Source organism: Rhinichthys klamathensis, unplaced genomic scaffold (assembly GCF_029890125.1).
Source record: "Rhinichthys klamathensis goyatoka isolate OS25496 unplaced genomic scaffold, OSU_Roscu_1.1 h1tg000709l_1, whole genome shotgun sequence".
Classification (NCBI taxonomy): Eukaryota; Metazoa; Chordata; class Actinopteri; order Cypriniformes; family Leuciscidae; genus Rhinichthys; species Rhinichthys klamathensis.
The window spans coordinates 196,286-268,374 of NW_026607128.1; the positions used below are offsets into that span (position 1 = coordinate 196,286).

At 38.4% G+C, this 72,089-nt stretch overlaps 3 protein-coding genes and 1 non-coding gene across 6 annotated transcripts; 1 reads left to right on the forward strand and 3 right to left on the reverse strand.

Annotated features, from left to right (window-relative positions):
• Positions 1-16,329: 16,329 nt before the first annotated feature.
• mzt2b (mitotic spindle organizing protein 2B) lies at positions 16,330-23,368 on the reverse strand. 2 transcript variants are annotated; one of them, XM_056242217.1, is made up of 4 exons: positions 23,168-23,368; positions 18,257-18,408; positions 17,921-18,055; positions 16,330-16,517 (listed from the first exon to the last, which is right to left on the reverse strand). In XM_056242217.1, exons 1-4 carry the CDS (start codon positions 23,350-23,352, stop codon positions 16,366-16,368), a joined length of 624 nt encoding a protein of 207 aa, XP_056098192.1. In that variant the 5' UTR covers positions 23,353-23,368; the 3' UTR covers positions 16,330-16,365. The 2 variants fall into 2 exon arrangements, with proteins under 2 accessions (XP_056098192.1, XP_056098193.1); XM_056242218.1 differs by lacking the exon at positions 17,921-18,055.
• A 5,820-nt stretch (positions 23,369-29,188) lies between these two features.
• Positions 29,189-34,756, reverse strand: zgc:193801 (uncharacterized protein LOC564476 homolog). Of its 2 annotated transcripts, none has more exons than XM_056242215.1 (8): positions 34,577-34,756; positions 33,179-33,377; positions 32,893-33,083; positions 32,311-32,459; positions 31,597-31,756; positions 31,240-31,374; positions 29,831-29,923; positions 29,189-29,747 (listed from the first exon to the last, which is right to left on the reverse strand). In XM_056242215.1, exons 1-8 carry the CDS (start codon positions 34,589-34,591, stop codon positions 29,313-29,315), a joined length of 1,377 nt encoding a protein of 458 aa, XP_056098190.1. In that variant the 5' UTR covers positions 34,592-34,756; the 3' UTR covers positions 29,189-29,312. The 2 variants fall into 2 exon arrangements, with proteins under 2 accessions (XP_056098190.1, XP_056098189.1); XM_056242214.1 differs by having other exon boundaries at positions 31,597-31,755; positions 32,289-32,459.
• A 440-nt stretch (positions 34,757-35,196) lies between these two features.
• Positions 35,197-35,268, forward strand: trnaa-ugc (transfer RNA alanine (anticodon UGC)). The gene has a single exon. It is a non-coding gene; the product is annotated as a tRNA-Ala (tRNA).
• Positions 35,269-35,408: 140 nt separating this feature from the next.
• On the reverse strand, positions 35,409-45,490 carry LOC130076920 (lysosomal membrane ascorbate-dependent ferrireductase CYB561A3). The gene is made up of 6 exons (XM_056242222.1): positions 45,359-45,490; positions 44,707-44,884; positions 36,907-37,109; positions 36,604-36,758; positions 36,218-36,383; positions 35,409-35,623 (listed from the first exon to the last, which is right to left on the reverse strand). Exons 1-6 carry the CDS (start codon positions 45,389-45,391, stop codon positions 35,600-35,602), a joined length of 759 nt encoding a protein of 252 aa, XP_056098197.1. The 5' UTR covers positions 45,392-45,490; the 3' UTR covers positions 35,409-35,599.
• Between the last annotated feature and the right edge of the window lie 26,599 nt (positions 45,491-72,089).

Sequence of the window (72,089 nt, forward strand, 5' to 3'; positions counted from 1 at the left end):
TATGTAGTAGGCCTATACGTTCAGATTCCATTCATACTACACACAGCCACTGCTAAAATTAACCTGTTATTATTGTTTCCAATTTTGAAAATGTGCTTAATGCATTTTTATGTATATTCTGTTGTGTTTAAGAGGACAGTGTATCTCTGATGTTCACCTCAGTTACAGTACCATGGTACTATGAATATGCATCACAATTTTGTTTCCTGCCTTTTTTCCCCCTTTCCCTTTTGCTAACCCTTCCCCTTTTACTCCCTTCCAACCTCCACTCATTAATCTTTCTTTCTGTACAGTCTCTCGATCACTTTTCATCTCCCTTCCCTCCTGTTCCTTCCCCCATCGTCTCTTTCTCTCTTGTGCGTTCTCTCTAGTATGAAGCCGATAAGGTCTGATGATTTCTAGCTACTCTAGTGCCAGCGACAGGGGACTTCCTGCCGGCTACAGCCCAGGCGCCCAGTGACACACTGCTAGGGATTGTGGGAGCTCTGATTTTTCCTTGATTTTTTTCGCCTTCCTGCTGGCTTCTCACACAGGGTCCTGGTTTCTGTGCTGTATGCTGAGTGTGGGTGTCTCTAGGGTGAAAAAAAAGGGATCTCGGGAAGTCCTGGGCCGAATCAGAGCACCATGCTTCATCTTCTTGATCTCACATCTCTGCCACAGAGCTACAGCCACACTGGGGCTGTAGATCACAGAAGAGCTGTATGCTGCTCCAGTAAGATACAGCATACTGTTGCAGATTGTGTTTATTAGGCCTATCTGATACTGTAGCCTGTCTGATGTGATGCAATAGTATGCTTTTTGTGAGAGGACAAACTGTGGGATGGATGCATGGATGGATGGATGGAAGGATGAATGGATGAATGGATGAATGGATGGATGGTTAGAGTCCAATTTGGATGGATGGATTAGATAGATAGATAGATAGATAGATAGATAGATAGATAGATAGATAGATAGATAGATAGATAGATAGATAGATAGATAGATAGATAGATAGATAGATAGATAGATAGATAGATAGATAGATAGATGGTTAGAGTCCAATTTGGATGGATGGGTGGATGGATGGATGGATTAGATAGATTGATCAATAGATGGTTAAATGGAAATAGTTAGATGGATGTATGGATGGATTAGATAGATGGATAGATAGATAGATAGATAGATAGATAGATAGATAGATAGATAGATAGATAGATAGATAGATAGATAGATAGATGGTTAAATGGAAATAGTTAGATGGTTAGAGTCCAATTTGGATGGGTGGATTGATGGATGGATGAAACCAGTCAGCACAACTGAAAAGAAAGAGAGGAAACAGGAAGTTGGCAGATTTGTCAAGTGGACGGCTCAGTCAGCGCTGAGAGGTTGACCAGGGCTGAGAGGACACACCTTGATAACATGGAGACAGACTGATAGAGGAGACTGAATGAGGACACACACAAGTTAAGAGACAGAGAGAGAGAGAGGAGCACCAGGCTGTCAGGTGAGGAGAGAGAAGGATGAAGAGGGAGAAGAGGAGGGGGGTTAGGGGTGTTTGAGTTTGGGGAGTGGACAACCCGGCTGGCAGGCAGGCAGGCCCATTAAAAATTCAGCAGCAGGGAACAGGCCGGGGATTCACAGTAATTAGATGACAAAACGGCAGGCTCGCTGGAGATGAGAGAGAGAAGGGTCACACACAATGCCTCCACCGCGGGGTAATTTGTAAGTGTCAATCACTACCAAGCCATGAAACGAGAGAAAAAGGGAGGGAGGGAGGGAAGACAAGGGAGGGGAAAAGATGCAGTGGAGGGAAAAGGGTGAGAGGAGAGACGAATACAGAGTGCAGGAGAAAAACAGGAAGCGGAAGTGAAAAATGGCAATAGATACAGACAGAACAGGAAGTTCACTCAAAAATGAAAATGGAGGAATTTTTAATTCATATTCTGGTTGCGCTTTCCATTGTAATTAAAATGAATGGTGACTAGAGCTTTCAAGCTCAAACTGAATGCAAAGGCACCATATGAGCAGTGTTGGGGATTGGGGAAAGTTACATTTAAAAGTAATCTATTACAATATTGCATTACTCCCTAAAAAATACGCATTACATTACTTTTGATGTATTTTTTTCTCATTTAGGCTGGGCTTTCTTTTTTGTAAAATCAGGAAATGCAAATTCACATCTGAAGAGGGCGCAGCTCAAACGAAGCTTTCAGCTGTGCTGCCATTCTGGATTGAACAAGTTCAACACTCTTACTTCAGCAATAAAAAAAAGAAAGAAACACAAATGTGATGTTTATCTAAGGCCGTTTTTGCTTAGTATGATTGAATTGGTTCGTCGAGGTCAGCAGCAAGACATTGGTTAATAAAGCAAAATGGCATCATGACTTTGCGTAAACATACACGCCACTTTCAAGTCAAGTGGCGTGTTATCTATACGCATTTTGAGCTATCCGCGTGTATGTCCACGCCGAAACGAACCGTCATCTTTTGCGTGTATGTCTACGCCGTTAAATGTCCGAGTGATTCCGCGTGTATGTAGGCCTACACGCCGTTAAATGTCCGAGCGAAACGAAGCAAAATGTAGATCTACATCTGGGGAGCGATATTTTTTTTCCTAGTATGGTAGGGGAAGACTCATAAATGGTATTAACCCCAGTGACGGGTAGGTTTAGGGACGGGGTTGGGGTAGGTCATTTATTTATATATACAGCAATGTAACGTTAAGTCAACGGCTGAAAAGCGATTATGCGTGTTGATAGCACGCCAAAAATGGAAATACGAATTGGCGTGTCATACATACGCCATTTATAAAGTGAGATTAAAGATATTTTACTGTGAGATAATTTGTTGTAAATTCAAAAGTAATACGTTACTTGAAAAAAGTAATCTGATTACATTGTTACTTTACTTGTAATGCGTTACCCCCAGCACTGCAACTGAGTTTGATAAAAGTCCATACAATTTGTGAACAAATCATTTAGTGAAATCATCCGATTCATTGAAAAGATGAGGACGAATAAATGATGACAGAATATTGTTTATTGTAAACTATTCGTTTCAAATAAATATATAAGAGTTATAAACTATATAATTTATATATAAATAAATATAAAATTGTTGCATTGAAAAGAAAAAACAAAAGCAAGAGCAGGGTAAATGTAAAGAGTGAGAGAGAAACTTTGATGTACAGAGCCTTCTGTAAGCTATAAGCCAACTAGAAAACATGTCCTCTACGGTTTATGAAAAGAAGTGGCCAGAGTCACCGATACAATAAACTTGGGGTGACTGTAATGAGGGCACCTTTAGAAATGCATTCACAAACCGCCAAGAGGAAGCCACTGCCCTGTGATCTACAGGAGTCTCAAGGCCACCACAAGTGCACGCTGTGATTCAGGAGTGGCCTTCAAAATGTAGTTTATGTGTTGATCTTAGGTCAGTACAGGGTCACGGATGGAGGCACCTCAAGCAAAACATTGCATGGTAAACCAACACTTTTATCTCTGGTAGAGCCTGTGCTTTGCTGAGGTGGTTAATATCAGACTGGAAAATAGTCTGAGTCCATTGCATATCCAGTTCGGAAGAAAGATATGAGGAAAACGTGGCGACTTGTTAGAAGGAGGGGTCACAGGATCAGTGCTTCCTTATTATTTGCTGGTTTTGTGTGCGAGAATGCGGAGAAGTGCGAGAGGTTTAGTGAGGGATGGTATAGGTCAGGGAGACAGGGCTGACTGACATGTTTCTCGCTGCAAAGACACGAGCTCTATTCATTCAGACTCAAAGAACAGCATCACCAGCACAATGAAGCAGGCATGTTAGCATATCTCTACCGACACAGTGCCTCACACTATCACACTTACACACACATTCTCAAACCTACACTGACTGTGGGGTTCTCTATTTCTGATTACACAAACATACATACAGAACACACAAAAACAATAAGGAGTATGATATGATGTGATAGGCTATGGGTTATTCTGTGACAGTTGTGTTCCCACAACTAAAATTGATTAAATACTAATTTCTATACTAATTAAATTAATGAAATGCAACATCAATTTTAAAAATAAACCATAATTGTAATGTTTGTTCTTTCATCAGAATATCAGCTAATTTGCATGTACCAATTCATCATCATGGCATTTTAATGGGTTATAGCTTATAGAATATATATCAAATCGAATTATTTTGATTTAAAACGTTTTCACTAAGTAGTTTTTTTTCTGATAAAATGCAGTTTGGTTTTGGTCATGAACTTTCTTTGTTCAACTTCATTATGCTGTGATATAATGGGTTGATTTTTCTGACATGTTTTTTTACAGGAGTGACATAATAATCTAAACACAACATGGTTCAAGTGCTTATTTCAATTTGTTTACATTTAACAGCCTCGTTGAGCTCTGTATTACATATATGTTATGAGGAAAAATACCATCTTGGCATAAAGAACAAAAATATTATAGAGATGACATCTGCTAGTTTTTTGTGTGTGTTATTTTTGCATTGACCTTCAATCTCCATTAATACCCCTAAAAAAGCATCTAAACATTTGTTTTTAAAATAATGCAATGGGTCAACCAATGACACGTCTTTTTCCATTTTAATGTGTAATTTAATAAGGAACGTCAAAACTGGAACAGACAAAATTTACAAAAAAAAATGTTTTATTATATGCGTTCCAAATCTGATAGGTTGAAATGTAGCACTTTAGGTTTAGTAGCAATGAACTATTGGTTCCTAAAGCTGAAACCACATATTTGGGATTGTGGCTAATTTAAGGATCGGATATGTGTTGACCACTAATCTGAAACTGAATGTACTTTGGAATTAAGGTGCAAAAGTATTACTTTCAAATAAAATGTTGAAACAAAATCCTGAATTCTTCAGGCACAAATGCAATAGCATGGCAGTCTGTTTTGATTTCTGGTCTTGTCGGTGTCTGGTTATCTATTTATTAGTTCAGTTTAGTCTTCCTCCGCCCCTGCCTGTTTGTTTCTATGGTTACATATTGATTAGTTAGTTCTGGTCAGGTGTGTCTCGTCTTATCTTGTTAGCTCTCCGGTTTGTTTGTGTATTTAAGCCCTAGCGTCTAGTTCAGTCTTTGTCAGTTCTTAACGTTGTACTATGTTGGTTGTGCCGTTCCCGAGTCTTGTTCGTGAGTCTAAATTTGTGAAGTTTTGAGTTTATGTAATAAAAGATTGCTGCACATGGATCCTGCTTCCTCCTCTGCTTCAACCAACGTGACAATAATATCTCAAAAGATATTTTTCAAATATCTCTATTTCCCTATTCATGTATCCCACGTGATGTTTTAGATTTACACCCCTAGTTTGCATAGACCGCACTACATGCATCATCACTGTTCAATAAGCTCAGAGGTAATAAGTACACATTGGATAAAGATTTAAAATCAGAAACATGCCCTAAAAATATGAAAATATAATTAGGACAAAGATAGACTTAGACTCTCACCTGGTTAATGAATTAAAGTCTTTTATTGCAATAGCAGTCTCCAAACACCTTTTAATATTTTTTTTAATTACAGAGTGATTAAATTCCTACTTTTCCACCTTGTTTATAAGCTCCTTATAATTAGCAGCTCGTGAACCCTCACATTGTTCTATTTATTTTATTCTGTTACGTTCTTTTAATTGTATATTGAATAAGGAGTTACAGAATGAGTTCATTTGAAAGATAAAACCGACAGACAGCTCTAGAAATGCCAAGGTCACAGGTTTGATTCCTAAATCCTCATACACATTTTATAAAATATAAGAAATGTGAGCATAGATTGTGAGATGAATAAAGACAATGAAATCTCTGCTACCTCAAACAAATTCATGCATTTTTTTTTAAAGGAAAATCTTTTCAATATGGATAATCGCTGAGAATCGTAACACAAAGTTGCTTAGTCTTTTATGTCCTTGACGTATGGTATTTGAAAGAATTTGAATGCAACAAACTGGACTTGAATACAGACCATCAGTTCTCTTTGTTCTGATTTAGCTGAGAAACACAGGTCAAACCAAACCACCGCTTTCACAGGAGAAGCACTGATCGACATTAAGGGCTGCAGAGAACAAAATAAGAATGTCAGAAGAGTTGTTTCATTGCTGTTCATTTATACGTAAGAACCTTGACAGGGTGATCAGGACCTCGGCACGAAATAAAGGGGTCTTTTATTACCTTGAAGGGGTTATTTGCAATAATGTCCAGCTGAATGCTCATTATCCCACTTATTGAACTGCTATTTGCCAAACAAAGAAAGAAATGGACATGAATGGACATATTATTTCGTCATAAAGAAAATAAAAAGAGACCTGCAACTAGCACAAAAATCAGTTCCCTGGGCCGAGTTGCAATGACAGTTGCTGCTATTGACTATTGATCAGAATCCTGTATTCCAGAGAAGCTGCATAGTAAACATTCTATTAAAATTTATAAAATGATACTCTGAAAGCAGATGCAACAAGTGAACAAACATAAGCACATTTAGACTGTGAGCATTATATTAGACAATTGTCAATTAAGAAGTCTTTAAGAAGGTGTGTGAGTATGAATAAATTAAATCTTTAAATCGCTGTTTATTTAAAACAGTGTAAATGCATTTTACTCAATCACAGCTTTGTGGTCTTAGTGAAACTGCTGTGTTTGAAGACACACTTGTCTAAAGGATGTTTCTCAAAAGTATTAAGATATCCCTTTATGTTGATTGTCATTCTGAACAGTTCTACCCGAAACACTCGGGAGATAAAATGATGTAACAAAAGCATATATTTATTAACAGCCCAGCAAGGAAATATTTATAAAGTTCTTTGGCGTAGGCCCCGTCCGTAGCGCGCAATCCACCAAGTCTGCCTGAAGACGAACTAAGGCAGGGGCGCAGCTGACCCCCCGGGAGGTATGGGAAGGAACCATCCTGGTGGTGGTGAGGAGGATGGAGGTGAATGAAAGCGTCAGCATCTCCGAACTCAGACAAGACTAAGTACCGATCTTTTATACTGCAAGTATTAGAACATGATTGGTTAGATGTGAAGGTAATGAGTGACGTAACGATTGAGTCCTCCTGGCAGAAGTTACGCTAAAGCTTTCATTTCTTGAAAGGAACAACTATTATGCATGCAGCTAATGAACGTTTATTAAGAGAGACTATTGAGAGACTACATATTCATACAGTAAAAATAAATTTGTCACTTAGACTTCAGGACAAACTTGTAATTAAAAATTATGAAAACCCCCAAAATGGCATGACGGGCACAGCTTTTTTTCCCCCCGTGTTAGCGTAGCCTATATTGTAAAACAAGAATTTTGGACAGGGCACATTTAGATTGTTATTTCATGTTTTTATTTACATTGTAAAAAAAATCTGTTTAAATAAATTCTGTTCTTTTGAACTTGAAATGTCACAGTTTCTACAAAAAGCAGTATTTAAAGGAGTAGTTCACTTTAAAATGAAAATTATCCCATGATTTACTCACCCTCAAGCCATCCTAGGTGTATATGACATTCTTCTTTCAGACGAATACAATCAGAGTTGTATATAGATTGCAACCAACAGATTGAAGCTCAAAAAAGTGCATCCATCCATCATAGACGAACTCCAAGTGGCTCCGGTGAGTTAATAAAGTCCTTCTGAAGTAAAGCGATGAGTTTGTGTAAGAAAAATATTCATATTTAACACGTTACAAAGTAAAATTCTAGCTTCCGGCTAAACGGCCACACGCAACACATAATGCGCAACTTAAGATGTCGGAAGTAGCGTATAGTGCGTCATGGCGTACCGTAAATATCAGCAGTACGTCACATTACTTGCATAAGTTGCGCTTTACACTTAAGTTAGATCCGTATGTTTGTTTGGCCGGAAGCTAGTTATTTTACTATATAAAGTTTTAAATATGAATATTCTTCTTACACAAACTTATCGTTTTGCTTCAGAAGGCCTTTATTAACCCCCCAGAGCCGTTTGGAGTTCATTTATGATGGATGGATGCACTTTTTTAGCTTCAATCTGTTGGTTGCAATCCACTGACTGCCATTATAAAGCTTGGAAAAGCCAGGACATTTATTAATATAACTCCGATTGTATTCGTCTGAAAGAAGAAAGTCATATACTCCAATGATGGCTTGAGGGTGAGTAAATCATGGGGTAATTTTTATTTTAAAGTGAACTACTCCTTTAATAGTAATATTATACTGTTTAAAGTGGACATTTTGTTAATAATCAGAAATGTTACTTGAGGACCAAATCAGCATATTAGAATGATTTCTGGAGGATCATGTGACACTGAAGACCGGAGTAATGATGCTGAATGTTAGAATAAATAAGCTAAAAAAGGAATAATATACCATTTTAAATGGAAAACAGCTATTTTAAATGGCAATATTATACAATATTACTTTTTTTTACTGTATTTTTGAGAAACAATTACCAGTTACAGAGCCTAAGATATACATTTTCTCTTATATACATTGTTACCTAAACTCCTGAAAATATATATCAACTGGTGAAAAGTGATTTCACCAAGTATGTCTGGATCAACATCTTTGTTGGTCCTGAAAACAACATTCCAATCAACCAATCAGATTTGAGGGACAAGTTTACAGTTTATGTCTAGATTAGGCTTACAACAAGGGTTAGGTGCTTCTACATCAGTGTTATTCATCTATCATTTCTCTGATTTTAGGGATAAATTATGGGTAGGGTTAGGTTTAGGGGTAGGGATAGGAATGTTGTCTTACTTGGCAAAATCACGGTGACCTGCATGAACTACCCACATAAATATGCGAGCGTGTAAAAGAGAGAAAGAGAGTGTTAATTGAATGTAATTGTTTAATCTCAACGACTGTAAGATTGTGTCTGTCCACTCATTGACTCTGACATGCACTAACACTAGAATTGGAAGCATATTGGATTTCACTAAGTGTGAAGTGATCTGCTAACCTCTGGATCTCCTTTACAAGAAGACAATGGAAATGCTTCTCATTTACCCACTTCTCACCTGCTCTTCATCGTAACGTCTTAAAAATGAGACTGGACCATGATATCCATGATATTAAACATAAGCAATGGGACTGGAGTCTTTTAAATAAAAAACTGCTGACAGTGTCAAGCTACAAAAAAAAAGGAAGAAGGGAGGACGTTGATGGAGAAAGGAGGAAAAGGGAGGACCAAATGAGAAGAGGGAAAGCTAGATGGAGGGAGACCGGCTACACTAACTGTCGAGGCAGTTAATATAAGGTTTTGGAGATAAGGCCTCGCAGACAAACATTGACAAAATCAGGCGTTTCGCTGCAAAGCCGGAGCTGTCAGTCAAACTGAGAGACAGGCCAACAATCAGCACTCGCATTCCGATAAGCACGGCAGAGAGCGTGTGCAGAAACTGCATCTACAGGCGCACAGTAATGGAGAGGGGGAGTGGAAGGAGAGGAGAAACAGGACGAGAGAAAGAGCTAGTATGCTCAGGGTAGTACAACCATGATTAAATTAAAGGAAATCGTGTGTCATACTGAAAAAAGTGAACAGTTTATGACATGTTTCTCGCAGTAGCTCCGAGACACCTGAATACCTTCATAGGTTTGAATCAAAAGCTGACGGAAGGTTGAAAGCATGAGCGTGTGTGTGTGTGTGTATTAAATTCAGGCCTCTCGTCAGACCCATCCGTGCCTCCACACACCGAGGGGGAGGGTGAAGGAAGGGAGCGAGAGAAAGGTGTGAGATCAGACTAGTAAAAATAGCACTTCCTCTCTCGGCCTCAACACCTGGGGAAATGCCAGAAGGTGGATGTGGGTGATACGGAAGGAGCGGGAAAACACATTGAGAGACAAAACAGAGCAGCATTAAGATTTCAAGAGGCTGGTTTCTAATTGTTTGCACTCAACGTTTGATTACGACTAGAAAAAAGTGTCAGCATGGGGATTTGTCAGTGCAGGACTTTTTTCTGCAGGTTACATCAATAGGTGTTAAGCCATTTGAATCATTCACTGAAACGATTTGTTCAAAAACACTGATTCATTCAGGAATTAGAATTATGACTAGAATCTAAACTGAATCATTCACTCAATCGAATCGAATGGTTAAAAAAACATGAACTAAAAAACATGATTCATTCAATTCATTCAGAATTCAAAATAGAATACTAGCATTCTACTCTTACTATTTTTGCCATGTGTTTATATGGTGAAAATAGTAACTGTTGAATGCTAGTATGCTATTCAGAAACAAAATGCTCTTTCCAAAATCGCGTACTCTCTGATTATGTACTTCTGAATAATTCATTTGCGACCAAAAAATATGTTGAATATGTGTAATATGAGCGTAAATCGAACGTACTGCATTTGTCATGTGACCTGCCAGCATCAGTCGCTTCACTAGCATTCACAAATCCTCTCCAGTGGCCTCATGGGATAGTAAAGTGTCCACTGGATATGCACTTCAGAATCCCACTGGAAGTAGTATGACAGATAAGCTACTTTTTGCCTACTGTTTTATGAATAGCCTTCTATAAATTATGACATACTACTCTTTTCACATAGCATACTGTTTTTCTTCTATAGTGAAGTAGGCATATTTGGATGCAGCCACACTATCATTGAATCATTCACTTGACCGAATTGATTTGCTACAAAGAAAACACTACTTAAAACAGGCAACAAAACTATTAATATTGGTTTTAAAATAAAAAAGCTAGTCTATTAACTTCTTGATTATTCAATTGTTGTAAAAAAAAAAAAAAAACTTCTTGCACACAATCTGCTGTTGCCAGGAATATTAAATATAATCTAATTATATGCAATGTTGAATGAACCGCACAATAAAGTGATTTCGTCAATGAACGCATTAATGGGTTCAAGTCTATCATTTTTTGCACAGTTCTGATTTGTTAAAATGTCAAATCATTATCCAACACAACTATGATGTGTTACAAATAGAGCTGTAAAGAGCATGTTAGGGTACTGTGTAAATAACACACTGCGTTAGATGAGCAGATCTATTCACCAGAGTCATTTCTGGAGAACACATGGAGTATTTTTGATTAGTTTGTGTGCTCTGGGATACAGCGAGCACAATATCGTTTTGTAGTATTCCGACTGCGGAAATGGAGTCTTGTACATAAATATGTTTGTTCGATGAGGATGTCAGCTGGATATTGAAATGGACGGCTAGTTTCATTTTCCTTATCCTGTGTGTGGCTACAGACATGCGTTTCATTGTTGCTGGTTCACACCTGGATATTGTCAAGTGTCGTGATTATTTTCCTCTCTTGCTAATTTTAAGAGGTTGAAGAAAGCACTATTGTTTTCCAGACATAATATTTTATGTGCACAGTTATGTGACAGGAAACTAATGAATATATTCAAAGGATATTTGTTTTATAATTAGCTGCACTGTTTGACGTTGGAGTTCAAGTATTATCAATGTTAAGTTTTAAGGATGTAAAAGCAATGATATAATATGATATGATACATTTTAAGTGATATCGGCTCTCAGAATATAAAGCGTCTCTGAATAAATTATCACCATCACCACTATGGAAGCATACAGTGCCATGAATAAAAATGCAAATAAATGAATGAAAATTATCATAAATCTGCCCTGCTAATGACTAAGGTTAAGCCAAATTCTCAGAAATAGAAACAAACAGTCACGCAAACAAATATGTTCACAGCAGTGGGAGCGTGCTGGCTTACAAGCCCTTCCCGCTCCACGCTGCCAAAGATGTTCGCACATAGAAGCATGATGCCACAGGCAGGGCATATGTGGAGGGGGGAAATGAGGTACCAACAATCTCAGCATCGGAAGCACTGCAGTGGCAGTAGAGACACACTGCCCCCTATTGGCGATTTGGAAATGCAGGTAACCACCCAAACAAGACACAGTTTGAGTTGACCTCCTTTAGGCAGTTTTCTTTTGGGAGACTTTATTTGTCGTGGAGTTTGATCTTTAAAACTTTGCAGACCTTTTACATTCACAATAAGCTATAGGCCTACACGGCATGAAAGGTAATATCTGAAAAAGCATAATAGCGGCCTTTTAATATGTGTTTTGTTTTTCTCTTCAAGAAAATGTCCTTATGTGTGCAAGCATATTTGGCAATAAATCTCATTCTGGGTTAAATATGGTATACATTTATTTACCCCAAACACGTCCACTGTTACAAACTGAGGTAAATTATTTTCTACTTTCTTTTTAGCAGATATCACAGTTCATGTTTAACCCAGAATATGTCTTTAGGTGCACTAAGTCATTCTTTCCGCTCTGAAAAAAGTTTTACCCCTCAAAATCTATGCTCAAAATGATACTTCAAATGAACAATTCTGTCATATCAGTAGCCTAATAAAAGTTGGTTGCCTCTTCATGCCGCCATGTTACGATCACATGACCAACTGTTTCCTGCTGCTTGACCAAGTTAGGTTTGATTTAAATAGCGTTCTGGTACTCAGAGCACTTAAAAAGTACATCTAAACAAAACAGACAAGCAAACTAAACAATATAACAACTAACACAATACTTGTCGTCCTACATTTTGTTTTCAGGAATGGACGCGGAACTCTACGGAAAAGAAGAACTGCACTCTTCAAAATAAAGGTTCATTTTAGCATTTAACCTTTTCCATCAATGGAATCTTTCCATCACACAAAATGTTCTTTATAGTGGAAAAAATGTTTTCTTTACACTACACTCTACAAAATAAAGGTCCCAAACAGGGGTTTTCTCAGCAATGACATAGAATAACATTTTTTGGTTTGCCAAAGAACCTTTAAGTGAACAGTTCTTAAAAAAAAAAAAGTGTAAATTTTTACACTATGAAAATAAAAGGTTCTTTATTGGCATCTATGGTCAATGAAGAACCTTTAACATCCAACCTTTCCATTCCACAAAAGGTTCTTTATAGTGGAAAAAGGTTCTTCAGATTAATGTTCTATATATTAAGAATAAAAATGGTTCTTTTAAGAAATGCTTACTGAAAGGTTCTTTGGGGAAGCAAAAATAGTGGTTCTACGGCATCACTGCAAAAACCCACTTTTAGAACCTTTATTTTCTATAAATGTGCATCTTTTGTGTGTAACTTGAAAACTTGCACAATGTGGGGTTAGAAAATAAGAAGACAAGTTAATCTACCTGTAGTAGAAATGTGGCACACGTCTCCTTCCATACAGAGACACAAACACACACACATATTTGGGGAGTGTGAGTGTGTGTGAGCACGTAAAGGGTTAAAGAGGGCTCCTGCTGTGCTCTCTGCTTCTGTGTCTCGGCCCATTACACTTGCCGGAGTACAGCAATATGCCGCCATCAATTACAGCCTGGCTGCACTGCCATCAATACAGAGAGCAGGAGAGCAGCGGCACAGCCACATAAACACGACAAACGGCCACATTAAAACCTCTAGCTCACCTCTTTCACTCTCTCTCTCTTCCTCCCCAGCTCACACACACACCTATTTTCTTTAGCTCAAGCCCCTCAAGCGCTTTCCTTTTTTTGTTTTCTCCACAAGTGTATGTCTTTGTCCTCATCCCTCTCAGTCTGGCAAACAAAAGCTTTTCTTTTCTATTCCCCTCGTGAGCAGTGTTCTCTTTTTTACTTATGGCCCATACCCTTCAAAAGTCCAGCGATGCCATCATTGGATTGGCGTACCATAAAACCCTCTTGTCTGGCTATAACATCCGCTCCAACCAACCCGTCACGGTCTGCTCACTGCATACACATACACACAGAGATCAATACATACTCAGATCAATACACAACAACATTTGACCGACCAGTGGAAGACTGGTGTTTAAGAAGATATTATCAAATATTATCAATAGCACAAAAATTACAAAAATGAGTCAACGAACCCAACTTTCTTTCATTAAAATGACAAGTGAAAACCCAACTAATATTTTGGATACAGAAACTTTCACAAGTGACAAATAAAGAATAAGAAAACTGTTGAAAGAGTACACATCCTTGTGCAATGAGATGTGTCCTTATGACCATTATTCGTGCCATCTAAAGGAATTCACTTTCATACACTGACCTTGAAAGAGAAAAGACTGTCTGTCTGGCATTTATAAATGAAAAGTAGTGCATATGCAAGTGACTGTGTTCATATGTCAGAGCTTAGTTGGGTCATATATGCGCATGTATAGATATCTAGATGTATAGATACAGATCTGTATTGTCTCTCCAATGGAAACGTCTGGAAAAGGTTTGTTACTTCGAACTGTTAAATTGCTTTGCGTTGAGGTCGGGTCAAACTGGTTCGAAAATATTTTAATTTACTTTTATATTTAAAACCCTTAAACAGTGCTATTGTAATTTTATCACAAGAATTGCACTGGATGCACTGAAATTCCTGTTTTTTGTTGTTTCCCCCCCCCCACTATCCTTTAAAGGTTTGGGGTTTAAGATTTTTTTAAATGTTTTTTTTTGTTTTGGGGGGGGGGGGGGGTGGTGTAATCACATTTTCCCAGGCTGAATTTATTTGAAGAAAAATACAGAAAAAACCCCAGTAATATTCTGAAATTAAAACTGAATTTTCACCATTATCACTCCAGTCTTCAGTGTCACGACACTTCAGAAATCATTCTAATATGCTAATACTCAAGAAACATTTCTTATTATTATCAATGTTGAAAACAGATGTGCTGCTTAATCTTTTTGTGGAAACCATGATGATTGTATCCGTATTCTTTGATGAATAAAAAGTTCAAAAGCACAGCATTTATTTTAAATATATTTGTTTTTTAAATAGAAGTCCATTTTAAGTTCTTAAATCGGACCCAAAAACTTTTTAATGATAGTTGTATGTAACGTGTTTTTGCCAGTTAAAAATGTCTGTAGGACTGATTTCAAATTACTGCAAATATACTAGAGAGAGAGAGAGAGAGAGATAGAGAGAGAGAGATTAACTGTGTGTGAATTACCTGAGTCTCTGCATATCTCAAAAGTGTTAATTCGGTAGCAGCGTTTCTGCTAAAAGCAGAACTACGTTTATCTGCTTCAATGACAGCACCGTTGTTACCTCGCTAGTGAGAAATGTCATGTAGCTTTTAAGCAGCTAAATTATTTTACAGATTAAATCGTCAGAGTAGCGCTGACAACAGTGTGTGTCCATACTGTATGTGTGCGCGCGTTTGAGTGGGAGAGAGCGCGGGAGAAAGAGAGTATGCTTTCCGCACATAATACAATGTCATTTTGTGGCAAAAAACATGGAAATATTTTGTTTTTATCTTATTGTTTACTGTATTTATTTGCTCGATCAGTGTCGTTATGGTTTTTGTTTTGTTTTTTTGCTGTTGTAGGCTGTACGGACCTTTGAAGTTGACTGAAATCATTTGGCGAAGTGATATGGACATGCAATGCGGTCAAGACCTGCCTGGGCTGGAACTACTTGTTCACTTAGAAACTAAACATTTTCATATGCCTGCAGCTCATTACTGAAGAGACGTTTAACCATTGTGCATGTCTCAAAGGGTCTTTCCTTGGCTTACACATGCCACCAAGTGTGATCACACTTTAAGAAAGTTCAGTGTACAAACACACAAGTGCTTGCATTTACCCTGGCCCTTTCCAGGTTTTATAGAGAAAGGCATTGCATCAAATAAACTCATTCAACATGGAATATGAAGTTCACGTCAGAATGAATGAAGACAGCAGTCATAGTTCCTACAGTCAAAGTAACTGCATAATTAAGTGCTTATGTGTCATTTATCAACAAGAAATTAAAACGTGAGTGAGTCTTTCTCAAAATTGATCAGACTATTATTTAGCTTTATAATAGATTGATGCATAGTATTAATGTATAGTATACTAACAGTGCTACATCACAAAGAATTAAAGTGTAAAATACAATAATTGTTTTATATTTTTACTCAAAAACGCAGAGATGTACTTGGAAAATATTGGATAAAAGAAAAATAAATAATGTAAAAAAACAGCACATTTCACCAATGAAAATAATAGAAAATAATGACTAACTTCCATTTCATCACAGTCTATCAAGACATTTAAAGTGTCTTACACAAGAACAACTTAAAACAGATCTGGTTCACAGCGGCCTCAAAGCTATACTGAACTTCAGAAGAGGAAGGTTTAAAGATGGAAAAAGATTTTCTTTTGTTTTTCTCAAATTGTCTTGGTGTGAAAGTGTAAACTAAACTGGCATACAAAATTCCATACAAGTGCTTCAGCTACAGTCTCCCTGGGCGAGATGCAAATTTGATGCAAAGCAAGTGTTTTTCAGACAACACAAAAGACAACCCCAAGGAGATCCCTAAAATGACGCACCTTGTTTACAGTGAAAAAGTTTCTGCCAATCCTACAGGAACCTTCTTCAACAGAACATAGGAGTGTAATTCAAGCAAGTTTAGTATGTGTTGTTTAATTGGTGAAGAACTTCAGTTGGAGGTGAGCTGAGAAGACGAGCTGCTGCTGCCAGAGCTCTTGGCGCTCTTCTGCCCCCTGGTGGCACTGACCTGCCGTGGCACTCGCTGGCTAGAACCGTCTCTCGCTGATTTCTCCCCTTGCCCTGAACTTGTTTTACTGCGCACTGCACAAATACATACAGAAGAAACCCATGTTAATATAATTAAAACACATTCATGTGACACGCTCTATCATTTTGAGTCATAAGTCGCAACAAAACGTTTGTGGAGGAACACTATCATAAAACATGAATTTTGACTTGTTAATTTGAAAGACTTCTTTATCGCATGTGAACCCATCATCATTTCTACATTAACTATTAGTTTTAGAGTGCAACAGTGCCAACCCACTTTTTGGGTTCTGGAAGTATTTTTCCTATTCATTTTTTCCATAGGGATTTCAACAAAAAAGTATTAATTAACCAAACCAACCAGATTCTAGGTGAATCACATTGCAAACTTTGATTTTTTTAATTTCGGACAAAAAGTTACAAGTTTGTGTACTTAAAAGCTTTAATGAGGAAGAGAACTATAGTCCAAGGAAGCATTGTGAACGAAAATCAAATTAAAAATGATGGATCTATATAAAACTATTTATTTAAAGATGTTGATGTTGAAACAACATATTTTACAATTATTGCAAAACAAAAACACATTTTTAAGTAGTTTGAGAGCGTAGAGCGTACACGGGGCTTGTCCCAAATGGCAAACTTCATGTGCACTTGCGGTTCAGTTCACAGATCATTAGGTATGAAAACAATTAGAGAAGAGCATATCTCTAAAATTTATTATAAAATCAGTATATTTTAACCTGACATTGATGTCTTAATTATTTAACATATGTTTGAATAAAACTGCAGGCACAATTTAAACAAGAAGAAATATAATTACATAATTAGCGAGTGTTGAGACTTTCTGTTTATTATTTAGTGGATAAATCTGTGTATTTCTGGGTCAAAATGACTCAAAACGAAAGAGCAGGTCACATGTTAGGGTATAAAGGACATTATAATGATTTGGAAACCATGATGGTTTACAGTTGCAATGAGAGTAGATATTAGTGATGAAGTGGAAAAATGTACAAACACCATCCGTTTATGAAGTTGACAGTCACATGCATGCTTTTCATCAAGTTGGTGGCAGACAATTTTGCAGGATGCTGGTTTACTAGTGCATTACAGTGTCACATTCGACACACGCCATTAACAGACATTCATTTACCATGAAAACCAGAGGACTTTATAGCCGGATGAGAGTCACAGAGTCCATGAGACACATGAAGGAAGCCGATCTGGGGCATTTCACCCCCATATTTGGAGCATCGAGCCCGCAAATCACAGGCACAATCGGCGAGGCATGAGAATGAGAACAGATATACGGCACTATGAAGCTGAGGCAGGAATTAGTTATGTCAGCATGAGAAATGTGCTGCAATAGTTCATGGGAGTGAAGAGAAGACCTTGAACTCGCAAACATCGGAATTAAAATAAGGATAAAGGTTCCAAGCTAAAAGACAGAGAAGAAAAACCTTGAGAGATAGGAGCGCCTGTGTCACCCGTGCTGTAGACCACTATCTTAGCCCCTCCCCTAGGGGGGCGGGACACCGGTGCAGAGGGAGGGGCTGCAGTTTTAGAGCTTTTTCCTGAGACCACACATTCTTCTTCTAAAGGAAGTCACACAGATTCAATTAAACAATGCTAGCACAAAACACGGAGAAAGTGATCAAAGGACAAAGTCGGAGTTTAAAACTACTACCAGAACAGCAGAGATGTTGTTTTGTGTTGGACATCACCTATTTTCCAGCTCATATCATGTAATACTGTGGCACATTATGCTTTGGTCTGTTTACATGTGTACCACTCACCTCTAGACTCTGAAGGTGCAGCGGTGGTGTGGGACGCTGTGGATGTGTCACCGGTGGACGCTTCAGAGACCTTCTGCCCCGCACACATGGTCTTTAGGGTCTGAAAGACTGCCAGAGGAGCAACGTTCATCTTCAACAGGTCCACTATGATCCTGTAGTGGAGCAAAAGGATCATAGTGGCACATTAACAGACAAAAAGTGCAAACGCAGTAAAAGAGGTTACGTGTCTCAGAGATTTTATTACAGATGCAAAGGCCCGGTTTCACAGAAAGGGCTTAGATTAAGCCAGGATTAGGCCTTAGTTTAATTAGGGCATTTAAGTAGCATTTATAAATGTGCCTTAGAAAAAAGCATTACTGGTATGCATCTTGAGACAAAACAATGGCACTGAGATATTTTAAGATATGTCAGTGCAAGTTGCTTTCAGTTAAAACAGCTCAAACTTGCATTTTAGTCTGGGAATATTTAAGCCTTGTCTGTGAAACCAGGGGATAATGTTCATATTGTTTTTATGGAAGTGGCATCAGCAATGGAATTAAAGATGACAGAGTTCAATAAATTAATACTTCTATTAACTAACAATTCTACATGGTCTTAAAGGTCATTAGCTTAAATGTAGATAGTTCATAATTGCCAATTACAATTTACAGTTTCACACTAGTGCTATTTTAGTATCATTAAAAATTACAATAGTGTTTTAATGATACTAAAATAGCACTAGTGAATTGTAATTCACACTAGTGCTATAAGAAATGAGCAGTTTCTCATTTCTTTGAACAAGTTGCATATGCTTTGGTACATCCATGCAAATGATTACGTACAAATCTCTGCTGTTTCCTTCATTATCAATTGCTTATGTCATGTTGATCAAAATGTATTATAATGGGTCTCTGTTGAATTGTCTCACCCCCCACAACATTTAGGCATTAGTTCATAGCATAAGTCTTTACATGAAAAATGGTTGAACAAGTTGATATAATAATACATGCAAATTTTTCCCTAAGGAGAATGTCCTATGTTCACATTTCTACTTTTGTTGTTTTCTTTTTTTTCTTTGTGCAATGCAGTGCTGTCTTTTCCTTTCTGTATCGCAATGAAATGGTCTGTCAACAAATTACAGTACAAACAGTAAAAGCGTAAATGTGAATCTTGTCCAGGCTCTTGCAATCAAACTCCCACATACACTAAGGTGTAACCCAGGGCTCGAGACTAACGGCGTCCTATCGTCCTGGGGACGATAGAAAATGTGTTTAGGACGAACAGAAATATTTTCCAGGACGAAAAACATTTTTGTATGTGTGTTAATTTATTACTAGCCTATTAGGCTAACTTACTTATGCCAAATGCCAAAATTAACCGACCAAGCGCTGACTACAACGGAGCGCGTCTTCTCATGCTGTTACTATAGTTACTATCACTGACCGGAGACTTGTTCCGCGCTATCAAATGGCTTAAATGACATCGCAAATATGTTGCGCTGGTTAAACAACGGATATTCAATGAATAAAAAATAGACAAAAATGTTAGATAGTGACGATTTAGGAAGAGATCCAATCAGAGATGTCCTGCGTTTGTGGTAGATGCGCACAGCTATGTGGGAACTTAAACTATGTCGGTTATGTCTTAAACAGTTGTGAGTGTATTGGATGTGCATCAGTGGATTTGGATCAGCATGTCATTGGACATGATCCGATGTCTTAAAGTGACAGTGGGCAATAAACCTAATGTGGTCTCAGTCTGTGTCCTTAATATTGATCAAGCAACAAAAGAAAAAAGAGAAAAGCATTCACTGCTCGTTAATAGCTTTAATAAGGATTCATTATATAAAGACTGAGACACAGATTTCCCCCCAAATTCTGTGTTCTAGAGAAGTCATATTACACTTTTTAAAGCCCTTTCTCTTAATAACACATTTTCAGATGATCAGCTATGACACATTACCACTTTGAGATGTAGTCACCAGTATTTATTTGTTATTGTTTAATCCAACCATGTAAAAAAAAAAAAAAAAAGATTTGTTCTGCATGAATACAAAAAAGCATTTAACTCCTTTTTTTTTTTTTTTTTTTACCTATTTACACATAACTCCTTTGAATGGAGCTAACTAAATATAATATATATCATAAACATTTTAATGGTGTTTTTATTATGTGACTAACAACTATAGATGATAATAAAGTACAGAAACAACATTTTCATTTTGGGACGGTTGACATTCACTTTAGGACGGTTCAAATTGTTTATCAGGACGGTTTCAGGACGGAGGTGAAAAAAGTTAGTCTGGAGCCCTGGTGTAACCTACAATTTACAATATTGTCATCAAAACTTTACATCAGAACATCCCTCCAGACACTGTTATATTGACAACTAAGCCATTTGAATTCACTAAGCGAGAGAGAGAGAGAGATTAAGTGTGTGTGAATTACCTGAGTCTCTTCATATCTCAAAAGTGTTAATTCGGTGTTAATTTGCTTGAACTAAGCAAGTCTTATCCGTACACAATGACACAAGGACTTGTCATTCTGATGGCACTGACATGATCATTGACAGTGACACATATATTTACTTTTGAGAGATGAACTAAGGATTTTGAGCAAGAGACTGGCTTTTGCAGGTAATCCATGGTGTTTTGCTGTTTGTACGAATTGTTTTGAGAAATGTACTTACTGTTTTGCAAATTTCGAGGATGATTCGAGAAATGTACCAAAGCGACTGAGAAAAACTGTAATATCTTGAATTTGTTATTATTTTTATAGTTTTCATTTTAGTTAAAGTTTTAATAATTTTGTTGTGCGTTTCAGGTTTTTGTAATATGTCTATATAGTTTTTATTCATTTTTATTTCAGTTTTAGTTATTTTAGTACATCAAGTTAAATTAAATTAAATAAATGTAAATAAAATGTACCTTTTTTTAGCTAGTTTCCAAGGCAACATTTATCATTTAAGTAATGAAAATGTTTCAGTTTCGTTAACTATAATAACCCTGCTTTGCACATAGCTCAACAAATCCAAGCTTAAAAATACGGAATCATTTTCATGAACCGGTTCTTTCAAACAGACATACATGAAAGAGAAAGTTTTTGTCGGTGAGGACACAATAAAAAATAAAAAAAGCGGTTCAGTTCAACAGCTTGAACAGATTCAGTCCATTTTGAGATTTTGGACTATTTTGCTTTCATAACTTTTCCTCTTTCGGTTTAGTGTAGAGAAAACATCCAAAATACACATTAAAGGTATTGTAGGTAGGATTTTTATATAAAAAACTCTTTTCCAAATTTGTTTAAACTTTCTGTATATATCAATGCATAATTAAAATGTAAGTACTCTGAAAAAGAAAGTATAAAAATCGATTGTCTGTAGACCTCTCACGACTGTTTTAAAGACAGCTCATTATTTCCATTCACTCCACCCCCTCCCTTCTGGGCTCCTTCCAAAGCCACGCCCCAAAAACACATGAACTCGCGACTCCGACCGCTGAGCTGAAAACGCATTATTTACCTGAGACGAGCGGAGAGGAAGGAGCGCAGTGCATGTAGTGACATCATGTCAGAATCACATGTAATAAAAAAAATCTAACTTTATCATTATGAAGATAAACAAATAAGATGTATTTTTTTACTCACTATCAAGCTAGCATATTGATATCGGTAAAGTTTAAAATATAGCCTATATTTATTGATTCGCTAACGAGCTAGTTATCTATAAGGCAAAGCTAAAAACAGGTTGCATGGTACACGTTTTTCCATTGCCATCATTTACACTGTGATGAAGATGAATTTCGTGTAAGATTCATAACATATATGGTGTTCTGCATGTAAGAGTTTCCATGATGAAAGCATTGTTGACTCTGATGAGGACTACACTCCAGACAAGTACCGCATCGTCAGCTCGAGGACAGATACATCGTTGTTTATCCAAAGACTTTCTGTTCATTACCTTTTCTAGTAACGTTACTGTCTTCCTTTTTTTGGCTGGTTTGCCTTCGCGAACTGCATATGTGAATTTTGATTGGTCTTTCTCTGCCATTGTTTTGCTATTCCTAGGTTCCATGCCTCTTGAATTCCTCAAATCAAACGGGTACGCGTAAGTGGGCAGGTCCTGTGTGGCAAAAGGGTGGTTGCCATGGTTGCAAGAGAGTGACAGTCGCCTAAGCAAATCCTTTGTTTCGTCCCGGATGGAAATAATGAGCTGTGTTTAGTGCAGATTAAACGGTCTAGAGTCACTCGATTTGTATACTCTTTTTATCAGAGTACTTACATTTTAATTATGCATTGATATATATATATATATAGAAAGTTTAAACAAATTTGGAAAAAAGTTTTTTTTATAAAATTTCTACCTACAATACCTTCAAGTGTTTGTTTTATTACATTTGAACTATTTGCATCTCCACTTCAGTAACACTGACGCCGACTTTACAGTTTTATTCCAAGATATTTTCTGAAGGTTTTTCCTGAAGTTTGTTCATGTATCATTTGCCTGATTTATCTTACTTTTTCTGGCTATTGACAGTATTTTCTGATTTATGGTGTGATAAAAAGAGATATTCAAAATCCCCTCAGTAAAAACATTTAACCTTAATATGTCACCAAAACAAAACAATTTTGAACCTGGCCTTATCCAATGTTTAGATTTCTGATCAGGTAGCTCAGCTGGTTGCATAAACTGCTTAGACTAGTCTTAAAAGTTAGTCATCTCATTTTTTTTTCTGGGGGGAAATACTATGGAAGTCAATGGTGCCCCACAACTGTTTGGTTACAAACATTCTTCAAAATATCTTCCTTTCTGTTCGGCAGAAGACAGAAATGTATACAGGTTTGGAACAACTTGAGGGTGCGAATTTTCATTTTTGGATGAACTATCCCTTAAAGAACCCTATTGGCACTTTCCGTTTGATTTTGTGTGACTCACTTAAACACCTCTTGATCAATGACTATCCCAGCAGCCTGAGTGAGCTCGAACAGCTCAGTCTCCTCCGCATTTAAAACCTTTTTCTTCTTGATGCTGTATTTCTGCACATTTCCACTGACGGTGACGCTCAGAGAGGGGGAATCCGGGGCTGTGGGCATCGTCCCGGGCTGTGCTGACTGTGACATATGCACCACCTAAACACTATAAAAACACATGAAACCACACTTACAGCAATCACAAAACAAGCGCACATTCCTGTGTCAGATCTTACAGATGCTGTAAGTTCTGCTGAAAACACTAATCTCCTCTCGAGGAATGTATTTAACGCCAACCGTGATGCGTGGGGTGTCTTGCCTTGGTAAATGACCTTTGAATAATAATACATTATTATAAATGTTGCACAAAAACAACCAAGCTTTATACATATAAAGTGATTGTGCCTAGTTGCCACATTAATTACATACTGAATTCGATAATTACATATTCCTGTTCCCTTCCTGTTTATATTATGCACAGAAATGTTGTTTAGGTTTTAAATCAGACGTTAAAATATAATATAATACTCACAGTGTACTAGTGAAATGCCCGCTTCCTTCTTCCGGTATTTCTTTTCTTGGTAACGTCAACCAGCATGTGCTGCCACCGTCAGGTCTGGAGAAGGCGTTGGCGGTTGTCTTCCTCCAGGGGGCGCTTGGTGGGTCAGAAAACGAATTTCCCCCATTGAGCATTCATTCGAAATTTTAACCTGTGCAGTAGGACGAATAATTGTTTAAATAATTTAATTTAATTGTGAAAACCATACCATAAAAGATAAGATTTAAAAAAGTACTAAAGTTATAATAAAGGACTGCGATAGGTCAACAACAGCACAGAGGTGGCATTTGGTGATAATTTACGACACTGAGAATATTTCAAAGCCACTGAATTGAAAATACACGTAAAAAGAGGGAGAGAGAAACAATTGAATTATTTATAGATGTATGCATCTGCTGCCCATTTGTTACCCAGTGTCATACTGATCATGGTCATTTCGCTGAATACTAAAAAGTAAAAATTCAGTAAATCCCTGAATCCTCAATGAGCCTCATTCAAATCCCAGAACTATGTTTATCTCCGTGGATAAATTCATATATTAAACATTATAACAAAATGAAACCTGACACATCAATCTAAGTACAAATTATAAAATGTTTTACGTTTAATCACAAAGGGCTGATCTGGTCCATCTTGATCAGCGCTGTGAAAAGTAACAGTTGCCAACGCATGGTAAGTAATGCACCGGTTGAACAATTTAACTTGATAAAAGACACTTATTTTAGTGGCATTGGATTGAAAATGCATATGAAAAGCCAGAGTAGGATAACAATGTAGACCATGGCGACAAGACCATCAAGATTTAGCAACCCAGCATAAAACATTTTCCACAGCTCATCACAAAATGTTTATGAATTCAAGATCAGTAACATGCAGGGCCGTGCACAGACCTTTTGAGGGGCATGTGCTGAAACTGAAAAAGGGCACCCCCCTCCCTTTTTTTAATATCAAGATTATTTAGTAAGCCTACATAAAAGGAGGATATGGTCACATCTTCATGACAAATTCAATACAAAAAAATAATAGTCTCAAAAGCTTTAGATTTATTCACTATTATTAACAACCATAATAATAATAATATAGATAATATAGATATACAGGGCTTCATGGCTTCTTTAAACCATATTACAACAGCAACCTTCTGTGAGCCATGCTTGAAGATGTTTATCACTTCACTGTGATGTCCCTCTTTATGGCTATGGGGAGAAGGTCTAGTCTCTCCTCTGAGCAGAGGCTTCGGGGTTGGTTCTTAATTAACCTCATTTTTGAAAAGGATCTCTCCACAGTTGCAGTTGATGGCAAAAACCTGACACTGTGGAGGACCAATGTTGGTCTCTTGAAGGTCTCTTATTCACTACACTTTCCATAAAATAAGCCAGCAATGAAAAAATTATAAAATAGTGTGAAAAGTACAGTTGCAGTGAAAAGCATTTCTGAAGGATCACATGACAGTCAGCTTTGACCACGGAAATAAATTTCATTTTAAAATATATTCAAATAGAAAACAGTTATTTTAAATATTAAAAATATTTCACAATATTACTGTTTTTGCTTATTTTGGATCAAATAAATTAAGCCTGGGAATGAATGAAATCACAAATTACATTATGGATGATAAAATATAAAGATTTCACAGTGATCTTCTGTAATGTGTTTTTTTTTTTTTTTGTTACTACTACAACATTACTGTAGTAAAGCCATGTTTTACTACATTTATACATGTGAGCAGGCACGGATTAACGCACGGGCCTACTGGGCACTTGCCCAGGGCACTGGGCCAGCAGGGGGCCCTGTAAAATGTACTGTGTCTATTCTTTTCAAATTATTCTTTTTATTTTATTTTTATTTTCAGTAAAATTGTGTTAAATATTGAGAAATAATGTGATTTTTTTTTTTTTTTGCAGTTGCAAAGTATTAACTAGTAAATAAATGAAATAAATAATTTGAATGTATTGCTGCGCTGTTGAGAAGGACATCTAGAGGCGAGTGAAAAGCATTGCGTAATATAAAAGTCACGCGTAGAAGACGGTTACTCAAAAACCAAAACAAAAATGAGTTTAAAACCACAACCAAGACAGACCATAGGCTAAGTTGTTTATGTTTTACAATAGTATCCTATGGGCTTATTTTTTTTTAACGAAATGTCAATCTTCATCTTTATAACAGAAGATATAATACAATACAACAATCTTCAAGATACAGTAAATCTTCAAATGTGTAACGGATTGTCACCTTAAAAAGTGTCTTTTGTGGTGGAACAAGCAATGCTATATAGCATCTTAATTTAATCTTTGTTTTATTATTTTAGTTCATTAACTAATTGTTAACTCAACTAATTTAAAGTCCCACTCCGATCATATTTTGAGCTATTTGTAAACATTCCCAGTGGTCTTTAAATTATGATTATGCCATTTTTAGCCAAACTCACAAAACCCGTGCCGTTTTCTGGGACTTTGCTTCAGCAGAGCGGCAGTAGCTCATTAGCAATTCGCCTCTGCGTTGTGGGCGGAGCCGTTGGCACGGAGATGACCCTCCCCCTCCCCGTTGCTGAGAGCTCTGTCTCTCCCGCTAGCTTACACCCCCAACCTGTCATTACCGGTGCAACAAAAATTGAGAGCAATATTGGCGCTATCCAGCCGTACAGTGCGTTTTCGTTTTAAAATGCATAACTTTTGCAACGATTATGCGCTCCTGCCGTCCACATTACTGACCCTCGGCCTCGAAAACGGAGACTGACCCCTTCAGTCGAGTCCGATGCAAGACACGCAAGTGACGCAACCCATAGCAACGAGTCATGGCAACGACAGCTCAAACCGACAGAAACATACAAGTAAACGTGAATTTTGTCACATTGTCATGTTAATTATAATCAAATGCATTTTGTTTTATTGAAAACAATATTATCATTGATATTTGTTTGAGAGGGGCACTTTCGATTAATTTTAACAAGCTTGTGGCCCCGCCCAGTGGAGTTACTACGTCACAACTCCAGTCTATTTTGAACGGCATTTTAGCGTCTGCTACTGATTCACAGCCATTTGAATGTAGAAATACTCAGAAATACAACTTTGAGCTTATTTTTCTCAAGATATGTCCTCTAACATAAGAAAAATGCCACAAGAACATGTTAACACCTAGAAAAACATTATTTTCATCGGAGTGGGTCTTTAACGTAAAGACCTGGATACTAGAATTAGGCTACTAATTAAATAAATGTCAACTGGCATAAATGCATTGATTAGAATTGCCGTTGACTAAAGATTTTCTAGTCGACGACTATTAGTCATTCCTTTAAGCAATTAGTCGACTAATCTCACGTTAATATTAATTTCTGCTTAAATACTGAGTGGAGGCGTATAGCCTATTCCGCGCTCACGCAAGCGCATCATAAATATTGCCGCAAAGCACCGGCAAAAGCAGGCTAATGATAATATATGTCTGGAAAAAACTAGGCATTTTTATTGTTTAATAAAAATTTTTTTAAATCAGTGTCGGCTGCAAACATATCTATATCTCTGCTGTAAAGTGGATGCGCCTTTAGAGAGAAATGCACCTTTCATATCATATCAGCCTAATCAGCCGGTATTTGCTTTCGATTCGAATTTTTTCGTTTAAAAGTGGACATTTCAAGCTTTATATAGAAATATTCATCATGTATGTGAGGCTATACACTGTGTTTCAGTTCATTTTTGAGACGCGCTCCGGTTCACGCCACGGAGACCATGAAAGCGCGCCCTGTTTGTTTTATTTTATTTTACAAAAGCACAACGGTTTCTTGTTATTGTGAGTTTACAAAAATAAAAGTAGCTACTTGCGACTGATGCATTATTCTTTTCTGTATAGGCCTATGACCAGAAAAGATTGAGTAGGCCTATTTCAAGTTGTTTCCACTGTTGATTGGAAAATGCAAGTGTGCGCGCCGACGCCTGCCATGCAGTGCGCGCTGCACACTCCGCACACGCACTTGGATATGCATTTATCTAGGTTAAAGTTAGAGCGAGCTGCCATGCCAGACGGATAAGTCCTTTTCATGTTTAACAAATCAAATCATGCATTTTCTACCTACCGCGAGTAAGCGCTGCACCAGTTTGAAAAATGTAAAAGCATAACGAGCGTAACGAGCAAGAGGCCCCACACTGGGGGATGCAGAGATGTTGCTGCGTCTGTTATTATTAACATTTCTGATTGTTTAAATGACCAGCCCTCGGGGGTCCCCTAAAAATGCCTGGCTTGCCTGCCCACTGTTGTCCAAAAAATTGGTGAAGGGGGCCTTTGAGACATCCGTGCCCAGGGCACATCATCGCCTTAATCCGTCCCTGCATGTGAGGACGACCGGAGAGTATATAAAATAGGCCTACTATAGATCCAAGAATTAGACAGTGAATACGTCCATATTTACAGCCTTGAATTAACCATAATGTAATATTATTACCATAACATGATTAAATGTTAATAAATTAAGTGTATCAGCAGCAATCATAAATCAAAGAACACATTTCTTAGAAATATGTGACGAGGATCACTCGTCGATTTGTGTAGTTTCAGTACGAACAGCGCGGGGGCGCGCATGTGCTTATGATTTTCCGATGGAAACGGCGCAGGCGGCATCATTACATTTTCATCAACAGCTTACCAACTAAATTGTTATAGCTATATAGGCGCTCAGTTTTTCCTGTTGTAAAATACATTTGGTCAAAATCGCATTTTATAAAAAATGAAATGCTGCTGTATGCACAGGCTATTTAAGTGTAGGCTATTTGGCTATGACTATGGCAAATGTTAGCATATAGGCCTAGTCCTCTCTCTCAGGTCCCACATATCTTAGTCAGACATCAAATAAATAAAATATGAGCTTTTATAGACAACGTGTTTAGTACTTATTTAAACAACAAGATCTTAGTTTACCCTTGCAAAACTGTCTGCTGTGCGGCCGCTGCGGAGCTTCAGTTCATTCAGTCACGATAGAGGCGGAGTTATCAGCTTTACTGACAGTTTGAGGATCGAACAAGATTTACACAAGCTCTTTTTAAGATCTTTCATTGGCTAAATATCTTTAAAACAGACAGATAGACTTAAATGATGACCAATAGCATTAATTTATATTAATAAAAAACATCACCAAAAAAAAGGGCACTTCGGCAAAAAGGGCATGTGCTCTGCACAGGTTGAGCCCTACCTGTGCACGTGCCTGGTAACATGCTTCTATTTATGCTCAAAGAACAACAGAAGCTAACTGAAATTCAATGCAGAGCATATGAGTCCATCAAAAAGCATTGCCAATGCAGCATTTAATATAAATAATAAGGAAAGGAAAGGAGATTTAAGGTAAAAAATATTGCATCATGTATATTATGCATTTAATATAAATAATAAGGAAAGGGAAGGAGATTTAAGGTAAAAAATATTGCATCATGTATATTATGTATATTATGTCAATTGACAGAATACAGACATCATTTTTGACCTGGAAATGTGTGGCTAAGGTAACAGCAAATTTTAAAAGCGTTGAGAAAAAGGAATGGAGACGAGTGTTTCTAATGTCAAGTCATTCTCAGCTGACTCTTTGTACTTTGCTTTCAACTGTGTCTGAGTCATCCGCTGAGCTGCGCTTCTTAGACGACACAAGGGACAATGACACTTCCTGTTTATCCTCTAAAACCTTAGACGTAGTCAAGCCAGTCTTTGGCAAATCTAAGTCCAAGCCGGGGCTCTCCAAACAGGGCATTGTATCGGTTTGCACTAGTTCGAGCTCTGTGGGTCTTAGTGCCTCATGCTGCTCAGTTTGTAATTGTACATCCAAATCCTCCAGTCCTGTTAAAGTGCCACTGATAACTTCAGTTTGTGGCTCTTCTAGAACCACATTGAGCTGCAGTGCATCCTTATGGCCATTGATTGGCATGTTATCTGCTCCCGACAGGATCTCTCTCCTGAGTGAGGCCAACTGGGCATGCAGGAGCTCCTTGTGCTGCGCTTCAAGGTTTTCCATCTAACAATAAAAAAGTAAGACAGTTTTGCCCAGGAGAAATATCAATTTGAATTAGCCCAAGCCAATACATTCTGAACACTTACAAGCTTGGCCACCTTCTGCTGGCTGTGATCTGGACATTGATATGCTTGCAGTTCCTCAAACATCCTAACATTAGATTGAACCAGACTTGCAACCTAAAAGTAAAATAGAAGAAATGCAAAAGAAGACAACATAGAGAAAAATATAAACATAGAATATAACTTTAATGAAAGTTTTTACAAAAAAAGGCTAAATATAAACGTTAAAGGTGACCTATAATTCAAAATTGAATTTACCTTGGTATAGTCAAATAACAAGAGTTCAGTGCATGGACATGACATAGAGTGAATCTCAAACTGGACTGTTTTCGCGTTCTCATTTAATTCACGTTTATGAAAAACGGTCGGTTCTCCACACAATACCGACTGTGACGCAATAGTCGGGATCATTAATATGTACGCCTCCAAATATTTGCATAATGCCAGCCGGAACTGCGCAGCCGAAGCATGGCAGTTGCTCAGTGTGGATGTACACATGAACACAAAAGTATTTTTTAATTCCTTCATCTGAGCCTCTGAAGAAACAATGGGTTAATTTTATTTTCTCTGGAAATTTCCAAACATTTCACCGACTGTTTCCTCAACTTGGGCCAATACAGAGCTGGCCTCGGATCGAGCTACCAAGCAACACTTTCTGATGTGTAATTGTTCAAGTTCAGACAGGTAATCTTTCTCTCAAAATCGTTCAATACTGTTTATGCATCAGTAAGTCAAGCCAGTGACTAAAATATCAGCTTCACATCGTTTCTTTTAGTAGGATGAAAATAATCGTATTTAAATTGTGAACAAATTATATACAGAAAGCGATCAAAGAACAATCTTTCCACACAGCGCGAGTTTATCTGGACACTTGCCAAACTCGTTATGAAATCAATGACGCACGTTACTGCACAACGAAGCTCTTACTGTATTTACATCATCGTGTTTGCATTGGTGAAAGCCTTAGAGAGTGTGCAGAAACTGCTTTGCAATGATAAGATCTTCATTCTCGCGATCAACACACTGTCATCTGCTCAATGCTCATCACGGCAACATTTTATGTGATGGGAATAGATCTAAATACTTTAAAAACATCTCACGATTCGTTAATCTCGATAGCTGTTATAGTAAAAACGTATAATAGCAGTAGTAAAAGTATTCGGGAGAGAGTTTCACATGTAATGCGTAGCTATTTCATATGCAAGCATGTCAGCCAATCACAGCAGTGGCCGCGGTTACACTGAATCCCACAGCAGACACGCCCCTTCAAACAGAGTGTTCAAATCAGAGGCTAAAAGCAGGATAGGAAAAATGCCTTTTATTTCTAAATTATGATTATTTTTTATCTAAAACATACTAACATTATAAGGGAACATTATAAAATAATAAAAAAAAAACATTCTAGGGCACCTTTAAACTTTTTGCAGGTATACCTGTTCTTTGAGCTGTTTAATCTCAGCTTGTAGTGTCTTCTCCATATCCTCTTTCTCCTGACGGAGTGTGTCAATCTGCTGGTGGAGCTCCAGGAGTCGTTTCTGTAGCAGGGTCTGTTCCAAACTTTCTGCGTCCTGAAATTAAAGTGGCAAAGCTTTTAGATCACTCCTACTTTAAAAAAAAAAAAAACCTAACCCCAAATTTTTAAAAAAGCTTCAAAACCGTCTAGCTGCATCAATAATGATAGATAAATGGACAAATCTAATTACCATTTTCTATTAGAAGTTTTTTACAGAGCATTCATCATTAAATACCATAAAACAGTAATATGTTCTGTGATTCATGTTATCAATGACCTGTTCAGTAATGATACCAGTTGCCATGTCATAGATCACACTGTTTCCCTGTCCATCAGGGTCCATAAGAACAAGAGTCTGTGTCCCATCAGATGAATTCTGGGAAGACCCCACCTCCTCCTCAGCACCAAGTCGGATCCCATTTCTCTCACCTTCTTCCTTCAAACACAAAGGAAAGGTCGACAACAATTTCAAATCAACAGTAAGAGGTTTAGTAGTAGATCACATAAACTTCATTTTTTTGTATAATGTTGCTGTTTGAGCTTGAAAAAGGTCTGCAAAAAAAAAAAAAAAAAAAAAAAGCACAAATGCACTCCAAATGGAGTTTTTCTCTATATCAATAATCACTAGTGTTTCTGAACTCCTGGAAATGCTGAAATTCACGGTTATGGTAAAGGACGTGACCCTTCCCAAACACGCTTGAAGAGGTTGACCAATCACAACACACCAATCAGAGCATATTGTGCTTTTCTGAAGGAGGGGCTTCATAGAGACAGGACTTAAACATAGCGTTACTGACGGACTGGGAAGAGAGGTGCTGCAATGTAAAATATGTGAAAAAAGTGTTTTTTTTTACTTTCAAGCATGAAAACCTGTTCTAGTAGACCCCAAAACCAAAATGAAGACTTTGAAAAAAGAGCATAATAGGTTCCCTTTAATGAAATTCCCAAAATAAAACTTGGACAGTCTACCTTTGGCTCCACAGTCAATAGGGTTTCAGTGCCAGTGGTCAGGATGGGCTGAGTTAATATGGATCCAATGCTTGTGCCATCTCCACCTGGTCCAAGACTCACTGCCAGCCCTTCATATGCTTTACCATGAGCCTCTGAGCTCTCCCCATAATACTGTCGGCAGTTCACATTCTAGGAGAGGAATCATGCAAACATTATTGGGTTCAAAAAGAGCGATCCAATGCGAAAAAAGGCTGTTCACACTAAGGGCGATTAAAAAAAATATTCTAATTTGATGAAAAAATAGGCAAGTCAACACCACAACTATTATGTTAATGACAGAGAGGAATGATATTGTTGGAATCACTGAACATTTTTTTTCTCAGCTGATGAATGATAAAAGCATCAGCCAATCAGAATCCACATGACTTTAAAAAGCTTGAGCATTCAAAGTGCCGACGTCATGTAACATGTTGCAAAGTGGCAGTCAATATAACTATAGCCTAGTGTGCACTTATTATAAACAGAACATTACCATACATCGGTGTGGTCGCTAATACAGTTATCTTTGTAGTTATCGTTCTTGGTGTGAATGGACCGTTAGTTAGTTGTTATCCACCTTTACCTGAGTGACTTGGATCTGAAATGTGGTGTGGGGATTTCGGAAGTGTGTTTTGTAGTGTTTGATGGCCTCGTCCCGCCTGTTGAAACCATTTCTACAGCGGTAACAGTGCCAATGAGCACCTTTAAACCTCTTTTCTCCTTTAATAGTTCCCACAATCTCACAATGGATACAGCAGCGCAGCACCTTCAAGCCTGTCCATAAAAAATAAGTGTAAGAGAGAGACTGATTTCAAAGAGCATCAGTCATAAAAGCTAAATTTTGAGTCTATAGATTCCATGTTCCTTACCTGCAAAATCAATGCCTTTGTCCACGTGTTTGATGCGGAAGTGAGCTCGCAGGATGATGGGATCTTGGTAAGCCTCGGCCACAGAACAGAGGGGGCAGTGCATGTGCACTCCTTTCTCCTGCCCTAAACACTTCTCATCTTGACACAGCACAGGTGTGTATGCGTGTTCTGTTCCTCTGACACGAACCGAGGGATGGGCCTAGAAAAACAATTGCAGACAGCCTTGTGAATGCAACTCTAAAAGAGACATTGTATTGATTGAATAAGTAGCCCTATTACTGTGCTGACAGCTGTTTAGGGCTGGCATACTTTAAAAAAAATACTTTATTGTTCTGAATACATAAAGACGTCATTTTTATTTTGTTCTAACTGGGAGAAATCTGTAAATGGAGGTCGCTGTACAATAAAGGGTTATTTCACCCAAAGATTATATTCTGTCATAATTTACTCACCCTCATGTCGATCCAAACCCATAAGACTTTAGTTCATCTTCACAACACAAATTAAGATATTTTTTATGAAATCTGAAAGATTTCTTTCCCTCTATTGACAGTCCACGCAACTACCATTTTGACACTTCAAAAAGTTTATAAAGACACGGTCGCTTTATGGTCCAGTCCATCCGGGCGCTACTGAGTTTAAATTCTTACTTCACATTATATTATCATCATCATTACTATATTATCATATAGACTGTATGTAATGCTTCTCAAATTCACTTTGGCGATGTCTAAACTTCTTTATCCTAGAAGGCATTTTGCTCTGATGTGAACAGCTGCAGATTTAAAGCAGGGGCACCAAATTTGACAACATATAATTAGAGCTGTTACCTCCTGTACCTCACACATAAAAACTTCCACAAACTGATTATTTCGTTTAAACTGAATCAACATTCAAAATGTATCTACTGTTTATTTAAGTGAATTGCAGATATGTCACATATTGTTTTAATATGCATTTCTTTAAGAGCCCCTTGTGGCAATCTTAAGCATTGCCGCCGAAAACCAATGAAACTTGGCCCCGCGGCAAGTTTGTCAACAATATGAGAAATTATTACAACCACGACCTAAGGTACTCCAAAAAACTCTTGTTTGCAAAATGCTATTATTCATGTACATGTTGTAGATGTAATAAATATGATTAAATGGGCCTAATGCATCACTAACCGCGTTTATATTTATATATTTTGCATAAGGCCTGCAACTAGTTTAATAAAATAATGGGTAGTTATAAAACGATACCAGGTTGATAATGCAAATCTTGACTAACGTACTGTACTGAATCACAATTGTCCAGAAAGTTAAAAGCTGCACGCAGATTTTGCACACTTAATCAAGCTAACAAATTTAGCAAGCTAACACACAAACCACAGCATTTTACCTTTAAACTTTCACTCACCACAAAAGTGGACATGCCTTTGATATAGAAAAAAAATCCGCTTCAAATTCAGCTGTCCGCCCGGCGTTTGTCGTAGTCTTTAGCCTATGAAACATCCCATTTCAGAGCGCTTGTGTGTGGTTCGTCATCTGCGTGTACACACATTCACCTGCGAGTTTCTAAGCACATAGCACCGATGAACGAAATGACGAGATGTCATTATTAGAACTCAACGTAAATTATTTTCATTGGCCGATATCAGCTTGGGTGGAATTTTAAACCAATCAGCACCGTAAACGATGAGTAAGGGATGTCGGTGCCACCACAACGAAGGCTGCACGTACACTGGTATAAGATGAAAAATCCATCATATTAAATATCTACAAATATTTAATGCAGCCAGACACGTTAATTATCTTATCTAAATTATTGCACGCCTGTACTTATTATAAAATTCACAATTCATTAATTTAATTTCAACGAATTATTAGAATATATGGAGGTTTTTACAAATTTAGGTGAGTTAAAAGGTTTTCCTAAAGTAGCAATATCACATTTTGTTTGTGTTAAAAATAATATTTAATTTCATAAATGGTCTTCTACAAAGCTATGATAATAACCTACACCATTACGTTTTACAAGGGGATGTAGCTCAGTGGTAGAGCGCATGCTTTGCATGTATGAGGCCCCGGGTTCAATCCCCGGCATCTCCACTTTTCCTCAGGACTGCAATACAGTACAGTTCAACAACTTTACAATAAAATAATCCATAAAATAAAAAAATGTAATTTAAAAGACAAAATATAAAGTAGTCTACATGCAAACTGGTAAATTTATTTAGTTTTTTCTTGCAATTTCTTTGCTAACCACAAGAGGTCTGCCTCTAACATTGATAAGGATACATGTCAATCAATTGGCATTCAGATGTTTTGGATGAGTATGAACAAGACATAAAACCAATCAGCTGCCACAGAGTAATCAAAACGTGATTTGTATAATTGTGACCAAAGTTTGTTTCTTCTTTTATCTTGTTTACTCCAGTCGTCATCTGGCATCTGTCAGCAAAGGCTACAAATGAAATTAAAAAGAAAAAAATTCAGCCATTGCCTCTCTGTTCAGCACTTAAGGTTTTAATGTCACAAATGTAAAAAAAAAATTAAAAAAAAATTATACCGTGCAAATGTTTTCGGTCTATAAGATAATGTTGATAATGTTTTCTATTTTAATATATTTTAAAACATAATCTGCTGTGATGGCAAAGCTGAATTTTCAGCATCATTACTCCAGTCTTCAGTGTCACATGATCCTTCAGAAATCATTATAATATGCTGATTTGCCGCTCAAGAAACATTTATTTTATTATCAATGCTGAAAACAGTTGTGTTGATTATTTTGTGGAAACTATGGTACCTTTTTCATGATTCTTTGATAAAAAATTTTTTTCAAGAAAAGCATTTATTTGAAATATAAATCTTTTGTAACATCATAAATGTCTTTGCCGTCACTTTTGATAAATTCAATGCATTCTTGCTGAATAAAAAGTACACATTTCTTTCAAAAAAAAAAAAAAAAAGATTACTACCAAACACTTTTAAACGGTAGGCTACTGTCTATTCTTATAATAAAATTTTGGCTTCTTAAAGTGAATGTCATCATACTCACCCTGTCAGTTTCATTCTCAAACTCTGGATTCTTCCATTTCGGATTGGACAGTATTTTCAGCACTACCAATCCAAAAATAACAACCAAAACACCTAATGAGTTTGCAAACAGAGCTTCAGCAGGCAGCGCCGTGTATGGTTCTGTATTGCTCCCATTTCTCCCGTTTCTGCAGAGACATAATTGGTTGGGAACATCGAAACAGAAACAAACAACTCAGCCGTCAACAAAGCACACAATGAATGAAAATGAAAATCATTAGATGGGTGGTTTCACCATAATAAGCTTCTTATACTAGTTCAAAGGGAAAAGTTATTATTTATATGAAAAGGATAAATTGCAGCCATTTCTTGTAGCTACATGGGTGTGATTGTAGGATTGTCACTCACAGCGTCAGTAGTAGCTTCTCATTGATCCCAGACAGGCTGGTGATGAGACTCAGGATGAAGATGGCCATGCCCATCCAGATGTGGAGCGGTTTCAGGCGGGCTCTAAAAGCCAAAGGGGTCCAGGGCAACAAGAAAGCGCAAAGACCCACAAACCACTATTCAATCAGAGGAGAAAGGCAGAGGAGACGATGTCAAGCATCATTCCATTGAAATTTGATGGAGCAGAACATACTTATGGAGCTTTACCAAGCATGAAGCAGTGAAAATACTGTGACAAGTCAGTCATCGGGCTATGTGGTATACCTGCAAAGTGAATAGAGCCACTGTGGAGATCCCAGTCCAGCTGTGTAATGAATACAGATGAGGGATGTTGTTGGCACTGTGAAAATCAAAGGCAGCGCACAAGCCTAGCACAGCCAACACCACTGCCATGAACAACAGCCCTGCATGGGCCAACTTACACCACCACCTGCTCCAGGTGAGAGGAACACGGTACAGGACAACGGCTAAGAGAGAGACAGACAGACACAGAGAAAAGAGAAAACTACCTGAATGTGATTCACACTAAGTGTTTTGGACATGGTATGAACATGGTGGTACCATGTGTTTTTTACATAGTAGGCCTACCATGGTAATATATACCACGTACACTACCGCTCAAAAGTTTTGGGTTGGTAATATGTTTTTTAAAGATATTAATTTTTTTTTTTTCATAAGGGATACATTAAATTGATCAAATGTGACAGTAAAGATTTGTATAATGTTACAAAAAAATCTATTTCATATCAACGCAGTTCTTTTGAAGTTCCACAAAAATATTAAGCAGCATACCATTAATAATAATAATAAATGTTTATTGCGCACCAAATAATCATATTAGAATGTTTTTTTGAAGGATCATGTGACACTGGAAGACTGGAGCAATGATGCTCTAAGTTCAGCTTTGACATCACAGGAATTATTTACATTTAAAAATATATAAAAATTGGAAACAGTTATTTTAAACTGTAATAATATTTCACAATATTAGGGTAACGGGGCTAAAGGCGCACCGGGGTAAAAGGCGCCTTTAATTTTAATCTCCTCTAAACCACTAGATGGCACAAAACTTTCCAAAACATCTGCTTTTCAAGATGCATGTGGAAATTTGGCTGATCCTTGATGTGATCGCAAACTGCAAAGCAAAGTTGATTCTGTGCTAATTTGATCTAATATTTAATGTTTTTTTAAAAAAATGTTGTAGATTAAAGTAGAAAATAAGAATCGCTAAAATTATTGAATATATTTTGAGACAAAGGTCTTCTTAATGATTTTCAGTTTTGTCCAAGCTAATGATTAGCAACAGTTTATCAATAACGGAAGAATATAAAGTATGGCATTTGTGCCTTTCGCCCCAACAGCAGGGGTCAAAAGGCACAAAAACCATACTTTTACATATTCTTATAATTAACATGATAATAAACAGCCGGATGACTTCATGACATGGTTATTCAGATGGTAAATATCATATATTAAGTTGGGTGTCCACCTCAGAGACAATCAATCACCATATTTATAATGAAACCATCATATTTAAAAAATATGACATGATTCATATCATATAATAAAATATAATTTATTGTTACTGTTGTTACTGTTGTTACTACTACAGCTTTCAGAATCTTTACTTTTTTACTTTCTGTATTTTTAAAATATATTTTATATTAACATATTTTAATCACAGTATATTTATTGAAAAAAAAATATTATTTCATTTATCAAAATAAACAGAAAATAGTACAAACTTTGCTAAAGTCACTGTTTTGTCACGGTGTTTGAATTCATTGTATCCTTCTTGTCTCGTGTCATTGTTGTTGTGTGTGTGAGTGTGGGCGTGGTCTCCCGTCCGTACCGCTGATCAGTGGCTCCAGCTGCATTCCATTCCAGCACCAGCTGAACCTGATCAGCGACGCCTATTTATACTCACTGTTTTCGTCTCGTCCTTGTCAGATCGTTGTGATGTGTTCCTGGTGTTCGTTCCTGTTCCTGTCTGGCTGTTTCTTGTACCTGCGTTCATGTCCCGGATATCTTCGTGTTCCTCGTCATAATTCTACAGCACTCTCTGGACTGGAAATCAACACTTCACCCTCATCACATCACGTCACCGGCTTCCATCAAGGTCCCTGCATCGCTTGCCCGTCCCTGTGTGTCTGAGACTGTGACTTTCTGGCTACTTTATTCACTGTAAATAAACATCACTTACCTGCTCTTGTCTCCACTCTCGTTCCTTCCCGTGACAGAACGATCTGACCAGGCATGGAGGCAGCAGGTGATTCGGAGATCACTTTTAACGAGTTTGTTTCTCGCACTGTCAATCGGATGGATTCTCAAGAGGAGTGTATCTCGAACACAGGGCGGGCAGTACAAGCTTTAGTGATGCAGGTGTCCGAGCTCACCCAACAGCTTCAACATCTTCGGGGTCCCACTGCGCCGCCCACACCGCCGGTTCAACCCACACCACCGGAGCCGTCCTTCCAGTCGGAACCTCGTCTTCCTGTCCCGGAGGCTTACGGAGGGGAGCCCAACTACTGCAGGGCGTTTCTAACCAGGTGCTCTATGCATTTTTCGCTCCAACCTCGCACCTTCAGCAGCGAAAGGTCCCGTGTTGCATTCGTGTTGACGCTACTGACTGGGAGGGCGGCGTTATGGGGAACTGCGGTGTGGGAGAACCAAGACCCATGCTGCGCCTCGTTCCAGGCACTCGCCGAGGAGATGAGGAGAGTATTTGACCGGTCGGTTGCGGGACGAGAGGCAGCCAGAGTCCTCGCCGATTTACACCAGGGTGACCGACCGGTCTCCGATTACTCCATTGAGTTCCGCACGCTGGCGGCCGAGTGCCAGTGGAACGAGGAGGCGCAGTGGGACATGTTCCTGCGTGGGCTGGCTGACCGTGTCCAAAGGGAAATTTACACTCTGGACCTACCCACAAGTTTGAATGGACTTATTGATCTGGCTCTCAGAGTGGATGCTAGACTCGCCAGAATGGAACGGCTAGCTCCCCCGGCTCGTTTTCCTGGAGTCACGGAACCCCCACGAGCCAGCGGCAGAGACACGGTCAGCCCCGTCGCCGATCACGAGCCCATGCAGGTGGGTAGAGCTCGGCTTTCCCGGGAGGAGAAGGAAAGGCGGAGGTCCCTCAGGCTCTGCCTTTACTGCGGAGGGGCGGGCCATTTCGTACATGACTGTCCGTTAAAAGGCCAAGCCCGGTAGTAACATTGAGGCTACTATCGGGTGGGATCTCCGCCGAGAAGTCCTCACCACCATCATCCACGCTCCTCCCGGTAAGACTGAGATGGATGACCGGTACTCACGACTGTCATGCACTTCTGGACTCAGGGGCTGAGGGAAATTTCATGGACCGTGAGTTGGCACATAAACTTTTCATTCCGGTCACTTCTCTTGATCACAGCATATCCGTCAACGCTCTCAATGGTCAAAGACTGTCCAACATTGCTCTCACTACCGGCCCCATAACACTTACTACATCTGGTAATCACACTGAGACACTGTCATTTCTCATCCTGGACTCGCCCCTGACACCCATTGTCCTTGGTCACCCCTGGCTCACATTACACAACCCCCGTATTGACTGGCGCCAACACTCCATCTCCGAATGGAGCACTCAATGTTATAAGTCTTGTCTTACGTCTGCCTGTTCGTCTGTACCTGTTTCTGTGTTTCAGGAGGAGACAGTGGATTTATCCAACGTGCCCGTTGAGTACCTGGACCTGAAGGAAGTGTTCAGTAAGTCCCGTGCTGCTTCTCTTCCTCCTCACCGTCCCTATGACTGTGCCATAGATTTACTGCCAGGTAAGTCTCCGCCTAAGGGCAAGTTATATTCACTTTCTGTTCCAGAAAGGGAGGCTATGGAGAAATATATTTCTGATTCTCTAGCGTCTAAATTCATCCGGCCTTCCTCTTCTCCAGCGAGGGCGGGGTTCTTTTTTGTGGGGAAGAAGGATGGTTCTCTGCGACCTTGTATTGATTACCGGGGGTTGAACAACATCACGATAAAGAATACCTATCCTTTACCGTTGATGTCTTCAGCCTTCGAGAGGTTGCAGGGAGCATCGATCTTCACTAAATTGGACTTACGTAATGCCTATCATTTGGTTCGCATCAGGGAGGGGGATGAATGGAAAACCGCTTTTAATACCCCCAGGGGCCATTTTGAATACTTGGTTATGCCGTTCGGGCTGTCCAACTCCCCAGCGGTTTTCCAGGCACTCGTCAACGACGTGCTGCGAGATATGGTTGATCAGTTCATATATGTCTACCTGGACGACATATTGATTTTTTCATCTTCTCTCCAGGAACATGTGCAGCACGTACGACGAGTGCTTCATAGACTGCTAGAGAATGGGCTTTTTGTCAAGGCGGAGAAATGCGATTTTCATGCACAGTCTGTTTCTTTTCTAGGGTACATCGTGTCGTCTGAGGGAATGCGCATGGATCCTGACAAGGTTAAGGCTGTGGTAGAATGGCCAAGCCCAGACTCCCGTAAGGCCCTACAGAGGTTTCTGGGGTTCGCCAATTTCTATAGGCGTTTCATTCGCAATTTCAGCCAACTAGCCGCGCCTCTGACTGCCTTGACCTCCCCCAGAACGACGTTCAGGTGGTCCGATACAGCTGAGGCTGTATTCGCCAAACTGAAGAGCCGCTTCGTTTCGGCTCCCATCTTGATAGCCCCTGATCCCTCACGTCAGTTCGTGGTGGAGGTCGACGCGTCAGAGGTGGGGGTAGGCGCAGTTCTTTCCCAGCGCTCTTCCACAGACGACAAGATGCATCCGTGCGCGTTTTTTTCCCATCGTCTATCACCTGCTGAACGTAACTATGACATTGGCAACAGGGAGTTGTTGGCGGTCAAGCTAGCGTTAGAGGAGTGGCGTCATTGGTTAGAGGGATCGGGGGTACCTTTTATCGTCTGGACTGATCATAAGAACTTAGAATATATCAGCACGGCCAAAAGACTCAACTCCAGGCAAGCTCGGTGGGCTCTTTTTTTCGGTCGTTTTGATTTTTCTCTATCGTACCGCCCAGGTTCCAAAAACATCAAGCCTGATTCCTTATCTCGTATTTTTGACCATTCCGAACGCCCGCTTACTCCCGAGTGCATTTTACCCGAGACCCTAGTTGTTTCCACACTCACATGGGAGATCGAGTCGAAGGTCAAGACGGCCTTAGAAGGGGTAACGCCTCCGCCCGGTGGCCCACCGAGTCGATTATTTGTGCCGGAGGGGTTACGGTCCGACGTCATCAAATGGGGGCATTGTTCTAACGTGGCTTGTCATCCAGGGGTTAATCGCACCTGTTTTTTGGTTAAGCAACGATTCTGGTGGCCACTTATGGCTCGCGACATTCGCAGCTTCATCTTGGCTTGCTCGGTTTGTGCCACTGGTAAGACTTCCAATCGACCCCCGGATGGGTTACTCCAACCGCTGTCTGTCCCTTCGAGACCCTGGTCCCACATCGCGCTAGATTTCATTACCGCCCTCCCGCCCTCCCAGGGCAAGACGGTCGTTTTGACCGTAGTGGACCGGTTCTCGAAGGCGGCTCATTTCATCCCCTTGCCCAAATTACCCTCTGCCAAGGAGACAGCGGTTACTGTGGTGGACCACGTCTTTCGCTTACATGGCCTCCCGATTGACGTGGTTTCCGACAGGGGTCCCCAGTTTGTGTCCAAATTCTGGCGTGAGTTTTGTAAGTTACTGGGAGCGACTGTCAGTCTGTCCTCTGGGTTTCACCCCCAGAGCAATGGCCAAACCGAGAGAGCCAACCAGGATCTGGAAAGAATGTTGCGATGTTTGGTCTCCAAGAATCCTTCCTCCTGGAGTCAACAGCTTTCCATGGTTGAGTACGCTCATAACTCGTTGCCAGTGTCATCCACGGGCCTATCTCCGTTTGAGTGTAGTCTAGGTTACCAGCCACCGATTTTTCCTAGCCTGGAATCCGAAGTCGCGGTCCCCTCCGCTCACGCCTTCGTCCAGAGGTGCCACCGCACATGGACCAGAGCCCGAGAGACTCTGCTCCAGGTGAGGGCGCGCACCAAGGCTAAGGCCGATCGCCACCGGTCGAAGCCTCCCGTTTACGTCGTTGGTCAAAAAGTGTGGCTTTCAACCAGGAACATTCCTCTCCGCTCCGTTTCCAATAAATTAGCTCCTAAATTTATCGGCCCGTTTCCTGTCACCAAGATCCTTAGCCCGGTGGCAGTCCGAATCAAACTTCCTCCGGCGTACAGGAGAATTCACCCCGTCTTCCATGTCTCCAAATTAAAGCCCGTGTTTCATTCACACTTTAATCCGCCTGCCCCGGTTCCCCCCCCCGCCGCGACTCGTAGATGGGGAACCAACATATTCGGTTAGTCGTATACTGGACTCTAGAAGGAGGGGACGCGGATTCCAGTATCTGGTGGACTGGGAAGGTTACGGTCCGGAGGAGAGAAGTTGGGTACCTGCTAGGGACATCCTGGATCACTCCCTTATCGATGATTACAATCGACAGGTAAGGGCGTCTGGGAACGCCAGGAGGCGTTCCTAGGAGGAGGGGTACTGTCACGGTGTTTGAATTCATTGTATCCTTCTTGTCTCGTGTCATTGTTGTTGTGTGTGTGAGTGTGGGCGTGGTCTCCCGTCCGTACCGCTGATCAGTGGCTCCAGCTGCATTCCATTCCAGCACCAGCTGAACCTGATCAGCGACGCCTATTTATACTCACTGTTTTCGTCTCGTCCTTGTCAGATCGTTGTGATGTGTTCCTGGTGTTCGTTCCTGTTCCTGTCTGGCTGTTTCTTGTACCTGCGTTCATGTCCCGGATATCTTCGTGTTCCTCGTCATAATTCTACAGCACTCTCTGGACTGGAAATCAACACTTCACCCTCATCACATCACGTCACCGGCTTCCATCAAGGTCCCTGCATCGCTTGCCCGTCCCTGTGTGTCTGAGACTGTGACTTTCTGGCTACTTTATTCACTGTAAATAAACATCACTTACCTGCTCTTGTCTCCACTCTCGTTCCTTCCCGTGACATGTTTTGAACAAGTATTAACTTAGACATTATTAAAAACATATTACTTTAGCTAAAGTATCAATACTTTGCCTTTTGCCCATGGTGAGCCTTCAACCCCATGTGTAAAAAGCCCACCTTACCACCTACATTTATAAGATTTTTAAACAAAATAAACCACTTTTATGATTTATTTTCACACAAAATCTGTTGCTCCATCAATGTTCAATATAAACACATATATATTATACATTCATATATTATTAATCAACTTTGAAACTTTTGACAAACTTTTGAACGGTAGTCTAAATAATACTAAGAATTCTGAAAGTGGTAATCATGGCATATTAAAGTAACAGTATTACCATCTAAAACTGGTACCTCCGTAGTTTTTACTTTTATATTGTTGCCCTTTCTCCCATGTGAGTTTCAAAACAAAATGTCACTGCTAAAACTAGAATAAAATGGTTATTGAATATCCTCCCTCATCTCCACATCTATGCTTCACAAACAAAACAGCTTTGCTCACTCACTATTCATATAGCAAATTAACTACGACATACGCAGCTTGAAAGACTGTCCATTAGAGACGAGCACAGCTGTTTGTGTTTAATTAAAACCTTGTTATCATTACACATTTACCTAACATTTTGTCGTTAAATGTGGTGGAAAGTATTACTCACACACTTAGGGCACTTGCTCAGCACTGATTTTGTCAGACGCGTGTGACAGATCACATTTCGTGTTCCACAACAAAGAAAGTCATACAGGTTTGGAATGACATGTAGCTTAAGTTGTAAATTAAATTATGACAGAACTATCCTTTTTCTGTGAATTATCTCTTTAAGCCAAATCTCGATTGGCTCGATTTAATCTTACTGCCATCTTGGAGAAACAATTGCGTTATTAAACAGAAATCATTAGTGATTTTTTTTCTTATGGGACTGTCTGTGGAGCAAGACCATTAACCAGAAAAGGAAAGAGAAGATGTCTGCAGTTAAAACAAGAGAGCAATAGAAAAAGTGTTTACATGTGAGACAGAAAGAGAGCGGTTTCTTCTCACCATTTCCATATAACACCACAAGACTCGTCACCATGAGGACCGGGTGCCAGTTAAACTGCAGAAATGAACCATCCCAAGCAAACCCTCCTCTCCAGGTTCCACTCCACAGAAACACGAATATCACACACAAAAACCCAAGCCACACGCTCAGCAGATAGAAAGACACAGGCAAACGCATCTGTGTGTAAAGCAGAAGAAACATTGGACTGATTGGATAAAACAATGATTTCAAAGCAAAACATTATGCATTTCATTCTTTATTTTAAGGTTATCATCTTCAATAGAGACATCTTCAATATCATCTTTATTTTTCCTCAACAGAAATGTCGGTAACATTTACAGTGTTTTTGTTACATGTAGTTACTATAGAAATTACTATAAATTGTGCTTAATTATATGGAACTAACCTTAACCTAAACCTAATCATATAGTAAGTACACGTAGTTAATTATTGTTACTCAGTACTTAAATATATAATAAATAATTAACACAGACATAAAGTGTAACTGAAATGTCTGATATAAAGCTGTTAAGTGACATAAAAGTTTATAAGCTTATACTTTAATTCTGTAACTACAAAAGATCCAGCATATAGAATGTCTTGAAATGTTAGCTTATATAGTTACATAAATGACATATCCTATAGTCTTACCTTGCTTTTATCTTCCAGACATTCAATGGACATATTTTCTCCTCAGTTTTTCTCTGCGACTTTCTTTTATGTGTCCAACCCCAGAATTTTGAGAGATGTTTTGCAAGTCATGGTCGTGCTGTTAACTCATTCTCCTTGAAAGCTAAAAAGTTTGAACAGTTCTGCTCGTCTCATGTCATGTCTACATAATAGTGGAGCCTCAATGGGTGCCAAGCCTTTGTGATATATTATTTGAGGGAATTTATATATATATATATATATGTTAGTGCTGTCAAACGATGAAAATATTTAATCGCAATTAATCGCACATTTTTATCTATTCTAAATGTCTCTTGATTTATTTTTGTCCCATTACTTTTTTTTCATTTTAATGCTCTTATCAAAATGGAAAAGTGGATCGGCTTGCTTAGTGCAAATGTTTTTTATTGAAAACAACATTGGCATATAATGTTCAATTTCACACTAACATTCTCACTTGGAGCATGTGTGTGTGTGTGTGTGTGTGTGCCTGGCCATCATCAAGCGGTATTTCAGACTGGACGTGCTGCGATGATGATAGCTCAGTTCACAACGACGAAACACACAGATCACTTTGGTCTTGTCAATGGAACCATTTGGCAACTTTTTAAAAGTAAACTTTCCATTCAGAATCTTATTGGCATCCATTTCGGCGTCTCGCGCTCGGCATCCACTCAAAACGTAACGTTAACCTACTATTTGGCCGGCTCGCAAGCCCAAACAAGTGTGTGCGGCGTGCCTGTTGTTTTGTTTCCGGTCTAGCTAGATCCGCTTGCGCTTTGGTCGACGAAGCAACAAAACGTCCTCGCGCAGCGCAAGCCATTGGAATGAATGGGTTTCATAGCGCAGCGCCGCGCAGTGCCACGTCCTGTTGCAAAAGTATGTGAAAAAAACTACAAAGTTTGCTAGGCCAAAAAGACCGTTAATCGCGCGATAAAAAAATTGACGCTGTTAACATGGGTTTGCGTTAACGCCGTTAATAACGCGTTTAACTGACAGCCCAAATATATATATAAAACTGTTTTATACATTTCTGGAGCTCAGACCTAACCCAGGCTTTCTTGCACCCAAAATGCATTAGACTCTTAGAAAGGTGAAATATATTTTGTCCAAAAACTTAAAATGTTCTTTTACAATTGAATTTCTGTTGCTTGAGTACTGAATAAATCACCCTGCTGTTCTTTAGGCCATTGCTTCAGGTACTAAACCATACAAGCAACTGTCACCAAATACCCACAAACTATGTAAGTGCCAGGTGGATGCTGCACATTGGTGGTAGTTGAGGAGATTCCCCCTTCCATGTAAAAGCGCTTTGAGTACCCAGAAAAGCGCTATATAAATGTAACGAATTATTAATTAATTAGTAAATTGCAAATGCCACTACCACTGAAGTTCTAAACACAGAGCACATTGCAAATTTCCTTTTTTGCTGTGTCATTTAGACGTGAAAGCAACACAAAGGCGTTAGTGTCACTCTGTGATGAAGCGTGTCTTCAGAATTTTTGTCACGCTAGTTGTTCTTTCACAAGCTATCGTGAGAGCAGATAGAATGCAAATATGATATGAAATGTCTTTTAGGAGTTGATTATCTCACTCAACCTTTATCTAAATGGCACGTATTCTCTATGCTGGACAAGGGACATGAACTAAATGACTGGCATTGCCCAGGAACTGACCTAACGAATTCAGAAGGAGATGAATGCATTATAATAAAAGTACAATGTCTTAGGTGGCCTTCATCTGCCAGTCACTTATTGTACTCACATTATCAGGAAATCAACCCATGTAATGGAATGACAGTGTGCTTGCTTCATTCAAATACCACTGGCCGTTTACTCACTTATCAAATTAAAGAAATTGCCATCTTCTCAGACCAAAAAACTGAGTCTGCCAAAAGTCACATGGTGTGCTTTCATGGTCATGAAATATGCTTTCAAAACACAAGATGTACAAAGATCTACATTGTTCAGATGTATTTATTTACTCATTCTGAAAAGGAACCATTTCGGATGCATTTATCAAAGACATAAAATTAAATGGCAGAATACAACAAAGGAGGATTTATATGTCATATACTGGAGGCATTGATTAACAGACATGGTATAACTGATCATACATCATATATTAAAATGGACGTTCCGGAAGGTAAAGGCACACAGAGACAGACATGCTTAATACAGACTTCCTTATTGTCCTCATCCTCAATAAACAGCGAAATATACTGGTTCTCTTCCCAAGGAAGCTCACCGTTTTCAGAAACTAGGATACGGTAGTTTGGGATGTCGGGCCGAAAGCAGAACTTCTTCATTGGAGTATGAGGCTGCACGGTGTCCATCAAAACTTGGCCGGTGTATTTTGTAATGAAGGCTTCAACGTCCAGCTTTTCTTTGCTTATAAAGGCTCGCACATTCCTGCTGCTTCTGTTTGAAACGTTTGTTTTAGCGATTTCGTTGCCCATCGTCTTCAGTGGCAATGTCTTCAATTATGCCTGATGTTAGAACATAAATATGTAGTGCAAACATAAAATATAACAGCATCAGCAGTACAGTGTAAGTAAGTCAACCAGGGTTTCAGAACTGAACTGAGAATGCCTTTTAAATTCCAATTCAATTCCTGAATATGTGGCGGCAAACGGTATGCAGGATTGTGATTCAAATTTGAATGTAAGGAATTAGAAATAACTGAAATTCAAAGAAATGCATATAACTGATCAAATTTTTAACCACAAAAGCAAAGTTTGTTAAGACAACTTTGAATGTCAATTTAACAAAGTCTTTTTTGATTTTGTTGTTGTTGTTGTTGTAGATTTAGGCCTAACAGTCAGAAAGATAAATAGACAGAATGGATGGATGGATGGATGGAACTTATTCAAATTCCAACTCATTCTTAAATTATTAATTTTGCACAAATCTAGCATCACAGAATTTGCTGTAAACATTTGAGTTATTAAAATCCGAAACAATAAAACTTTTTCATTTTCGTTTATGTGACCCCTCGTAAGTGAAATAATGTCTTCATAATCAAGAAAATAGGAATGAAAGAATAAGTGTTTTAGATGATCATTTAGAAGTTCAGCTTCTAAAAAACTTGATATAATAGCAAATAAAGAAGACCTAAAAGTCCCTGCCGAAAGTCACTTAACTGTGGCTTTGGACTTTACATCACGCAACCATCACAGTAAGGATCATGTCATAGGAAGGTCCCCATATGTGACCAATACTGAGGGTCTGACCTCCATCTGTGAGATGGATTGGCTTCTATTCTTTGACATCTTCCTGGCTATAACTGAAGTGTATATGCTTTGATTATTTCCATCAGTTTCTCTTTGTTATTTGTCCTCACACTACCACCTTTCCTCTCTGTTATAAGTGATATTTGACTTTGATCGCGAAGGAAAGGGTACCTTTCAAATGAAAGTGCGTTCTTTCTTTTGTACTGTCGTCAAAAACCGAAAGACAACAATATCTCTCTGATCGAATATGTTGTTCAGGGTCATTATAAAAAGCTGTGGTCCTGAATCAAATTTTAATCAAACATCATTTTTGTTTTGTTCAGGGTCACTAACAATTCAAATGTTAATATTTTTAAATTAGCACAAGTGTAAAAGAAAAACACACACAAAAAATAGACATTTATTTGGGCTATAAATGTGTGCTCCAAATCAGAATAACATCATTCCTACCTCCGCGGGTGTAAAGTTGCAGGTGCGCTTTCTTTGCTGGGTTCAGGTTAGATATCAAGAGTGTCAGAGCCCTGGGAGACTTTGAGCACAGATCATCTGCACGCTTTCATAATGACATGCAAATGTCAATGCACACTTCATTCTCTCACATGCTCAGAAAGACCTTTCATTTTGAAAGAAGAAAAAAGACAACAGTCCCATTGGACTCCATTAGGCTTCCATTGAAAGTGTATTACAGCACATTTTAGACATTTATCCTAAGTGACAAAGTACATTAAAGGTATACAATTAGAGTAAAGTTTATGCGTATTTGACATGCTGTCTGAGGGGAGGGCTCCGATCTCGGAATTTGGCCCGAACCCAGAGTTCTCCCCCCAGGAATAGTTAGAAGTGAGGAGATGGTGTGGTGGAGGGATGCAGGAAAACTGTCATGGAAAAGAGGTAAGTCTGCTGTACATACACCTCTTATCTCGTTAATTGAGTTGATTAACTGAATGTGCTCCTCCCGTGTTAATTCGGTTAATTATCTGAACGTGCTCCTCCCTTGTTAATAAGACATCATGAATCTAACACATGACCTTGTCATTACAAGTGACATGCTCTACTAGCTGAGACTGAGCATTACTGTAGAGCTATAATTGATCATTATGATTTCTGAAGGACAATGACAATGAAGACTGGAGTAATGGCTCCTGAATGTTCGGCTCTAACCGCAACAACAAAAACACTTTGCATAGTCAGGCTTCTAGTGTTAATTTAAGAAGACTAGTATCCTATGGCAGAACATAGTGAGTCATGTGTGACACAAGTATCAAACAAAGATAAGAGCTTGTCGCAAACGCTCAACTGCTTCCACACAGCTGTTGAGAAAGAGACACAATGAGGCTACAAAGGCTCCTCGGCTTCACTTCAATGTGCTTGTATGTTTGGGGTGCAATTTTTCAGCCGGATCAACACAATGAAAAGTGGAACCACTGTGAAGGACACTTTTACAAGGGATGGGCCCATCTTCGACTGCTGCTTAAAAAAGCTTCTGTGGACTTTTGTTGTAGATGCCATGAAGAAAAATGTATTTCCATTGCTATTTTTCCATCCTTAAGACATGTGCCATTTGTTTGGGCATATAAATTAGGCAATACAGGGTTCTCTGATTTGTCAGAACAGGATCTCTTGAAGAATATCAAGACTTGGTATATATCACCATCGGTAAGGTCGTATTTTTATCCTCTGATAATGTCTAGAATAATAGAAAAGTTTCTTCGAAAATGATCTGCAGTTATGCATGTCAATTAACACATTTAATAAGTTTAAAATCCTAAATTCACTTTCATTGCTTTATAACTCCTTTTGTATTCCATACAAGCAAGATTTGGCTGAATGTTTCTTTTGATTGTATTATTTTTTATTTCATTTTCTTTACAACAAAGTGTTTTCTATTAACAATTTATGAAAATATCTGCCATTTGGCAGAAAAAAGCACATAGTCAGTATTAAAAAGAATCCCATATGCATATTTAAAGTTGTCAAAGAATTATATTAAAAGAATTCAAAGCGATGAAAGTGAACAAAAAGAAACCTTTGATCCTTGCTCACTGAATATTGAATTATTAATGAATTAATAATTTAATAATTAATACAGTCTAGAATTATTGAAGTACAATCTTTGTTAAACACAAAAAAGAGCAATAAGACTTATAGTGACAGCAGAATGTCTCTATTGTTTTTTCATTCATACTTCTCATTTCTGCCATTGTTCCTTTTGCTTCTGACAGGTTGTTAAGGATCTGCTCAGAGGAAAGTTGCACTCACTCCCTCCTCAAGTCACCTCAAGAACCTTCCCATCAACCACTCATATTTTATGTGGTGTGTTTGATCCCAATGCAAAATATATGCAAGTGGGGAACTGGCAGAACAAAGTCTATATTCGCTGGGTTGCGTACCACCACACAAACGCAAAAGGGGTTAGTTTTGAAGGAGCGGTTGTCCAAAACAGTCAGGAGAAATGTAAGTGGAAATGGATGATGGTGAAGCAACTGGTCGACATTCTTTCTGGCGTCTTTTTGGCCAAACCAATGCAAACCCTCTTCAATCATCATAACATGGGACCTTTAAACCTGAACAGCTTAGATAAAATTCCAGACAGCTTTTCTGAAGCTGAAACGATAGAGGACTACCAAGACACCGTAATGCCATGTGTGACGGGAACAACAATGCAAGTCAAAGAAGCAGAAAGTGGCTTTACACAAAATACAAAAAACAGCAATCCCCTCCTTGCATCAGATATGATGTCAGGCCTGTGCTCTTCGCTCATTCACCGTACTAGCACCGGTTTAAAGAGATGCCTTGAAAGGATGATGTTAGACAAAGTAAACTACACCACCTCTTCACCGCTCTTGTATTTCTCTGTCACTAGCAAACTACGTAATGCCAGGTCAGACCCCGAGACCCAGAGCCCTCTTCAACTAAATAAAATCATTGATCACAGAAAATATATTAAACAAAAGCCACAAAACATTGTTGAACTCAGTGCTGAGGAGAATGATCATTTTTACTATTTCAATGGCAAGATTAAACGTACAATGAACCACTTTGGACCTGCAGTATAAAATAAATAACATGTATGAAGAAGACAGAGACAATGGATAAAAAAACATCATATACCAGAGGCCAAAATTAAACTTTGTGAATTCCGATGACTTCCTTGTGCTGGTCATATATGTATTTGTTTACAGCAAATTATTCCTTTGAAAAGTCATAGGGGCCAATCATTTATATCATGTCTAATAAAATAAAAAATCATGTTCTTAATATTTTTTTACCGTGTTTATAAATCAGAGTTTATTGTCTTGTAAATAAATCAATACACTGTATATATATTTAAGCATCCTTAAAAAACAATAAAGGTACTTAAATTTAAGCAACATTGTGTAAAATTTTCTTAAATATATTCTAAAATAGTTTTTCTTATTTGAAGGATAAATGTAATAAAATTTGGTGAGTTATTTGTGCTTTAGTAAGGTTTATGCTTTAAAAAGATGTATCTGCCAATGGAGAAAAAAAATGAAAAAATAGATATTCTTGTAAAACAAAATCTTGCTCAATTTTCCCTTTTTCTTGTTTTGATTTATAGATTGATTTATGTACACTATATGGACAAAAGTATTGGAACACCTGACCATTACCAACATGGACTGTAATGACATCTAAATACATAGATATTAAAGGGGTGGTTCAGGATTTTGGACATCGGGCCTCATTTCCAAGTTAGCCTTAATGTTATTTATCAGTGGAGACAGTTTTCAAAAAATGTCATCCAGTCGTTCCAGTTGCATAGTTCACCAGTGCTAGGCTAGCGCGAGTCAACGGTAACTGCTAGCCTGCCATTAAAACAGTTTTACCCACTCCACAGTACACCAAAAGCAAATAAATTATAACGCCAGACTATCGATGTAAATGTCTGTTAAGAGAATAATGTTAAAAATCAAACTACTCTTGCATCTCAATACATTTACAGGAACTAGTTTCTCAGCAGCGGCGGGATTTTACTTTGCTCCGGTTTGTAGTACTGCGCCGAAAAGTAAACACAGAACCGAAGCGCACTACAGTCGGGACTACCTGCACTACCTCTCTCTCTCCGTTGCCTAGGTAACTACATATCACTCCGCCGCTGCTGTAGACTGTGCTAATAAATACAGGGAACAAAGTTTAACTATTGCAATGCAATGAAAGGGTACTTTGATTTCTAACATTATTCCCTCAACAGACATTTACATCAATAGTCTGACGTTATAATTTATTTGCTTTTGGTGTACTGTGGAGTGGGTAAAACTGTGGAGTTGGTCCCCCCTTTTGCAGCTATAACAGCTTCCACTCTTTTGGAAAGGCTTTCCACAAGATTTTGGAGAGATTCTAAGGGATTTTTTTACCATCTCTGTTCCAGTTCTTCCCAAAGGTGATCGATGGGGTTGAGGTCAGGGACTTGCCAACTTGCATTTTTTGAGTCTTTTTCAAAGCTGAGGTGTGAACAACCAGGCTAAAACAGGGAGGTTTCATGACACATTATATAAAAGGTCTTCACACCTGACAGCCAGCAGTGTTTCAGTTGTGTATATGAAATTTCATTCCTGTATATGTCCGTGTACGCCAAGTATCTTGGTATTTCTGGAAATTCACTGTTTTGTGTAACTTGGCTCAGGTATTTTCCGCAAACATCGGGCAAACCTGAAATTACAAGGCAGTTTACCATGGCCAGATATTACCAGATTTGACCCTTTTCATGCAGTGTGTACTGCTGAACATCGTGTAACACCGGTAACACCGACTACCGAAGCAAGCCAAGTTGTATATGCCATTTCACATTGACTTTAACATTTCATAGGGATTGAAGGTCATTTTCACGCCATTGGTTACGCTGAGAATGATGCTCTTTATAACATTACAATTTATAAAGGGAATTTGTTAGGATTAATTTTGTCATGTGTGTGCGTCTCAGTAATTGTGCTTGGTTTTAGTTCTTTGCTTAGTTTGCATGGCCTATAATAAATGTCCACATTAAAATAAGCTGGGACTGTAATTCCTTTAAAGGGTGAGGAAGGTGATGGTACGGGTAACATTATAGTCACCAGTTGCAGCTGCAGTGAACATCTTGTGTCTTATCATATGTATATAGTAAAAGTCAGAGACTCAAATTAAACAGTGATAAGGAAATGATGTGACCGTCCTGTCTAACAGTTTGAAGCAGTAAATGAAATGTTGCTGGAGCCTATGGAGTGATGAAGTTATGGTGGTTGTCTTTTTCTCTGCTTATTGTAGTTCCTATGTCTTTACAACTGCAGAAAACATTTAAGACTTCTGTTAGGACTCCATGTCAAGAAATACTGTGCCAGGATTGGGCTCGACTTCAGTCTGCTCTTAAAAAACATGGTTACATGTGCAGATGCTTTATAGTGAAGTGTGTCTACATTGCAGAAGTGCGCAGGATCAATCATATGCCATGCACTTGGGTTTACAGAGGACATCATAAAGAAAATATAAAGACTGCAGTTTTACCACCAAAGGTAATGATGTTTTACAATATTTCATCATTTAAAATAGCAATTAAGCATAGTTATTTGAATATTTTCTCTTTAGTGCAAGTAGGGATTCAATATTTTTAATTTTGGTTACAATTGGATTTTTTTAGCTGTCTTTGAGAAAACAGTAATTATGAAACATTCCACATTAGCACTCACCATAGTTTTCTGTTGAGGTCAGCAAATTCAAAAGTTAGCTGAAATGCTGATTGAAAACATTTATTTATTTTAAAATTGGTTTTGATATGATGTATGCTATATTATATTATTCTAAATAAACTCAGATACTTGCAAGCCATCTAGTAACATGAGATAGGAATACCAGAGCAAAAAAAAAAAAAAAAAAAAAAAAAGATTCCAACTCACACTATATTTTCAAACTTTCCTGACAGATTATTAGGAGCTTTCTAAAAAGAGGGAAGATACATTCATCTAAGCAAGGCATCACTTCAAAAAATTGTCTTATAATTGGTGTATTCCATGTTAAAAGAAAAACCATCACACAACTGAACAAGCAGTTGAAAGAAAAACCTTACTGGAATAGTGACCATCATTCAGTTCAAACCACAGATGAATTTCCAGGGAACACTTTTGAAGACGCCCCTGGAAAAATTTTATGGAAACAGGTGTCAGATCTAGCTAAGATGCTAAGGAATACTTTCCCATCTGCCACTCGGTTGAGAATAATTTTTAATCAAAAGGCTTCAACCATCTGTCCCATACACCAGTCTACAAGATATTCACAACAGCACCAGGGAGCAGAAATCAAAATGAACGAGTTAGTGGAAAGTGCTATGAAAATTGCATCCAATTCCAGTAATGATGCTGTTGTTCATATGGAAAAAATACTGACGTTTTTAAGAATGGGACTTCTTAGAAAAGAATACATTTTCCAAGCGAAAGCAAAGGACAGCACAGCTATATTAGACGATAAGTCAGATGCTAAGATACTAGCGGCAGATGGAATGCTAACAAACGCCTCAGTTCAAAACAGTATCATAGCATCAGCAAATGAATCAAAACACAGCAAACAAGCTCCACTGAAAACATTTAGGCGAAGAAGAAGCAAATGGAAACCAAGTACAACGACTGTCTTAACAGATGATGAATATAAAGCAGGTGATAACAAGGTGACTTCGACCAAGTCACGCAGTCAAACTGTTACAAAACCACATCATGCAGATGATAAAACAACAGAATCAAGTGTAAAAGAGAGTACAGAACATCTTGAAAAGAAAACAAGTGAATCTGAAAATTCAGCCACCTCAAGAAAATATATAAATACTGTCACACTTACAAAACAACACATGGGAATTACAACAATGCTGACTGAAACAGACTTTACAACAGAACTGGAGAGACTGTCAGCAGAAAATAAAGGAAGTGAGAAGAAAACATCTTTGGGGAGCAAAGAAATCAGGCCAGCAGGGGGAGCAGTTCAGGAAACCACAAATGATGGTCAACAACACCAAACAAGATTCGGTCGAATTAGATTAACGACAGAAAGAACAACATCAGAAAAAGGACAACTTGACAATTTAATGACAAATGAACCCCAAACACATAAACCAGTAACACCAACCACCTCCAGAGGAAAAGAAAAAAAGACTGGAATGACAACGGAGTATCCTAAAACTGAATGCACAGCAGAAATCGAGTTACAAACACCAAAGGATAAAACATTGATGGAGAGAACAGATATCACAAATACAAATAAAGATAAAAAAATATGGTCAGAATATGATGCTTTTAGGTCAGAAGATCTTGGAACTGAAGGTACAAGATCAGAAGAAATAGTTACACCAACCACATCCATAAAATATGCAGAACATTTAATGGAGACTGAACAAGACAGAAGAATGACAACAGAGGCCCTTGAAACAGAATGTACCACAGAAATCAACTTAGCAACACCAGAAGATAAAATACCTTTGGAGAGAATAGACACCACATATGAAGAAAGACAGTCAGAACCTGTTGATTTAATTTCAGACAACAACGTCTCAACAATCACAAATGAACCAGTGACTCCAACCACATCCAGAAAATATGCAGAAGATTTCACAGTAACCAGACAAGAGACAATAATGACAACTGAGTCTCTCGAAACAGAATGTACAACAGAGATTGAGTTACAAACACCAGAAGACAAAACACCCGTGGAGAAAACAGACACCACATATGAAGAAAGACAGTCAGAACTGGCTGATTTTTTTTTAGAAAATATTGAGTCAAGAAGTACAAATGAACCAGTGACAACAATAACTTCCAGAGAACATGAACATACTGAAATAGTAATTGACCATGAAACAGGAATGACAACAGAAATCCACTTATCAACACCAGAAGATAAAACAGATGTGGAGAGAAAAGACACCATATATGAAGAAAGACAGACAGAACCTGTTGATTTCATTTCAGATAATACTGTGACAACAGTCGCAAATGAACAAGTGACAGCAACCAAATCCAGAAAACATGCAGAAGATTTCACAGAGACCAGACCAGAGACAATAATGACAACTGAGTCTCTCGAAACAGAATGTACAACAGAAATTGAGTTACAAACACCAGAAGATAAAACACCTGTGGAGAGAATAGACACCACATATGAAGAAACACATTCAGAAACTGTTGATTTCATTTCACACAATAGTGAGTCAACAGTCACAAATGAACCATTGACTCCAACCACTTCCACAAAATATGCAGAAGATTTCACAGAGACCAGACCAGAGACAATAATGACAACTGAGTCTCTCGAAACAGAATGTACAACAGAAATTGAGTTACAAACACCAGAAGATAAAACACCTGTGGAGAGAACAGACACCACAAATGAAGAAACACATTCAGAAACTGTTGATTTCATTTCACACAATATTGAGTCAACAGTCACAAATGAACCATTGACTCCAACCACTTCCACAAAAAATGCAGAAGATTTCACAGAGACCAGACCAGAGACAATAATGACAACTGAGTCTCTCGAAACAGAATGTACAACAGAAATTGAGTTACAAACACCAGAAGATAAAACACCTGTGGAGAGAATAGACACCACATATGAAGAAACACATTCAGAAACTGTTGATTTCATTTCACACAATATTGAGTCAACAGTCACAAATGAACCATTGACTCCAACCACTTCCACAAAATATGCAGAAGATTTCACAGAGACCAGACCAGAGACAATAATGACAACTGAGTCTCTCGAAAAACAATGTACAACAGAGATTGAGTTACAAACACCAGAAGACAAAACACCTGTGGAGAAAACAGATACTACACATGACGAAAGACAGTCAGAACTTGCTGATTTCTTTTCCCACAATATTGAGTCAACAGCCAAAAATGAACCAGTGACTCCAATAACTTCCAGAGAACATGAACATACTGAAATAGTAATTGACCATAAAACCGGAATGACAACAGAAATCGACTTAACACCAGAAGATAAAACACCTCTGGAGAGAACAGACACCACAAATGAAGAAACACATTCAGAAACTGTTGATTTCATTTCACACAATATTGAGTCAACAGTCACAAATGAACCATTGACTCAAACCACAGCCAGAAAAAATGCAGAAGATTTCACAGAGACCAGACCAGAGACAATAATGACAACTGAGTCTCTCGAAACAGAATGTACAACAGAAATTGAGTTACAAACACCAGAAGATAAAACACCTGTGGAGAGAACAGACACCACATATGAAGAAACACATTCAGAAACTGTTGATTTCATTTCACACAATATTGAGTCAACAGTCACAAATGAACCATTGACTCAAACCACAGCCAGAATAAATGCAGAAGATTTCACAGAGACCAGACCAGAGACAATAATGACAACTGAGTCTCTCGAAACAGAATGTACAACAGAAATTGAGTTACAAGCACCAGAAGACAAAACACCTGTGGAGAGAATAGACACCACAAATGAAGAAAGACATTCAGAAACTGTTGATTTAATTTCACACAATATTGAGTCAACAGTCACAAATGAACCATTGACTCAAACCACAGCCAAAAAAAATGCAGAAGATTTCACAGAGACCAGACCAGAGACAATAATGACAACTGAGTCTCTCGAAACAGAATGTACAACAGAAATTGAGTTACAAACACCAGAAGATAAAACACCTGTGGAGAAAACAGATACTACACATGACGAAAGACAGTTAGAACTTGCTGATTTCTTTTCCCACAATATTGAGTCAACAGCCAAAAATGAACCAGTGACTCCAAGAACTTCCAGAGAACATGAACATACTGAAATAGTAATTGACCATGAAACAGGAATGACAACAGAGCAACATGAAACAGAATGTACAACAGAAATCGACTTAACACCAGAAGATAAAACACCTCTGGAGAGAACAGACACCACAAATGAAGAAACACATTCAGAAACTGTTGATTTCATTTCACACAATATTGAGTCAACAGTCACAAATGAACCATTGACTCCAACCACTTCCACAAAAAATGCAGAAGATTTCACAGAGACCAGACCAGAGACAATAATGACAACTGAGTCTCTCGAAACAGAATGTACAACAGAAATTGAATTACAAACACCAGAAGATAAAACACCTGTGGAGAGAATAGACACCACATATGAAGAAACACATTCAGAAACTGTTGATTTCATTTCACACAATATTGAGTCAACAGTCACAAATGAACCATTGACTCCAACCACTTCCACAAAATATGCAGAAGATTTCACAGAGACCAGACCAGAGACAATAATGACAACTGAGTCTCTCGAAAAACAATGTACAACAGAGATTGAGTTACAAACACCAGAAGACAAAACACCTGTGGAGAAAACAGATACTACACATGACGAAAGACAGTCAGAACTTGCTGATTTCTTTTCCCACAATATTGAGTCAACAGCCAAAAATGAACCAGTGACTCCAATAACTTCCAGAGAACATGAACATACTGAAATAGTAATTGACCATAAAACCGGAATGACAACAGAAATCGACTTAACACCAGAAGATAAAACACCTCTGGAGAGAACAGACACCACAAATGAAGAAACACATTCAGAAACTGTTGATTTCATTTCACACAATATTGAGTCAACAGTCACAAATGAACCATTGACTCAAACCACAGCCAGAAAAAATGCAGAAGATTTCACAGATACCAGACCAGAGACAATAATGACAACTGAGTCTCTCGAAACAGAATGTACAACAGAAATTGAGTTACAAACACCAGAAGATAAAACACCTGTGGAGAGAACAGACACCACATATGAAGAAACACATTCAGAAACTGTTGATTTCATTTCACACAATATTGAGTCAACAGTCACAAATGAACCATTGACTCAAACCACAGCCAGAAAAAATGCAGAAGATTTCACAGAGACCAGACCAGAGACAATAATGACAACTGAGTCTCTCGAAACAGAATGTACAACAGAAATTGAGTTACAAACACCAGAAGATAAAACACCCGTGGAGAGAACACACACCACAAATGAAGAAAGACATTCAGAAACTGTTGATTTAATTTCACACAATATTGAGTCAACAGTCACAAATGAACCATTGACTCAAACCACAGCCAAAAAAAATGCAGAAGATTTCACAGAGACCAGACCAGAGACAATAATGACAACTGAGTCTCTCGAAAAACAATGTACAACAGAGATTGAGTTACAAACACCAGAAGACAAAACACCTGTGGAGAAAACAGATACTACACATGACGAAAGACAGTCAGAACTTGCTGATTTCTTTTCCCACAATATTGAGTCAACAGCCAAAAATGAACCAGTGACTCCAATAACTTCCAGAGAACATGAACATACTGAAATAGTAATTGACCATAAAACCGGAATGACAACAGAAATCGACTTAACACCAGAAGATAAAACACCTCTGGAGAGAACAGACACCACAAATGAAGAAACACATTCAGAAACTGTTGATTTCATTTCACACAATATTGAGTCAACAGTCACAAATGAACCATTGACTCAAACCACAGCCAGAAAAAATGCAGAAGATTTCACAGAGACCAGACCAGAGACAATAATGACAACTGAGTCTCTCGAAACAGAATGTACAACAGAAATTGAGTTACAAACACCAGAAGATAAAACACCTGTGGAGAGAACAGACACCACATATGAAGAAACACATTCAGAAACTGTTGATTTCATTTCACACAATATTGAGTCAACAGTCACAAATGAACCATTGACTCAAACCACAGCCAGAAAAAATGCAGAAGATTTCACAGAGACCAGACCAGAGACAATAATGACAACTGAGTCTCTCGAAACAGAATGTACAACAGAAATTGAGTTACAAGCACCAGAAGATAAAACACCTGTGGAGAGAATAGACACCACAAATGAAGAAAGACATTCAGAAACTGTTGATTTAATTTCACACAATATTGAGTCAACAGTCACAAATGAACCATTGACTCAAACCACAGCCAAAAAAAATGCAGAAGATTTCACAGAGACCAGACCAGAGACAATAATGACAACTGAGTCTCTCGAAACAGAATGTACAACAGAAATTGAGTTACAAACACCAGAAGATAAAACACCTGTGGAGAGAACAGACACCACATATGAAGAAACACATTCAGAAACTGTTGATTTCATTTCACACAATATTGAGTCAACAGTCACAAATGAACCATTGACTCAAACCACAGCCAGAAAAAATGCAGAAGATTTCACAGAGACCAGACCAGAGACAATAATGACAACTGAGTCTCTCGAAACAGAATGTACAACAGAAATTGAGTTACAAACACCAGAAGATAAAACACCTGTGGAGAGAATAGACACCACAAATGAAGAAAGACATTCAGAAACTGTTGATTTAATTTCACACAATATTGAGTCAACAGTCACAAATGAACCATTGACTCAAACCACAGCCAGAATAAATGCAGAAGATTTCACAGAGACCAGACCAGAGACAATAATGACAACTGAGTCTCTCGAAACAGAATGTACAACAGAAATTGAGTTACAAGCACCAGAAGACAAAACACCTGTGGAGAGAATAGACACCACAAATGAAGAAAGACATTCAGAAACTGTTGATTTAATTTCACACAATATTGAGTCAACAGTCACAAATGAACCATTGACTCAAACCACAGCCAAAAAAAATGCAGAAGATTTCACAGAGACCAGACCAGAGAAAATAATGACAACTGAGTCTCTCGAAACAGAATGTACAACAGAAATTGAGTTACAAACACCAGAAGATAAAACACCTGTGGAGAAAACAGATACTACACATGACGAAAGACAGTTAGAACTTGCTGATTTCTTTTCCCACAATATTGAGTCAACAGCCAAAAATGAACCAGTGACTCCAAGAACTTCCAGAGAACATGAACATACTGAAATAGTAATTGACCATGAAACAGGAATGACAACAGAGCAACATGAAACAGAATGTACAACAGAAATCGACTTAACACCAGAAGATAAAACACCTGTGGAGAGAACAGACACCACAAATGAAGAAACACATTCAGAAACTGTTGATTTCATTTCACACAATATTGAGTCAACAGTCACAAATGAACCATTGACTCCAACCACTTCCACAAAAAATGCAGAAGATTTCACAGAGACCAGACCAGAGACAATAATGACAACTGAGTCTCTCGAAACAGAATGTACAACAGAAATTGAATTACAAACACCAGAAGATAAAACACCTGTGGAGAGAATAGACACCACATATGAAGAAACACATTCAGAAACTGTTGATTTCATTTCACACAATATTGAGTCAACAGTCACAAATGAACCATTGACTCCAACCACTTCCACAAAATATGCAGAAGATTTCACAGAGACCAGACCAGAGACAATAATGACAACTGAGTCTCTCGAAAAACAATGTACAACAGAGATTGAGTTACAAACACCAGAAGACAAAACACCTGTGGAGAAAACAGATACTACACATGACGAAAGACAGTCAGAACTTGCTGATTTCTTTTCCCACAATATTGAGTCAACAGCCAAAAATGAACCAGTGACTCCAATAACTTCCAGAGAACATGAACATACCGAAATAGTAATTGACCATAAAACCGGAATGACAACAGAAATCGACTTAACACCAGAAGATAAAACACCTCTGGAGAGAACAGACACCACAAATGAAGAAACACATTCAGAAACTGTTGATTTCATTTCACACAATATTGAGTCAACAGTCACAAATGAACCATTGACTCAAACCACAGCCAGAAAAAATGCAGAAGATTTCACAGAGACCAGACCAGAGACAATAATGACAACTGAGTCTCTCGAAACAGAATGTACAACAGAAATTGAGTTACAAACACCAGAAGATAAAACACCTGTGGAGAGAACAGACACCACATATGAAGAAACACATTCAGAAACTGTTGATTTCATTTCACACAATATTGAGTCAACAGTCACAAATGAACCATTGACTCAAACCACAGCCAGAAAAAATGCAGAAGATTTCACAGAGACCAGACCAGAGACAATAATGACAACTGAGTCTCTCGAAACAGAATGTACAACAGAAATTGAGTTACAAGCACCAGAAGACAAAACACCTGTGGAGAGAATAGACACCACAAATGAAGAAAGACATTCAGAAACTGTTGATTTAATTTCACACAATATTGAGTCAACAGTCACAAATGAACCATTGACTCAAACCACAGCCAAAAAAAATGCAGAAGATTTCACAGAGACCAGACCAGAGACAATAATGACAACTGAGTCTCTCGAAACAGAATGTACAACAGAGATTGAGTTACAAACACCAGAAGATAAAACACCTGTGGAGAAAACAGATACTACACATGACGAAAGACAGTTAGAACTTGCTGATTTCTTTTCCCACAATATTGAGTCAACAGCCAAAAATGAACCAGTGACTCCAAGAACTTCCAGAGAACATGAACATACTGAAATAGTAATTGACCATGAAACAGGAATGACAACAGAGCAACATGAAACAGAATGTACAACAGAAATCGACTTAACACCAGAAGATAAAACACCTCTGGAGAGAACAGACACCACAAATGAAGAAACACATTCAGAAACTGTTGATTTCATTTCACACAATATTGAGTCAACAGTCACAAATGAACCATTGACTCCAACCACTTCCACAAAAAATGCAGAAGATTTCACAGAGACCAGACCAGAGACAATAATGACAACTGAGTCTCTCGAAACAGAATGTACAACAGAAATTGAATTACAAACACCAGAAGATAAAACACCTGTGGAGAGAATAGACACCACATATGAAGAAACACATTCAGAAACTGTTGATTTCATTTCCCACAATATTGAGTCAACAGCCAAAAATGAACCAGTGACTCCAAGAACTTCCAGAGAACATGAACATACTGAAATAGTAATTGACCATGAAACAGGAATGACAACAGAGCAACATGAAACAGAATGTACAACAGAAATCGACTTAACACCAGAAGATAAAACACCTCTGGAGAGAACAGACACCACAAATGAAGAAACACATTCAGAAACTGTTGATTTCATTTCACACAATATTGAGTCAACAGTCACAAATGAACCATTGACTCAAACCACAGCCAGAAAAAATGCAGAAGATTTCACAGAGACCAGACCAGAGACAATAATGACAACTGAGTCTCTCGAAACAGAATGTACAACAGAAATTGAGTTACAAACACCAGAAGATAAAACACCTGTGGAGAGAACAGACACCACATATGAAGAAACACATTCAGAAACTGTTGATTTCATTTCACACAATATTGAGTCAACAGTCACAAATGAACCATTGACTCAAACCACAGCCAGAAAAAATGCAGAAGATTTCACAGAGACCAGACCAGAGACAATAATGACAACTGAGTCTCTCGAAACAGAATGTACAACAGAAATTGAGTTACAAGCACCAGAAGACAAAACACCTGTGGAGAGAATAGACACCACAAATGAAGAAAGACATTCAGAAACTGTTGATTTAATTTCACACAATATTGAGTCAACAGTCACAAATGAACCATTGACTCAAACCACAGCCAAAAAAAATGCAGAAGATTTCACAGAGACCAGACCAGAGACAATAATGACAACTGAGTCTCTCGAAACAGAATGTACAACAGAGATTGAGTTACAAACACCAGAAGATAAAACACCTGTGGAGAAAACAGATACTACACATGACGAAAGACAGTCAGAACTTGCTGATTTCTTTTCCCACAATATTGAGTCAACAGCCAAAAATGAACCAGTGACTCCAATAACTTCCAGAGAACATGAACATACTGAAATAGTAATTGACCATAAAACAGGAATGACAACAGAGCAACATGAAACAGAATGTACAACAGAAATCGACTTAACACCAGAAGATAAAACACCTCTGGAGAGAACAGACACCACAAATGAAGAAACACATTCAGAAACTGTTGATTTCATTTCACACAATATTGAGTCAACAGTCACAAATGAACCATTGACTCCAACCACTTCCACAAAAAATGCAGAAGATTTCACAGAGACCAGACCAGAGACAATAATGACAACTGAGTCTCTCGAAACAGAATGTACAACAGAAATTGAATTACAAACACCAGAAGATAAAACACCTGTGGAGAGAATAGACACCACATATGAAGAAACACATTCAGAAACTGTTGATTTCATTTCACACAATATTGAGTCAACAGTCACAAATGAACCATTGACTCAAACCACAGCCAGAAAAAATGCAGAAGATTTCACAGAGACCAGACCAGAGACAATAATGACAACTGAGTCTCTCGAAACAGAATGTACAACAGAAATTGAGTTACAAACACCAGAAGATAAAACACCTGTGGAGAGAATAGACACCACATATGAAAAAACACATTCAGAAACTGTTGATTTCATTTCACACAATATTGAGTCAACAGTCACAAATGAACCATTGACTCCAATCACTTCCACAAAAAATGCAGAAGATTTCACAGAGACCAGACCAGAGACAATAATGACAACTGAGTCTCTCGAAACAGAATGTACAACAGAAATTGAGTTACAAACACCAGAAGATAAAACACCTGTGGAGAGAATAGACACCACATATGAAGAAACACATTCAGAAACTGTTGATTTCATTTCACACAATATTGAGTCAACAGTCACAAATGAACCATTGACTCCAACCACAGCCAAAAAAAATGCAGAAGATTTCAGAGAGACCAGACCAGAGACAATAATGACAACTGAGTCTCTCGAAACAGAATGTACAACAGAAATTGCGTTACAAACACCAGAAGATAAAACACCTGTGGAGAGAATAGACACCACATATGAAAAAACACATTCAGAAACTGTTGATTTCATTTCACACAATATTGAGTCAACAGTCACAAATGAACCATTGACTCCAACCACTTCCACAAAAAATGCAGAAGATTTCACAGAGACCAGACCAGAGACAATAATGACAACTGAGTCTCTCGAAACAGAATGTACAACAGAAATTGAGTTACAAACACCAGAAGATAAAACACCTGTGGAGAGAATAGACACCACATATGAAGAAACACATTCAGAAACTGTTGATTTCATTTCACACAATATTGAGTCAACAGTCACAAATGAACCATTGACTCAAACCACAGCCAAAAAAAATGCAGAAGATTTCACAGAGACCAGACCAGAGACAATAATGACAACTGAGTCTCTCGAAACAGAATGTACAACAGAGATTGAGTTACAAACACCAGAAGACAAAACACCTGTGGAGAAAACAGATACTACACATGACGAAAGACAGTTAGAACTTGCTGATTTCTTTTCCCACAATATTGAGTCAACAGCCAAAAATGAACCAGTGACTCCAATAACTTCCAGAGAACATGAACATACTGAAATAGTAATTGACCATGAAACAGGAATGACAACAGAGCAACATGAAACAGAATGTACAACAGAAATCGACTTAACACCAGAAGATAAAACACCTCTGGAGAGAACAGACACCACAAATGAAGAAACACATTCAGAAACTGTTGATTTCATTTCACACAATATTGAGTCAACAGTCACAAATGAACCATTGACTCAAACCACAGCCAAAAAAAATGCAGAAGATTTCACAGAGACCAGACCAGAGACAATAATGACAACTGAGTCTCTCGAAACAGAATATACAACAGAGATTGAGTTACAAACACCAGAAGACAAAACACCTGTGGAGAGAATAGACACCACATATGAAGAAACACATTCAGAAACTGTTGATTTCATTTCACACAATATTGAGTCAACAGTCACAAATGAACCATTGACTCAAACCACAGCCAGAAAAAATGCAGAAGACTTCACAGAGACCAGACCAGAGACAATAATGACAACTGAGTCTCTCGAAACAGAATGTACAACAGAGATTGAGTTACAAACACCAGAAGATAAAACACCTGTGGAGAGAACAGACACCACATATGAAGAAACACATTCAGAAACTGTTGATTTCATTTCACACAATATTGAGTCAACAGTCACAAATGAACCATTGACTCAAACCACAGCCAGAAAAAATGCAGAAGATTTCACAGAGACCAGACCAGAGACAATAATGACAACTGAGTCTCTCGAAACAGAATGTACAACAGAGATTGAGTTACAAACACCAGAAGATAAAACACCTGTGGAGAGAACAGACACCACATATGAAGAAACACATTCAGAAACTGTTGATTTCATTTCACACAATATTGAGTCAACAGTCACAAATGAACCATTGACTCAAACCACAGCCAGAAAAAATGCAGAAGATTTCACAGAGACCAGACCAGAGACAATCATGAAAACTGAGTCTCTCGAAAAACAATGTACAACAGAGATTGAGTTACAAACACCAGAAGACAAAACACCTGTGGAGAAAACAGATACTACACATGACGAAAGACAGTCAGAACTTGCTGATTTCTTTTCCCACAATATTGAGTCAACAGCCAAAAATGAACCAGTGACTCCAATAACTTCCAGAGAACATGAACATACTGAAATAGTAATTGACCATGAAACAGGAATGACAACAGAAATCGACTTAACACCAGAAGATAAAACACCTCTGGAGAGAACAGACACCACAAATGAAGAAACACATTCAGAAACTGTTGATTTCATTTCACACAATATTGAGTCAACAGTCACAAATGAACCATTGACTCCAACTACTTCCACAAAAAATGCAGAATATTTCACAGATACCAGACCAGAGACAATAATGACAACTGAGTCTCTCGAAACAGAATGTACAACAGAAATTGAGTTACAAACACCAGAAGACAAAGCACCTGTGGAGAGAACAGACACCACATATGAAGAAACACATTCAGAAACTGTTGATTTCATTTCACACAATATTGAGTCAACAGTCACAAATGAACCATTGACTCAAACCACAGCCAGAAAAAATGCAGAAGATTTCACAGAGACCAGACCAGAGACAATAATGACAACTGAGTCTCTCGAAACAGAATGTACAACAGAAATTGAGTTACAAACACCAGAAGATAAAACACCTGTGGAGAGAACAGACACCACAAATGAAGAAAGACAGTCAGAACTTGGTGATTTAAGGTCAGAAGATCCTGCAACAAAAGTAAAAAATGAACCAGTGACATCACCAACTTACAGAGAACATGAACATACTAAAGTAGATACTGACCATGAAACAGAATGTACAACAGAAATCGACGTATCAACACCAGAAGACAAAACACCCGTGGAGAGAACACACACCACAAATGAAGAAAGACAGTCAGAACTTTATGATTTTAGATCAGAAGATCCTGCAACAAAAAGTATTAATGAACCAGTGACTATAACCCCTTCCAGAGAACATGAACAAACTGTCATAGTGACTGAACATGAAATTACATTAGTGCTTCCTGATGCAGGATGTATGACAGACTCAGGGAGCTCAATTGAAAAACCTGAAGAAATTCCGGAGAAACCATCAATGGAAAAGAAAGAAATGACACCAACAATGGCAGTGTCAGAAGTGGAAATTCAATCACCACCAAGCAAAGAAACTGAAGAGACACAGAAAACTGATGAAGATGGTTGCTTTGGACTAATTCACCGCACCAGTTCTGGGTTGAAAAGATGCCAGGAGAAGATAATAAAAAATATGTTTTATAATACAACACCAAGACCACAAGAGTCTCTCGAAACAGAATGTACAACAGAAATTGAGTTACAAACACCCGAAGATAAAACACCTGTGGAGAGAATAGACACCACATATGAAGAAACACATTCAGAAACTGTTGATTTCATTTCACACAATTTTGAGTCAACAGTCACAAATGAACCATTGACTCCAACCACTTCCACAAAATATGCAGAAAATTTCACAGAGACCAGACCAGAGACAATAATGACAACTGAGTCTCTCGAAACAGAATGTACAACAGAAATTGAATTACAAACACCAGAAGATAAAACACCTGTGGAGAGAATAGACACCACATATGAAGAAACACATTCAGAAACTGTTGATTTCATTTCACACAATATTGAGTCAACAGTCACAAATGAACCATTGACTCAAACCACAGCCAGAAAAAATGCAGAAGATTTCACAGAGACCAGACCAGAGACAATAATGACAACTGAGTCTCTCGAAACAGAATGTACAACAGAAATTGAGTTACAAACACCAGAAGATAAAACACCTGTGGAGAGAATAGACACCACATATGAAGAAACACATTCAGAAACTGTTGATTTCATTTCACACAATATTGAGTCAACAGTCACAAATGAACCATTGACTCCAACCACTTCCACAAAAAATGCAGAAGATTTCACAGAGACCAGACCAGAGACAATAATGACAACTGAGTCTCTCGAAACAGAATGTACAACAGAAATTGAGTTACAAGCACCAGAAGACAAAACACCCGTGGAGAGAATACACACCACAAATGAAGAAAGACAGTCAGAACTTTATGATTTTAGATCAGAAGATCCTGCAACAAAAAGTATTAATGAACCAGTGACTATAACCCCTTCCAGAGAACATGAACAAACTGTCATAGTGACTGAACATGAAATTACATTAGTGCTTCCTGATGCAGGATGTATGACAGACTCAGGAAGCTCAATAGAAAAACCTGAAGAAATTCCGGAGAAACCATCAATGGAAAAGAAAGAAATGACACCAACAATGGCAGTGTCAGAAGTGGAAATTCAATCACCACCAAGCAAAGAAACTGAAGAGACACAGAAAACTGATGAAGATGGTTGCTTTGGACTAATTCACCGCACCAGTTCTGGGTTGAAAAGATGCCAGGAGAAGATAATAAAAAATATGTTTTATAATACAACACCAAGACCACAAGAGTCTCTCGAAACAGAATGTACAACAGAAATTGAGTTACAAACACCAGAAGATAAAACACCTGTGGAGAGAATAGACACCACATATGAAGAAACACATTCAGAAACTGTTGATTTCATTTCACACAATTTTGAGTCAACAGTCACAAATGAACCATTGACTCCAACCACTTCCACAAAATATGCAGAAAATTTCACAGAGACCAGACCAGAGACAATAATGACAACTGAGTCTCTCGAAACAGAATGTACAACATAAATTGAATTACAAACACCAGAAGATAAAACACCTGTGGAGAGAATAGACACCACATATGAAGAAACACATTCAGAAACTGTTGATTTCATTTCACACAATATTGAGTCAACAGTCACAAATGAACCATTGACTCAAACCACAGCCAGAAAAAATGCAGAAGATTTCACAGAGACCAGACCAGAGACAATAATGACAACTGAGTCTCTCGAAACAGAATGTACAACAGAAATTGAGTTACAAACACCAGAAGATAAAACACCTGTGGAGAGAATAGACACCACATATGAAGAAACACATTCAGAAACTGTTGATTTCATTTCACACAATATTGAGTCAACAGTCACAAATGAACCATTGACTCCAACCACTTCCACAAAAAATGCAGAAGATTTCACAGAGACCAGACCAGAGACAATAATGACAACTGAGTCTCTCGAAACAGAATGTACAACAGAAATTGAGTTACAAGCACCAGAAGACAAAACACCCGTGGAGAGAACACACACCACAAATGAAGAAAGACAGTCAGAACTTTATGATTTTAGATCAGAAGATCCTGCAACAAAAAGTATTAATGAACCAGTGACTATAACCCCTTCCAGAGAACATGAACAAACTGTCATAGTGACTGAACATGAAATTACATTAGTGCTTCCTGATGCAGGATGTATGACAGACTCAGGGAGCTCAATAGAAAAACCTGAAGAAATTCCGGAGAAACCATCAATGGAAAAGAAAGAAATGACACCAACAATGGCAGTGTCAGAAGTGGAAATTCAATCACCACCAAGCAAAGAAACTGAAGAGACACAGAAAACTGATGAAGATGGTTGCTTTGGACTAATTCACCGCACCAGTTCTGGGTTGAAAAGATGCCAGGAGAAGATAATAAAAAATATGTTTTATAATACAACACCAAGACCACAAGAGCCTTCAACTGTGAAATATAAACAAGAGCCTTCAACTTTCATGTCGCAGAATGCACTACAACCATCACCCTTGAGAAAATATCAGAGTTCAAAACAAGTTACCCAAAGTAATATGGATAAAGTTAATCAAATTGAAGGTGAAACTAATCACTTCTACTACTTCAACGGCAAGTTGAAAAGAGTTGGAAATCATGCTTTGAGGCTTGAGTATGAAAACAACACTTATACTTACAATACCATAGGAAAAGCATAGTTTTCTATCATGGGTGCCACATTAAATTACAGTTTTTTTTATTCGCTTTGGTACTATTATCGCAAGTATGTGGTAAAACATTACAACTGTTAGTAGAAAACTCAAAGCAGATCATCAAAAAGTCTGTTTTTTTTTCAAACATGTAATCACATGTTCAATTGATTAAGTACAACGCACAAAATTACACATTCACTTTTTCACCACACCTACTGTAATCAGTGTGTCATCAAATAAATACCTTTCATATGAAGTAATTGTCTTTCACAATGCAATGCTCACAATACTTTTGATATGCTTCTCATCTGATTTGCGTAAATACATTTGACCAACACTTAATCCAACTGATCTTAATGGTTAATCACTGAACCGTTTGGTAAACCTATAGATTTTTATTTCAGCAATATACAGTATATGGATTTTAAGAACTACAGAAATAAAATGTGTGTTTGTACATATAAATTACGTGTAACCACACATGATGAATACTCATTATTGCTAATTGATTTCACATAGTGGTAACCACAATTGGTAACTATATATAAAAGTGGGGGTGTAAACACTGGCAATTTCTTTCAACATGGAGCAGGATAGACAGCAAGGAATAGAAAGAGTTCGTAGACAAGGGATCTGTCAGAGAGGTGGGCATGGGCACCAACAGAGAGGTCAGAGAGGTGGGCATGGGCACCAATAGAGAGGTCAGAGAGGTGGGCATGGGCACCAACAGAGAGGTCAGAGGGGTGGGCATGGGCACCAACAGAGAGGCCAGAGAGGTGGGCATGGGCACCAACAGAGAGGTCAGAGGGGTGGGCATGGGCACCAACAGAGAGGTCAGAGAGGTGGGCATGGGCACCAACAGAGAGGTCAGAGGGGTGGGCATGGGCACCAACAGAGAGGTCAGAGGGGTGGGCATGGGCACCAACAGAGAGGTCAGAGAGGTGGGCATGGGCACCAACAGAGAGGTCAGCGAGGTGGCCATGGGCACCAACAGAGAGGTCAGAGAGGTGGGCATGGGTACCAACAGAGAGATCAGAGAGGTGGGCATGGGCACCAACAGAGAGGTGAGAGAGGTGGGCATGGGCACCAACAGAGAGGTCAGAGAGGTG

Bases quoted from the DNA above. Each gene is read 5' to 3' on its own strand.
- LOC130076920 (XM_056242222.1), bottom strand. From the start codon at position 45,391: ATGTCCATTGAATGTCTGGAAGATAAAAGCAAG. The intron at 36,759-36,906 runs GTATACCACATA...CTGATTGAATAG, and splicing joins TGGCTCTATTCACTTTGCAG to TGGTTTGTGGGTCTTTGCGC. The intron at 35,624-36,217 runs GTGAGTATGATG...TTTCATTTGTAG, and splicing joins TTGAGAATGAAACTGACAGG to CCTTTGCTGACAGATGCCAG.
- mzt2b (XM_056242217.1), bottom strand. From the start codon at position 23,352: ATGTCACAGTCAGCACAGCCCGGGACGATGCCCACAGCCCCGGATTCC. The intron at 18,409-23,167 runs GTGAGTCACACA...GCTCCACTACAG, and splicing joins ATTGATCAAGAGGTGTTTAA to GATCATAGTGGACCTGTTGA. The intron at 18,056-18,256 runs GTGAGTGGTACA...GACTTCCTTTAG, and splicing joins TGCACCTTCAGAGTCTAGAG to AAGAAGAATGTGTGGTCTCA.
- zgc:193801 (XM_056242214.1), bottom strand. The intron at 31,375-31,596 runs GTCATTGATAAC...CTTTAATTTCAG, and splicing joins CTGGTATCATTACTGAACAG to GACGCAGAAAGTTTGGAACA. The intron at 29,924-31,239 runs GTATACCTGCAA...TTTTACTTTTAG, and splicing joins TTAAACAGCTCAAAGAACAG to GTTGCAAGTCTGGTTCAATC.